We start from the raw sequence: 72089 nt of genomic DNA on the forward strand, positions 1-72089 counted from the left end.
AAAAAAAACTGTAGGTTCCCTTTAAGTGTATTAAGTGGTTAAGTATACAGCCAGCAATGTGATGAAAGTGAGGCTTGAATGGCAATCAGAAATTATCCACACCATCTGGACAATGAAACACATATATAAAGGAAGTTGAAGGGAGCTAAGGGTATGACACTGAGGAAGCCGCCGATATTGAGGAGTAGGCGGAGAAACGCGTCTGTCTATCATTGCCCGCACAGATAGCGGAGGAATCCATACGGAGGAACTCACACCAGCTGACCGGTGTGAACCGACACCACCTGAGAAGGGAAAACCACCATCAGCTTGAACTCACGGACTCCGGATAAGGCTAAAGGTATAAGTGAATACCATCAAAGGCCGGGAGGACGAACTGTCTGCTGCCGTGGATAGATGAGAAATTCAAGTCCCATATCTAACAGGTGATCGGTGAGTCAATCAGCCGGGAGCACTATCACACGCACGGTGATTGCTTCAGAGACATTTGCATGACAAAAACAATCATTCCATACTTTCAGTACATGATACGTATCACTGGCTCAAACATCTGTGAAAATATATTGGCTTAATAAGCATGTTCATCTAAGAGCAAATAATTACCAGTGAAAGCAATTGCCATTAATCATTATAGCTCATTCGAATGTCGTTTCACTGGTTTATAAATATACCCAGGAATATCTTCAGCATTTCTTCACAATTTTGACACGTGGACTGTTACATTGTAGCAAGATTTCAAAAAGCAACTTAATACAGGTTTCAATTTTCTGGAGAGACTTCGCTTAAAATATGTGACTAGTATTTCATCCATGGTTAAAACTAATACACATACAATTTATGAGAAAAATTGTGAAGCATTTACTGATTATTATCTAAATAGCTGTAATTATAAGACTCATGCAAATTGTTCTTTTTTAAGAAAGGGAATTGTCCTGTTTTAGAGTTATTATTATTTATGTATGTGGTGAGAGTGTTTCTGCCGGCCGGCAATAAGTTGAAATGTTTTAAACATTGCTAGAAAAATAATAATTTTTTATAACTTTTTTTCATTTAATATAAATAAAATATCCACATCAAATGTGAACTAGCGCTCTCTTGGTTTTCTTATCCTGAGAACAAGGTACATCCTGCACCTGTCCAGTCCTCAAACCATACACTGTGACTGGGGATGCCCTAACCCTTACACCATCATGATAATGTAAATAATGTAATTAAAAATAACCTCTCTGCTGGGTCCCCATCAGTGCTCAGTCGCCGCTCTGGCCAGTTCAGTGAGAGTGAGTGCAGGAGCTAAGGAGGCGGCTGGTGTAGTAAACCCGGCTCTGACTATCGGTATCCTGCTGCTCCCGGGCCGTACTCACTGAAGAGACCTTTGGCCGGGGCCGGGGAGAGGATGCTGCTGGACCGGTTAACTTTCTCCAGGTCCCCCGTTGGTAGAACAGCTTCACCACTTTTCACGGCTAGCGACACCCGGAAGTCCTTTCTAGCCTAACGTCCGGATTGTGTTCCAGTGAACCGCAAGTACTGGAAGCAGTGTGAGCCAGCCCAGCCTGAGTGTGAATCGGCCTGGCTGAGGGGGATTTGGGACCGGCCTATTGGAATCTGTCATGGTGTCCTGGTGGGCCAATCCGCCCCTGGTAGAGAGAGTTGTTAGATTTGGGTGAGTTATTTTGTTTCTGTGCAGAGTAAATACTGGCTGCTTTAGTTTTACACTGCAATTTAGATTTCAGTTTGAACACACCCCACCCAAATCTAACTCTCTCTGCACATGTTATATCCGCCCCACCTGCAGTGCACATGGTTTTGCCCATTAGAGAAAAAATGTTGCTGCTGTGAACAGGTATGAATTAGGCCCTATGGGGTAAATGTATGAAGCAGTGATAAGAATGGAGAAGTGAGCCAGTGGAGAAGTAGCCGATGGCAACCAATTTAGCTGCTCTGTATAATTAGATAGTATGCAAATATAAATGTTACTTCAATGCTGATTGGTTGCCATGGGCAACTTCTCCACTGTCTCACTGCTCCACTCTTGTCACTGTTTCATACATTTACCCATATGTGTGGTGTAGTAACTCAGGGGGACTTGTAGTACATGTGCCCTCAGTGTATTTTACATTTATTTGCCATTCTAAAGAAATCATCTCTGTCTGTCTGTCTGTCTGTCTGTCTGTCTGTCTGTCTCTCTCTCTCTCTCTCTATCTGTGTCTCTCTTTCTGTCTCCCTGTCTCTCTATCTCTCTGCCTGTGTCTCTCTCTCTCTATTTATCTGTGTCTCTATTAGTGATGAGCGGGTTCGGTTTCTCCGCTGTCGGATTCTCGCGAGATTCGGATTCTATATAAGCAGCCGCGCGTCGCCGCCATTTTCACTCGTGCATTGGAGATGATAGGGAGAGGACGTGGCTGGCGTCCTCTCCGTTTATTGTTGAACTTGATTGCTTTATTGCTTAATTGTGGGGAGGACTGGGGAGCAGCTGTTAGGAGGAGTACAGTGCAGAGTTTTGCTGATAAGTGACCACCAGTTTTATCCGTTCTCTGCCTGAAAAAAACGCTCCATACCATATCTGTGCTCAGTGTGCTGCATAATATATCTGTGCTCACACTGCTTAATTGTGGGGACTGGGGAGCAGCTGTATTATATAGCAGGAGTACAGTGCAGAGTTTTGCTGACAGTGACCACCAGTATACGTTGCCTGCCTGAAAAACACTCCATATCTGTGCTCAGTGTGCTGCTTTATTGTGGGGACTGGGGACCACCAGTATAATTAATATTATATAGGAGGAGTACAGTGCAGAGTTTTGCTGACACAGTGACCACCAGTATACTATATATAGCAGTACGGTAGGCCACTGCTGTACCTACCTCTGTGTCGTCATTCATTAAGTATACTATCCATCTACATTCTATACCTGTGGTGCATTTTAGTTTTGCAGTTTGCTGACACAGTGACCACCAGTATACTATATATAGCAGTACGGTAGGCCACTGCTGTACCTAACTCTGTGTCGTCATTCATTAAGTATACTATCCATCTACATTCTATACCTGTGGTGCATTTTAGTTTTGCAGTTTGCTGACACAGTGACCACCAGTATACTATATATAGCAGTACGGTAGGCCACTACTGTACCTACCTCTGTGTCGTCATTCATTAAGTATACTATCCATCTACATTCTATACCTGTGGTGCATTTTAGTTTTGCAGTTTGCTGACACCGTGACCACCAGTATACTATATATAGCAGTACGGTAGGCCACTGCTGTACCTACCTCTGTGTCGTCATTCATTAAGTATACTATCCATCTACATTCTATACCTGTGATGCATTTTAGTTTTGCAGTTTGCTGACACCGTGACCACCAGTATACTATATATAGCAGTACGGTAGGCCACTGCTGTACCTACCTCTGTGTTGTCATTCATTAAGTATACTATCCATCTACATTCTATACCTGTGGTGCATTTTAGTTTTGCAGTTTGCTGACACAGTGACCACCAGTATACTATATATAGCAGTACGGTAGGCCACTGCTGTACCTACCTCTGTGTCGTCATTCATTAAGTATACTATCCATCTACATTCTATACCTGTGGTGCGCCTCTTTTTTTCTTTGCATCATGTGCTGTTTGGGGACAATTTTTTTGAAGTGCCATCCTGTCTTGACACTGCAGTGCCACTCCTAGATGGGCCAGGTGTTTGTGTCGGCCACTTGTGTTGCTTAGCTTAGTCACACAGCGACCTTGGTGCGCCTCTTTTTTTCTTTGCATCATGTGCTGTTTGGGGACAATTTTTTTGAAGTGCCATCCTGTCTTGATTGACACTGCAGTGCCACTCCTAGATGGGCCAGGTGTTTGTGTCGGCCACTTGTGTCGCTTAGCTTAGCCATCCAGCAACCTTGGTGCAAATTGTAGGACTAAAAATAATATTGTGAGGTGTGAGGTGTTCAGAATAAACTGGAAATGAGTGGAAATTATGGTAATTGAGGTTAATAATACTATGGGATCAAAATGACCCCCACATTCTATGATTTAAGCTGTTTTTTAGGGTTTTTTGAAAAAAACACCCGAATTCAAAACACACCCGAATCTATGAGATAGGAAAAAAAAGACCGCCGGCTGATTTTTCAAACAATTGAAGCTCCCCCTTTATCTCCAGCCAATTTATCTCCATTTTCTGAGGGAGAGGGACGTTATTTAGTGTTAAGGAGAGATGATGATCTATTTTTGGGGGGTTATTCTGTGCTAGCGAGAGGAGGGTCGTGGGAGAGGTGTCCTGGCAGTACACTGGTGAGGTGTTAGGTAATGTGGATAATAGGACAATAAATGAGTGAGAGATGACTTGGAGAGTTATAGTGTGAGGGGATTTTTAGGATTAGGTGTGCGAGAGGGGATATGGAGGGTCAGGAGGCATCAGGTGATAAGTTATGTGGAAGATTGGTGGGGCTGATAGGTGATGTGAAGGATCAGGAAGGGTGATAGGTGAGTCAAAGGATCAGGGGGGCAAGAGGTGATGCAGAGGATCAGGGTTGGGTGACATGGGATGCAGTGGATCAGGGGAGGGTGAGATGTGAAGCAGAGGATCAGGGAAGGTTGAGAGGTGTCGCAGAGTATCAGGAGATGGGGAGGGAGAGAGGTGATGCAGAGCATCAGGGGAAGGTGAGAGTTGATGCGGAGCATAACAGGAGAGGAAGAGGTGATGCGGAGCATCAGAGGAGGGACAAGAGGTGATGTAGTGAATCGGGTGGGTGTGAATTTATGCATAGGATCGTCCACCTAAAAGGAGCAGCTGGAGGAGGAACTGGCATGGCCAGGCATGATTAACATACCAGTCCAGCACCATTACTGACATAATCATCCATTAGCCCTCACTGTACACTCTTTTTAATCAAATTTCTCTAACGTCCTAGAGGATTCTGGGGACTCCGTAAGGACCATGGGGATAGACGGGCTCCGCAGGAGACATGGGCACTTTAAGAAAGACTTTGGATTTAGGTGTGCACTGGCTCCTCCCTCTATGCCCCTCCTCCAGACCTCAGTTTGATACTGTGCCCAGTGGAAACTGGGTGCTTTCAGGAAGCTCTCCGGAGTTTCCTGTCAGAAAGTATTTTAGTTAGGTTTTTTATTTTCAGGGAGCCTGCTGGCAACAGACTCCCTGCATCGAGGGACTGAGGAGAGAGAAACAGACCTACTTCTCTGAGTTTCAAGGCTCTGTTTCTTAGGCTACTGGACACCATTAGCTCCAGAGGGATTGGTACGCAGGTCTCACCCTCGCCGTCCGTCCCAGAGCCGCGCCGCCGTCTTCCTCGCAGAGCCGGAAGATAGAAGCCGGGTGAGTATGAGAAGAAAAGAAGACTTCAGAGGCGGCAGAAGACATCTTGATCTTCATAGAGGTAACGCACAGCAGTGAAGCTGTGCGCCATTGCTCCCATTCACCTCACACACATCTGTCACTGTAAGGGTGCAGGGCGCAGGGGGGTCGCCCTGGGCAGCAATATAAACCTCTCCTGTGGCAAAAGTACATATATATATGTACAGCTGGGCACTGTACATGTATATAAAGAGCCCCCGCCATGTTTTTAAGAATTTTGAGCGGGACAGAAGCCTGCCGCCGAGGGGGCGGGGCTTCTCGCTCAGCACTCACCAGCGCCATTTTTTCCACAGCACAGCGCTGAGAGGAAGCTCCCCGGACTCTCCCCTGCTTACTCACGGTGACAGAGGGTTTTCAAGAGGGGGGGGGGGCACATAATTGGCGCATATACATACATAAAGGCGCTACTGGGTAAACATTCTGTGTTTTTCCTGGGTCATATAGCGCTGGGGTGTGTGCTGGCATACTCTCTCTCTGTCTCTCCAAAGGGCCTGGTGGGGAACCTGTCTTCAGAAAAGAGCTTCCCTGTGTGTGTGTGGTGTGTCGGTATGCGTGTGTCGACATGTCTGAGGTTGAAGACTCACCTAAGGAGGAGGGGGAGTGTATGAATGTAAGGTCTCCGTCGGCAGCGCCGACACCTGACTGGTTGGATATGTGGAATGACTTAAGTGCTAATGTAAATTTATTGCACAAAAGATTAGACAAAGCTGAGGCTAGAGAACAGTCAGGGAGTCAAACCATGTCTGTCCCAATGTCGCCGGGACCTTCGGGGTCTCAAAAGCGCACACTATCCCAAATAGTTGACACAGATACCGACACGGATTCAGACTCCAGTGTCGACTACGATGATGCAAAATGACAGCAAAAAGTGGCTAAATGTATTCGATATATGATTATTGCAATAAAAGATGTTTTGCATATCACAGAGGAACCCCCTATCACCGACACGAGGGTACACATGTATAAAGGAAAGAAGCCTGAGGTCACCTTTCCATCCTCACATGAGCTGAACGAATTATGCGAAAAAGCTTGGGAAACTCCAGACAAAAAACGGCAGATTCCCAAAAGGATTCTTATGGCGTATCCTTTCCCGCCAAAGGACAGAATACGGTGGGAATTCTCCCCTAGGGTAGACAAAGCATTGACACGCTTATCAAAAAAGATAGCGCTGCCATCCCAAGATACGGCTACCCTCAAGGATCCTGCTGACCGCAAGCAGGAGGTTACCTTGAAGTCCATTTACACACATTCTGGTACGATACTCAGACCGGCAATTGCGTCAGTCTGGGTTTGTAGTGCTGTAGCAGCATGGACAGATTCCTTATCAGCGGAAATTGAGACCCTAGATAAGGATACCATTTTAATGACCCTAGGGCATATAAAAGATGCTGTCTTATAAATGAGGGATGCTCAAAGAGACATTAGTTTACTGGGTTCCAGAATAAACGCTATGTCTATTTCTGCTAGGCGAGTCTTATGGACCCGACAGTGGACAGGTGATGCCGACTCAAAGAGGCATATGGAGTTTTTACCTTACACGGGTGAGGAATTATTTGGAGAAGGCCTCTCGGACCTCGTCTCCACAGCTACGGCAGGTAAATCTAATTTTTTGCCTTATGTTCCCTCACAACCTAAGAAAGTGCCTCATTATCAAATGCAGTCCTTTCGTTCAAATAAAAGCAAAGGAGTACGTGGATAGTCATTTCTTGCCAGAGGTAAGGGCAGAGGAATAAAGCTGCACGACACAGCTAGTTCCCAGGAACAGAAGTCCTCCCCGGCCTCTGCAAAATCCACCGCATGATGCTGGGGCTCCCCTGAGGGAGTCCGCTCCAGTGGGGGCATGTCTTCGACTTTTCAGCCACATCTGGGTTCACTCACAGGTGGATCCCTGGGCAATAGAAATTGTTTCTCAGGGAGACAAGCTGGAATTCGAAGAGGTGCCCCCTCGACGGCTTTTCAAATCGGCGCTACCGACTTCTCCCCTAGAAAGGGAGATAGTGTTACATGCGATTCACAAATTGTGTCTTCAACAAGTGGTGGTCGAGGTTCCCCTGCTTCAAAGAGGGAAGGGATACTACTCAACTCTGTTTGTGGTCCCGAAACCGGACGGTTCGGTCAGACCCATTTTGAATTTAAAATCCCTGAACCTTTACTTAAAACGGTTCAAGTTCAAAATGGAATCGCTCAGAGCGATCATCGCCAGCCTGGAAGGGGGAGATTTGATGGTATCTCTGGACATAAAGGATGCATACCTGCATGTTCCCATATATCCTCCTCATCAGGCGTACCTGAGATTTGCGGTACAAGATTGTCATTACCAATTTCAGACGTTGCCGTTTGGGCTTTCCACGGGCCCGAGGATTTTCACCAAGGTAATGGCGGAAACAGAGGTGGAACTCCGGGAGGCAGCGGAGTCGGCTGCCGCCGGGCTCCTGACCTGAAGAGGGCGCCTCGCAGTGGCGTAACTACTGCCCCCGCAGTCCTCGCAGTAGCTTGGGGGCGAGGGGCTGCGGGGGAGCCACTGACTTTACACAGATTGACATGCGGACGAGCGTCCGCATGTCAATCTGCGGTCTCCTTCCCTGCTGTGTTGGAGGGACACGGAGCGCATCGCGCGTCTCTCCTGTGTCCCTCCCTGGCTCTCTCCCGGCCGGTCTAATACAGGAAGTGCCGTTCGTGAGCTCTGATTGGCTCACAAACCGGCACTTCCTGTATTAGACCGGCCGGGGGAGAGCCAGGAGGGACATAGGAGAGACGCGCTATGCGCTCCCTGTCCCTCCAACACAAGGGGGGGGGGAGCAGGCACTGGGGGCATATACCTGGCACTGGGGGGGGGAGACCTGGCACTGGGGGGCATATACCTGGCACTGGGGGGGGGACCTGGCACTGGGGGGCATATACCTGGCTCTGGGGGGCATATACATGGCACTGTGGGGGAAGACCTGGCACTGGGGGGGCATATACCTGGCACTGGGGGGCATATACCTAGCACTGGGGGGGAAGACCTGGCACTGGGGGGCATATACCTGGCATTGGGGGGCATATACCTGGCACTGGGGGGCATATAGCTGGCACTGGGGGGAAGACCTGGCACTGGGGGGCATATACCTGGCACTTGGGGGCATATACCTGGCACTGGGGGGCATATACCTGGCACTGTGGGGGAAGACCTGGCACTGGGGGGCATATACCTGGCACTGGGGGGCATATACCTGGCACTGGGGGGAAGACCTGGCACTGGGGGGCATATACCTGGCACTGGGGGGCATATACCTGGCACTGGGGGGCATATACCTGGCACTGGGGGGCATATACCTGGCACTGTGGGGGAAGACCTGGCACTGGGGGGCATATACCTGGCACTGGGGGGCATATACCTGGCACTGGGGGGGAAGACCTGGCACTGGGGGGCATATACCTGGCACTGGGGGGCATATACCTGGCACTGTGGGGGAAGACCTGGCACTGTGGGGGAAGACCTGGCACTGGGGGGCATATACCTGGCACTGGGGGGGAAGACCTGGCACTGGGGGCATATACCTGGCACTGGGGGGCATATACCTGGCACTGGGGGGCATATACCTGGCACTGTGGGGGAAGACCTGGCACTGGGGGGCATATACCTGGCACTGGGGGGCATATACCTGGCACTGGGGGGGAAGACCTGGCACTGGGGGGCATATACCTGGCACTGGGGGGCATATAACTGGCACTGGGGGGGAAGACCTGGCACTGGGGGGGGCATATGTGGCACTGGGGGGGGTATATTTGGCACTGGGGGCATATACCTGGCACTGTGGGGGAAGATCTGGCACTGGGGGCATATACCTGGCCCTGTGGGGGAATATCTGGCACTGGGGGCATATACCTGGCACTGGGGGCATATACCTGGCCCTGTGGGGGAATATCTGGCACTGGGGGCATATACCTGGCACTGTGGGGGAAGATCTGGCACTGGGGGCATATACCTGGCCCTGTGGGGGAATATCTGGCACTGGGGGCATACACCTGGCACTGTGGGGGAAGATCTGGCACTGGGGGCATATACCTGGCCCTGTGGGGTTATATCTGGCACTGGGGGCATATACCTGGCACTGTGGAGGAATATCTGGCACTGGGGGCATATACTTGGCACTGTGGGGGAATATCTGGCACTGGAGGCATTTAGCTGGCACTGTGGGGGGTAGGCACTGAGGGGGCATATGTGGCACTGTGGTGGAATATTTGGCACTGGGGGGAGCAGGCACTGAGGGGGCATATGTGGCACTGGGGGGGGGTATATTTGGCACTGGGGGCATGTACCTGGCACTGGAGGCATATACCTGACACTGTGGGGGAATATCTGGCACTGGGGGCATATGTGGCACTGGGAGCACGGCCCTAGCAACAAGCATTACCCCCTAGCAACGAGCATGACACCCAGTGCATGAAACCCCTGGCAACGAGCATGACACCCTGAGCATGAAAACCCCTGGCACCGTGCATGGAACCAAGAGCATGAAACCGCTGGCAACGAGCATGACACCCAGTGCATGAAACCCCTGGCAACGAGCATGACACCCTGAGCATGAAAACCCCTGGCACCGTGCATTGAACCAAGAGCATGAAACCGCTGGCAACGAACATGACACCCAGTGCATGAAACCCCTGGCAACAAGCATGACACCCTGAGCATGAAAACCCCTGGCACCGTGCATGGAACCAAGAGCATGAAACCCCTGGCAACGAGCAGGTAATTTAAAAGTAATTAGAAGCCTTACTGTAGAACTTAATGTATAATGGGCATTATGGTGTGTGGCATAATGTATCACGGACATTGCGGTGTGAGTCATAATGTGTCGGGCATTACGGTGTATGGAATACTATATCGCGGGCATTGTGATATGTGGTATAATGTCTCAGGCTCATTGTGGTGTGTGTTATACTGTGTCAAAGACATTGTATGTGCTATAATGTATCAGGGGCATTGCAGTGTGTAGCATAATGTATAACGGGCATTGCGATTCCTGTCATAATGTGTCACAGGCATTACGGTGTGTGGTATAATGTATCACGGGCATTGCAGTGTGTAGCATAATGTATAACGGGCATTGCGATTCCTGTCATAATGTGTCTGGGGCATTACGGTGTGTTGTATACTATATCACGGGCATTGTGGTATGTGGTATAATGTATCAGGGGCATTGCAGTGTGTAGCATAATGTATAACGGGCATTGCGATTCCTGTCATAATGTGTCGGGGGCATTACGGTGTGTGGCATAATGTGTCGGGGGCATTATGGTGTGTGCATATTGTGTCATGTGCATTATTGTGTGTGGCATAATGTCTAAGGGCCACTGCAGTATATGGCATAATGTATACTGGGCATTACTATAAGGAGGAAAAATTACAAATAATGTAAGGGGCATGAATCAGGATTATTTTTCTTTCCCGTGGTGGCTAACGTCTGGGCGTGCAGGTTGGAAAACTGGGGTATAACGCAGTCTTTTCCTGCAATGTCACGCCCCTTTATGGTAAGCCACGCCCATCCCAACGAAGCCACACACCCTATACTGCCAATTATGGGGGGGGGGGGGAGAATTTTTTGTCTTGGGGGAGAAAAATTTCTAGATACGTCACTGAACTGACTCATTCCTGTAAGCCGCCACTACAGCGCAAACCCCAGGAGAGTACGCTGGTGCGCGCCTGCTGTGGGAGGTAGGAGAGGAGCTGCTGCTACCGTTGCCCCGCTGCTGTGGGGAAGGGGGGGACGGGACGGATGGACACACGTGCGAGGCGGTGTTTAAGAGCTGGTACCACGCTTGCCTTGGATTCCACTTCCTAATTGCGCTCTGCCTCCGGTAATTGGGGAGGAGAGAAGAGCCTTCTTTCACTACACAAGGTATCCATCTATGCTCCCTTTCTCCCTGTATAAGTGCACTGCCAGTATACTGTATGTATGTTTGTATATATAGATAGAGGTAGGGGTCTGGCACAGCCACATAATAGACTAATACATTGGGTGCCCTCACAGCAAAGTAGTTTAGCAAAATAGAGGTGGTGCGGCACTCCAATGATTTGCACACTGACACCAATTGAAGTAGTGCAACGTTTCAATGCCCGTTTAATGAATCTGCATTTTTGTCATATATACAATGACCCCCATTCTGCCTCATCCCGTCCTCCAGACCTCTGTTACTCCATCTGCCCCCCCCCCCATTTGCCAAGTCCTTCTGCCCGCCCGCGACCATCCCTCCCCATCTTCCTCCCATAATTAATTGTCCTCCCGCAGGGAATACATATGTTTTACCGACAGACGGGATGCCGTCTGTCAGCATCCTGACAGCAGCATCCCGTCCGTCAGAATGCTGGCAGGGGGCGTGCGCAATGAAGGCCCTTGCTTGTTGCGCTCGCAACGCAGTGGTCTCGGTGGTTCTCATCCCACTCTATTGGTGTTGTGGACACCCACGAATGGGAATAAGACCTGTGAGACGGTATTCTGGTGTCGGTATCCTGACCGCTAGGAATCCTGACAGCCAGCAAAATGATTGCCTCCCCTCCCGCAGTATCGGTCACATAATAGACTCTACATCACTTTCAGCTCCAGGCCCATGTGGACCCTAAACTGGCACTGGTCTGCTGGGATGTATCATTAGCACAAGGTTAAAAATGCAGCCAAACCTCCAAAAATGCAGTTTTCAGAGGTTTGGCGGCTTACTACTTATTCACCAAGCCTAGACCCCAGGGCTTGGATGCGGTGGGCAACACCATCTTTAGATGGGCTTCTATCACATTTCCTATTGGACCCCTCCCAGCACCCCCCCAGTGAGGCGCATCAGCCCACGCATGCACAGATAGGACTCCGGATCATACACCGGGAAGTTCTACTGTATCATGGCAAAGAATAGCTCTCACCGCAAGAGCTGTCCTTTGGAAATTTCTTCATGCGTACGCCATTATGCTTGCAAAGAATGGCAGGAAATATATATAAATATATATATAGCCTGCAGGATCAATATTGGTGTGGTGTGTATATATATATATATATATATATATATATAAAATTTTATTTTTTTGCCTCTATATAGGGGGGCACCTGTATTTATATTGCCTCCGGGCGTCTAGGACGAACTTACGCCACTGGGCGGAAATGATGGTGCTCCTGCGCAAGCAGGGTGTCACAATTATCCCATACTTGGACGATCTCCTCATAAAAGCGAGATCACAGGAGAAGTTGCTGAACAGCGTATCACTTTCACTGAAGGTGTTACAGCAACACGGCTGGATTCTCAATATTCCAAAGTCGCAGCTGAATCCTACGTCTCGTTTGACCTTCTTGGGCATGATTCTGGACACAGACCAGAAAAGGGTTTTTCTTCCCACAGAAAAAGCTCAAGAACTCATGACTCTGGTCAGGAACTTATTGAAGCCAAAACCAGTGTCAGTGCATCACTGCACTCGAATCCTGGGAAAGATGGTGGCATCATACGAAGCCATTCCCTTCAGCAGGTTCCATGCGAGGACTTTCCAATGGGACCTACTGGACAAGTGGTCCGGGTCACAACTACAAATTCATCAGCGGATCACCCTGTCCCCCAGAGCCAGGGTATCTCTCCTGTGGTGGCTGCAGAGTGCTCACCTCCTAGAGGGCCGCAGGTTCGGCATTCAGGACTGGATCCTGGTGACCACGGACGCGAGCCTCCGAGGTTGGGGAGCAGTCACACAGGGAAGAGATTTCCAAGGTCTTTGGTCAAGTCAAGAGACTTGTCTCCACATCAACATCCTGGAACTGAGGGCCATATACAACGCCCTACGTCAAGCGGAGGCATTACTTCGCGACCAACCAGTTCTGATCCAGTCAGACAACGTCACCGCAGTAGCTCATGTAAACCGCCAAGGCGTCACAAGGAGCAGAGTGGCGATGGCCTAAGCCACCAGAATTCTTCGCTGGGCGGAGAATCATGTAAGCGCACTGTCAGCAGTGTTCATTCCGGGAGTGGACAACTGGGAAGCAGACTTCCTCAGCAGACACGACCTACATCCAGGAGAGTGGGGACTTCATCAGGAAGTCTTCGCGCAGATTGCAAGTCAGTGGGGACTGCCCCAAATAGACATGATGGCGTCCCGTCTCAACAAAAAGCTACAAAGGTATTGCGCCAGGTCAAGAGACCCTCAGGCGGTAGCTGTGGACGCCCTAGTGACACCGTGGGTGTTCCGGTCGGTCTATGTATTTCCTCCTCTTCCTCTCATACCCAAGGTGTTGAGAATAATAAGAAAAAGAGGAGTGAGAACAATCCTCATTGTTCCAGATTGGCCACGAAGGACCTGATATCCGGATCTGCAGGAGATGCTCACAGAAGATCCGTGGCCTCTTCCTCTAAGACAGGACCTGTTGCAACAGGGGCCCTGTCTGTTCCAAGACTTACCGCAGCTGCGTTTGACGGCGTGGCGGTTGAACGCCGGATCCTAGCGGAAAAAGGTATTCCGGATGAGGTCATTCCTACACTAATAAAGGCTAGGAAGGACGTGACATCAAAACATTATCACCGAATATGGCGAAAATATGTTTCTTGGTGTGAGGCCAGGAATGCTCCTACGGAAGAATTCCATCTGGGACGTTTTCTTCACTTCCTACAAAATGGAGTGAATTTGGGCCTAAAATTAGGATCTATTAAGGTTCAGATTTCGGCCTTATCCATTTTCTTTCGAAAGGAATTGGCCTCTCTCCCAGAAGTATAGACGTTTGTGAAGGGAGTGCTGCATATTCAGCCTCCTTTTGTACCTCCGGTGGCGCCTTGGGACCTTAACGTGGTGTTAAGTTTCCTTAAGTCACATTGGTTTGAACCACTTAAAACGGTGGAGTTGAAATATCTCACTTGGAAGGTGGTCATGTTGTTAGCCTTGGCTTCGGCTAGGCGAGTTTTGGAATTAGCGGCTTTATCACATAAAAGCCCCTATCTGGTTTTCCATATGGATAGGGCGGAATTGCGGACCCGTCCTCAATTCCTACCTAAAGTGGTCTCATCTTTTCATATGAACCAACATATTGTCGTGCCTGTGGCTACGCGTGACTTGGAGGATTCCGAGTCCCTTGATGTGGTCAGGGCTTTGAAAATTTACGTGGCTAGAACGGCTAGAGTCAGGAAGACAGAAGCACTGTTTGTCCTGTATGCAGCCAACAAGGTTGGCGCTCCCGCTTCAAAGCAGACTATTGCTCGCTGGACCTGTAACACGATTCAGCAGGCGCATTCTACGGAGTCCCCAGCTTCCTCTAGGATGTTAGAGAAAATAAGATTTTAAACCTACCGGTAAATCTTTTTCTCGTAGTCCGTAGAGGATGCTGGGCGCCCGTCCCAAGTGCGGACTACTTCTGCAAGACTTGTATATAGTTATTGCTTACATAAGGGTTATGTTATAGTTTTCATCGGTCTCCGACTGTTGCTGTGTTGTTTTTCATACTGTTAACTGGTTAGTTTATCACAAGTTATACAGTGTGATTGGTGTGGCTGGTATGAATCTTGCCCTTGGATTAACTAAAATCATTTCCTCGTACTGTCCGTCTCCTCTGGGCACAGTTTCTCTAACTGAGGTCTGGAGGAGGGGCATAGAGGGAGGAGCAAGTGCGCACCCAGATCCAAAGTCTTTCTTAAAGTGCCCATGTCTCCTGCGGAGCCCGTCTATCCCCATGGTCCTTACGGAGTCCCAAGCATCCTCTACGGACTACGAGAAAAAGATTTACCGGTAGGTTTAAAATCTTATTTTTGTAAACTATTTAGTTTGCAGAGAGTGCCAAGACACGCCCGATGGGTGGTGCTAGACATGCCTAATGGGTAGTGCTATCATGCCCATCCGACGGTTCATCCCTAATAAAATGTGCAGCGCATGCCTATGGAGATAGTGGGTGACTGGGGCAGGGTTGATAGGGAGAGGGTGGATGACTGAGGCAGGGGTGACAGTGAGATAGTAGGTGACTGAGGCATGAGTGACAGGGAGATAGTGGGTAATTAAGGCAGGGGTGACAGGGAGATAGTGGGTAACTGAGGCAGGGGAAACAGGGCGATAGTTGGTGACTGAGGCAGGGGTGATCGGGGGTTAGTGAGTGACTGAGGCAGGGGTGACAGGGAGATAGTGGGTGACTGAGGCAGGAGTGACAGGGAGATAGTGGGTGACTGAGGCAGGAGTGACAGGGAGATAGTGGGTGACTGAGGCAGGAGTGACAAGGGACACACACACATTTTACAGGGAGAGCTGGCAGCCATGCAGAGGCAAATACCTTTTAACTTCTGCTATAGGGCAGCACCTACTCCCCCTCATCAGCACATGCTTTCCCTTGCTGTTTCCGGGCATCGGGGAAGGCCCAGGAGCCAGGCGGTTGCACAGCTGATAGTAATGTGTCCAGGGCAGGTGTCTTCGGCGCTGTTACTTCAACTCGTCACCACATGCTTACCCTCTCTGTATCTGGGCATCAGGGAGGGGAGTGTGTCCAGGGCAGGTGGCCGTGGTCCTGTAGAGAATGAGTGACAGTGACTCACTCTCTGTAGCAGTGCCCTCTACAGGCTGGCACTTTATGCAGCCGCATACCCCACGTATATGTTGGGCGAGCCATGATTCTGTCCCAACTAGCTGAGACACATCCTGCATCATAGAAGATAATGGTCCAGAATCGTTTGAAAGCAGACACAAATTTTGATGGACACTGCATAGCCGCATTGCCCACTGCCACAGCTACAACTTTCATCATTATCACCACCACTATCACCTATCCCATGCTGAGAAGAAGAGATGGAAGGTCAACAGTGCTTAAGGTCGACAGGTATAACAGGTAAACATGAAAATGGGCAACACATGTTTTATAATGTTTTTCTAACATTTTTAGGGTTCCTGGAACCGAGGGCCATATACAACGCCCTACGTCAAGCGGAGGCATTACTTCGCGACCAACCAGTTCTGATCCAGTCAGACAACGTCACCGCAGTAGCTCATGTAAACCGCCAAGGCGTCACAAGGAGCAGAGTGGCGATGGCCTAAGCCACCAGAATTCTTCGCTGGGCGGAGAATCATGTAAGCGCACTGTCAGCAGTGTTCATTCCGGGAGTGGACAACTGGGAAGCAGACTTCCTCAGCAGACACGACCTACATCCAGGAGAGTGGGGACTTCATCAGGAAGTCTTCGCGCAGATTGCAAGTCAGTGGGGACTGCCCCAAATAGACATGATGGCGTCCCGTCTCAACAAAAAGCTACAAAGGTATTGCGCCAGGTCAAGAGACCCTCAGGCGGTAGCTGTGGACGCCCTAGTGACACCGTTGGTGTTCCGGTCGGTCTATGTATTTCCTCCTCTTCCTCTCATACCCAAGGTGTTGAGAATAATAAGAAAAAGAGGAGTGAGAACAATCCTCATTGTTCCAGATTGGCCACGAAGGACCTGATATCCGGATCTGCAGGAGATGCTCACAGAAGATCCGTGGCCTCTTCCTCTAAGACAGGACCTGTTGCAACAGGGGCCCTGTCTGTTCCAAGACTTACCGCAGCTGCGTTTGACGGCGTGGCGGTTGAACGCCGGATCCTAGCGGAAAAAGGTATTCCGGATGAGGTCATTCCTACACTAATAAAGGCTAGGAAGGACGTGACATCAAAACATTATCACCGAATATGGCGAAAATATGTTTCTTGGTGTGAGGCCAGGAATGCTCCTACGGAAGAATTCCATCTGGGACGTTTTCTTCACTTCCTACAAAATGGAGTGAATTTGGGCCTAAAATTAGGATCTATTAAGGTTCAGATTTCGGCCTTATCCATTTTCTTTCGAAAGGAATTGGCCTCTCTCCCAGACGTATAGACGTTTGTGAAGGGAGTGCTGCATATTCAGCCTCCTTTTGTACCTCCGGTGGCGCCTTGGGACCTTAACGTGGTGTTAAGTTTCCTTAAGTCACATTGGTTTGAACCACTTAAAACGGTGGAGTTGAAATATCTCACTTGGAAGGTGGTCATGTTGTTAGCCTTGGCTTCGGCTAGGCGAGTTTCGGAATTAGCGGCTTTATCACATAAAAGCCCCTATCTGGTTTTCCATATGGATAGGGCGGAATTGCGGACCCGTCCTCAATTCCTACCTAAAGTGGTCTCATCTTTTCATATGAACCAACATATTGTCGTGCCTGTGGCTACGCGTGACTTGGAGGATTCCGAGTCCCTTGATGTGGTCAGGGCTTTGAAAATTTACGTGGCTAGAACGGCTAGAGTCAGGAAGACAGAAGCACTGTTTGTCCTGTATGCAGCCAACAAGGTTGGCGCTCCCGCTTCAAAGCAGACTATTGCTCGCTGGACCTGTAACACGATTCAGCAGGCGCATTCTACGGAGTCCCCAGCTTCCTCTAGGATGTTAGAGAAAATAAGATTTTAAACCTACCGGTAAATCTTTTTCTCGTAGTCCGTAGAGGATGCTGGGCGCCCGTCCCAAGTGCGGACTACTTCTGCAAGACTTGTATATAGTTATTGCTTACATAAGGGTTATGTTATAGTTTTCATCGGTCTCCGACTGTTGCTGTGTTGTTTTTCATACTGTTAACTGGTTAGTTTATCACAAGTTATACAGTGTGATTGGTGTGGCTGGTATGAATCTTGCCCTTGGATTAACTAAAATCATTTCCTCGTACTGTCCGTCTCCTCTGGGCACAGTTTCTCTAACTGAGGTCTGGAGGAGGGGCATAGAGGGAGGAGCAAGTGCGCACCCAGATCCAAAGTCTTTCTTAAAGTGCCCATGTCTCCAGCGGAGCCCGTCTATCCCCATGGTCCTTACGGAGTCCCAAGCATCCTCTACGGACTACGAGAAAAAGATTTACCGGTAGGTTTAAAATCTTATTTTTGTAAACTATTTAGTTTGCAGTGAGTGCCAAGACACGCCCGATGGGTGGTGCTAGACATGCCTAATGGGTAGTGCTATCATGCCCATCCGACGGTTCATCCCTAATAAAATGTGCAGTGCATGCCTATGGAGATAGTGGGTGACTGGGGCAGGGTTGATAGGGAGAGGGTGGATGACTGAGGCAGGGGTGACAGTGAGATAGTAGGTGACTGAGGCACGAGTGACAGGGAGATAGTGGGTAATTAAGGCAGGGGTGACAGGGAGATAGTGGGTAACTGAGGCAGGGGAAACAGGGCGATAGTTGGTGACTGAGGCAGGGGTGATCGGGGGTTAGTGAGTGACTGAGGCAGGGGTGACAGGGAGATAGTGGGTGACTGAGGCAGGAGTGACAGGGAGATAGTGGGTGACTGAGGCAGGAGTGACAGGGAGATAGTGGGTGACTGAGGCAGGAGTGACAAGGGACACACACACATTTTACAGGGAGAGCTGGCAGCCATGCAGAGGCAAATACCTTTTAACTTCTGCTATAGGGCAGCACCTACTCCCCCTCATCAGCACATGCTTTCCCTTGCTGTTTCCGGGCATCGGGGAAGGCCCAGGAGCGAGGCGGTTGCACAGCTGATAGTAATGTGTCCAGGGCAGGTGTCTTCGGCGCTGTTACTTCAACTCGTCACCACATGCTTACCCTCTCTGTATCTGGGCATCAGGGAGGGGAGTGTGTCCAGGGCAGGTGGCCGTGGTCCTGTAGAGAATGAGTGACAGTGACTCACTCTCTGTAGCAGTGCCCTCTACAGGCTGGCACTTTATGCAGCCGCATACCCCACGTATATGTTGGGCGAGCCATGATTCTGTCCCAACTAGCTGAGACACATCCTGCATCATAGAAGATAATGGTCCAGAATCGTTTGAAAGCAGACACAAATTTTGATGGACACTGCATAGCCGCATTGCCCACTGCCACAGCTACAACTTTCATCATTATCACCACCACTATCACCTATCCCATGCTGAGAAGAAGAGATGGAAGGTCAACAGTGCTTAAGGTCGACAGGTATAACAGGTAAACATGAAAATGGGCAACACATGTTTTATAATGTTTTTCTAACATTTTTAGGGTTAGGCACTGGGTGGAGGGTTAGGGTTAGGCACCGGGAAGACGGTTAGGGTTAGGCAACAAGGGAGGTGGTTAGGGCTAGGCACTGGTGGGAGGGTTAGCCACAAGGGGGAGGGTTAGGGTTAGGCTGCTGGAGAAGACAGTTAGGATTAGGCAGAAGGGTGAGGGCTAAGGTTAGGCTACAGGAGGAGACGGTTAGGCTATGTGAGGGGGCCGTTAGGGTTAGGCACCAGGGAGACGGTGAGGGTAAAGCACCAAGGGGGACAGTTAGGGATAGGCACAAGGGGGAGTGTTACGGCTATGGAAGGGTATGCTTAGCATTAGGCAACAAGGGTGATGGTTAGGGTTAGACTACGAAAGGGGACAGTTAGGGTTAGGCACTGGGGTGATGGTTAGTGTTAGGCATTAGGGGGAGGGTTAGGGTTACATTTGGGCTAAAATTAAAAAAAAATTAAAAACATGTGTTGACAATGTCCAGTAGAGATCTTTGCTTGCTGCCTTTTAGTTCCCCCACCCCTAGGGCATTTTATGATCTCTATAATCCCCTACAATTTTAATAAAATATTTAGCTTTTTGTTGTACACACTTCCACACATGTAAAAATAAAGTACTGTGCTTAGAGCTGAATACAAAATGTACCAGAAAGCCTTGTTACTATTAAACGTTCACTGAAATATTCTCAATTAACAAAAATAAAAATCTACAGTGTCATTTCTATAAGGTGTAATCCATATGTTGGTGTCGTCATGCTGTTATGTCTGTCCCCGGAAAATATTCTTGTCACTGGATTCTCAAAGTTCATGACATTGGGCATACTGCACAGTGTGGTTAATGGAAAAGACTAATGACTTCCTTGTAGTAATGCCTTGGTGTACATTAATGTTTATAATGTATGTGCTAGGATCATAATAGAAATACTTAATGAGAAATCAAGATAAAGCAGGAGTCTGTTAGACGAGAACGCTTTACTTACTGTTAAATTAAATGTTTTGATTTTCAGCAATGACTGACAATTAATTATTAAATAAGAATTTGTTATTTTCCTAGAATCATAATATAAAATTATTTATATTTAAGTGCTGAATTTAGATCCTAGGGATAGTGAAACTGTTAAATGATGCATAACCGAAGGATAATAAAAACATTTTATAATCTTTGTTATTTATAATCTGCGTGCTTCTTTGTGAAAACCAACCTGCCTCTTCTATCAGCCAATGGGGGTCATTCCGAGTTGTTCGCTCGGTAAATTTTATCGCATCGCAGCGATTTTCCGCTTAGTGCGCATGCGCAATGTCCGCAGTGCGACTGCGCCAAGTAAATTTGCTATGCAGTTAGGTTTTTTACTCACGGTTTTTTCTTCGTTCTGGTGATCGTAATGTGATTGACAGGAAGTGGGTGTTTCTGGGCGGAAACTGGCCGTTTTATGGGTGTGTGCGAAAAAACGCTACCGTTTCTGGGAAAAACGCGGGAGTGGCTGGAGAAACGGAGGAGTGTCTGGGCGAACGCTGGGTGTGTTTATGACGTCAAACCAGGAACGACAAGCACTGAACTGATCGCAGATGCCGAGTAAGTCTCGAGCTACTCAGAAACTGCACAGAGATGTCTTTTCGCTATATTGCGAATCTTTCGTTCGCAATTTTAAGAAGCTAAGATTCACTCCCAGTCGGCTTAGCGTGTGTAAAGCTGCTAAAAGCAGTTTGCGAGCGAACAACTCGGAATGAGGGCCAATATGTGTCACATGTGCTCTGAAATCTACAGCTGTCCATAGACTGCATGCAGCCGACAAACTGACAGAGAGGAGTGAGGGAGCCAGGGTCAGATTAACAATGGGAGTGATGGGACTACAGCTCTAGAACTCTGCATAAAAGTAGGGTCATCACCATAACAGTATGATCCATACTTACCTACATTTGAGGTTTCCTCTCCGAAAGAAGCCCAGAGAGGAGATGCAGATAGGCGGAGATGGGGCAGGGCCAGAGTAGTCGTGTCATTAAGCCATGCCAATCATGTTAAGTTCTGCAATTCTCGCATATTTGAATATGGGTGGGGCCAAAATACCATGGGGTATATTTACAAAGATTCGTGTTTTGGCCGTTTTGAAGGGTGTTTGAACTCGAATGGTATCGGGTGCATTTTACTGCAACTTTTTGAATCCTGATACGATCATTCACTAAGCTGCCGACTTTTCACAATTCGTATTTTCCGATGTCGATGTGATTCGTAATATCAGGCAGTGTTTTACGGGAGTGATGAGTAAAACACTGCGTGACAAAACACAAGGAATCCCGGCCGGATCTGTGAGATCAGTGCAGGGCTTCATTGTGTACCTTTAAAAGGTTTTTAAAGTGTTTAAAAATCTGAAAAAAATTGCGTGGGGTCCCCCCTCCTAAGCATAACCAGCCCCGGGCTCTTTGAGTCGGTCCTGGTTGAAAAAATATGGGGGAAAAATTGACAGGGGTTCCCCCATATTTGATCAACCAGCACCGGGCTCTGCGCCTGGTCCTGGTGCAAAAAATACGGGGGACAAAAAGCGTAGGTGTCCCCCGTATTTTTTGAACCAGCACCGGGCTCCACTAGTCAGAGAGATAATGCCACAGCCGGGGGACACTTTTATATAGGTCCCTGCGGCCCTGGCATTAAATCACTAACTAGTCACCCCTGGCCGGGTACAGTGGAGGAGTGGGGACCCCTTAAATCAAGGGGTCCCCCCCTCCAGCCACCTAAGGGCCAGGGGTGAAGCCCGAGGCTGTCCCCCCCATCCATGGGCTGTGGATGGGGGGCTGATAGCCAAGTGTAAAATAAAAGAATATTGTTTTTTGCACAAGAACTACAAGTCCCTGCAAGCCTCCCCCACAAGCTGGTACTTGGCGAACCACAAGTACCAGCATGTGGGGGTTAAACGGGCCCACTGGTACCTATAGTTCTTCTGCAAAAAAAATACCCAAATAAAAACAGGACACACACACCTTGAAAGTACAACTTTATTACATACATTCCGACACACACATACTTACCTATGTTCAGATGCCGACTCGGCCCACGTCTCGACGTCGATTCCAGGGTACCTGAAAATAAAATTATACTCACCTAAATCCAGTGTGTCGTGTCCTTTTTTAATAATCCACGTACTTGGCAAAACAAAAAAATGGAAACCCGACCACGCACTGAAAGGGGTCCCATGTATACACATGGGACCCCTTTCCCCGACTGCCAGGACCCCCCCTGACTCCTGTCAAAGAGGGTCCCTTCAGCCAATCAGGGAGTGACACGTCGTGGCACTCTCCTGATTGGCTGTGTGCTCCTGTAGTGTCTGTGAGGCAGCACACGGCACAGATACAATGTAGCGCCTATGCGCTCCATTGTTGCCAATGGTGGGAACTTTGCGGTCAGCGGTTGACCGAAAGTAACCTCACCGCTGACCGCAAAGTTCCCACCATTGGCTACAATGGAGCGCATAGGCGCTACATTGTATCTCTGCCGTGTGCTGCCTCACAGACACTACAGGAGCACACAGCCAATCAGGAGAGTTCCACGACGTGGCGCTCCCTGATTGGCTGAAGGGACCCTCTTTGACAGGAGTCAGGTGGGGTCCTGGCAGTCGGGGAAAAGGGTCCATTGTGTAAACATGGGACCCCTTTCAGTGCGTGGTCGGGTTTCCGTTTTTTTGTTTTGTCAAGTACGTGGATTATACATTGGACAGAATCTACACTGGATTATGTGAGTATAATTTTTTTCACAGGTCCCCCAAGGATTCTACATAGAGTAGAGGACCGAGCCTCGTGGGAACATAGGTAAGTATGTATGTATGTATGGAGGTGTGCATGTATGTAATAAACTTATAGTTTCACGGTGTGTGTGTCCTGTTTTTTTGGGGGTATTTTTTTAGTAGTAGTACTACAGGTACCAGCGGGCCAGGTTTTCCACCGCATGCTGGTACTTGTGGTTCTCCAAGTACCAGCTTGTGGGGGAGGCTTGCTGGGACTTGTAGTACTGCTACTAAAAACAATATTCACATTTTTTACACATGGCTATCAGCCCCCCATCCGCCGCCCTTGGATTAGGGGGACAGCCTCGGGCTTCACCCCTGGCCCTTGGGTGGCTGGAGGGGGGGGACCCCTTGATTTAAGGGGTTCCCACTCCTCCACGGTACCCCGGCCAACGGTGACTAGTTGGGTATGTAATGCCAGGGCCGCAGGGACCACTATAAAAGTGTCCCCCGGCTGTGGCATTATGTACCTGGCTAGTGGAGCCTGGTGCTGGTTTCAAAAATACGGGGGACCCCTACGCTTTTTGTCCCCCGTATTTTTGGAACCAGGACCAGGCGCAGAGCCTGGTGCTGGTTGATCAAATATGGGGGAACCCCTGTCATTTTTTCCCCCATATTTTTTCAACCAGGACTGGCTCAAAGAGCCCGGGGCTGGTTGTGCTTAGGAGGGGGGACCCCACGCAATTTTTTCTTCTGTTTTTACACTAAACAGACCCTTTCCCATAGATTACCATGCACAGATCTCACTGATCCGTGCATGGTTATCCAAACTCGACTGGAAAAAGCAGGTCTATTTTTTTGCTGCTTTTTTTAACAAATCGAAAAAAAATAGACCCGCACTTGAGCACTCAGAGACTAACACCAAATACGAATGAATAGTGAATGCCCGTATTGTATGAAATAACAGCCGCGTTTGACCGATGGTCTATTCATTCGTATTTCAGAACTTTGCCAATCAAACCATTACGAATAGACCAGACACTGCCGAGTTTCCTGCTAAGTGAATTCCCGGATTGGACTTAGAAAAAAAAACACAAATCGTCCAAACTCGGATTTTTAGTAAATATTGGCCCATGAGCACCATAGAATCGAGTCATTATGCACCTTCCCCTCGTCGGTGACCATGGATTCCCATTATTCTGCTCTCCATTCTGCCAAGGAGAGTGGGTCCCACTCTTCCCGTGGGGCAGGGGACCACCGAAAAAATCAGGTTTCTCCCGCAGGATCCGGGAGAGTAGGCAATATTAGTAGGACTAGTAGGATATTAATTTTGGTGCCCTCCACGGGCACCAAAAAATCATATGTACATTATTAAAAATCTATTTTGATTTTCCTAGCAAAATTATGTTTTTCTTCTACTTTTATGTTTTTAAAGAAACATTGGGGATGATTGTGTACACCCTCTGCCTACACTACCATATGGCCCTGCCCACACCCACACAACACTGATCATACCCACACAGCAGTAGTCATAGATCCACTACAATAGGTCCCTTATTATCTTCAGCCCCAGGCCCATGTGGACCTAAATATGGTCCTTGGGGGAGCGATGAAACAATGGGCCTAATTCAGACCTGATCGCAACAGCAAACTTTTTCTGTAAAAGGCAAAACCACGTGCAGTGCAGGTGGGGAAGATACAACATGTTTCAAGATAGTTAGATTTGGGTGGGTTGTGTTCAAACTGAAATCTTAATTGCAGTGTAAATATAAAGCAGCCAGTATTTACCCTGCACAGAAACAAATTAACACACCCAAATCTAAATCCCCCCCCCCCCCTTGGAGTGCACATGGTTTTGCCCATTAGAGAAAAATTTTGTTTTTGTGATCAGGTCTGAATTAGGCCCAATAATTGGAGAACCTGAAAACACAGAGAACATGGAGAACAGAGGCGTAACTAGGGTTTTTGGAGCCCAGTGCAAGATGAAGAGTGGCGCCCCCCCCCCAGAGAAAAAAAACAAAAGGAGTAAAAATGGGTGTGGCCACACACCAGAAGGGGTGTGCCCACGCACCAGAAGGGGTGTGGCCACGGAAAATACCCCACAGTGCCAGTTACATGCCCCACAGTGCCAGTTACAATGACCCACAGTGCCAGATACATGCCCCACAGTGCCAGTTACAATGCCCCACAGTGCCAGCTACATGCCCCACAGTGCCAGTTACATTGCCCCACAGTGCCAGTGGGTAGCGCCGGCGGAATTCCTGTCGCTTGGGGCAAGCGGGCCGTGCAGGTGCCGGTGGCGCCCCCCTCTGCTGGGTCTGCCACGGCGCACAGGGCTAGATACGCCGCTGATGGAGAAGATTTCCATTCACAGCATGAAGTTAGCGGAATGGGCAGATTGGACAGGTTTGATAACCAAAAAACCCACAGGAGTTACCAAGCTTTGCATTTTGGAGCTTCGTAAATCCTGCAGCACTGCAACCACCATAGTAACCTATGGGAGTTACATTACGGTAAAGAATGGATGGATTTAGGAAGAGATATCTGAGATATCTGCTGTGAGCCTTAAATTGGGTGGGGGGGATACTTAATATTTGTGAGTACCCCACAAAAATGGCTTTTTCCTGGGAATATATTGCATATATTTAATGATAAATAGGCCCCTTTGAGGTATTTTTCCTTAAGTGCCATCAACTTTCTAATTACATCATCAACTTTCCAATTTCTCATATATTGTGTTTATACAAATTTGGCTGTAAAAAGCCCAGCTTGTCAAAGCAAATGGGAACACTTAATAATGCGCCCTACTCTGTGACATATTTCTCTAACGTCCTAGTGGATGCTGGGGACTCCGTAAGGACCATGGGGAATAGACGGGCTCCGCAGGAGACATGGGCACTTTAAGAAAGAATTTAGATTCTGGTGTGCTCTGGCTCCTCCCTCTATGTCCCTCCTCCAGACCTCAGTTTGAAACTGTGCCCGGACGAGCTGGGTGCTTTTCAGTGAGCTCTCCTGAGCTTGCTGTGAGAAAGTATTTTGTTAGGTTTTTTATTTTCAGGGAGCTCTGCTGGCAACAGACTCCCTGCATCGTGGGACAGAGGGGAGAGAAGCAGCCCTACTCTCTGAAGCTAGGTCCTGCTTCTTAGGCTACTGGACACCATTAGCTCCAGAGGGATCGTACACAGGATCTCAGCCTCGTCGTCCGATCCCAGAGCCGCGCCACCGTCTCCCTCGCAGAGCCGGAAGACAGAAGCCGGGTGAGTATGAGAAGCAAGAAGACATCGAAATCGGCGGCAGAAGACTCCAGTCTTCACTGAGGTAACGCACAGCACTGCAGCTGTGCGCCTTTGCTCCAACACACCTCACATACTCCGGTCACTGTAAGGGTGCAGGGCGCAGGGGGGGGGGGGGGGGGGGGGGGGGGGCGCCCTGGGCAGAATTTGGACCTCTTTTTGTCAAAAGTGAACATATATATAGTTGGGCACTGAATATATGTATAAGCCCCCGCCAAGAAAATACATATTTAAGCGGGACAGAAGCCCGCCGTCGAGGGGGCGGGGCTTCTTCCTCAGCACTCACCAGCGCCATTCTTTCTCCACAGCTCCGCTGAGAGGAAGCTCCCCAGGCTCTCCCCTGCAGATACACGGTAGAAGAGGGTAAAAAGAGAGGGGGGGCACATAATTAGGCGCAAAAATCAATATAACAGCAGCTACTGGGTTAACATTAAGTTACTGTGTTATTCCTGGGTTTATAGCGCTGGGGTGTGTGCTGGCATACTCTCTCTCTGTCTCTCCAAAGGGCCTTGTGGGGGAACTGTCTTCAAAAAGGGCATTCCCTGTGTGTGTGGTATGTCGGTACGCTTGTGTCGACATGTTTGACGAGGAAGGCTATGTGGAAGCAGAGCGGAAGCAAATGAATGTGGTGTCTCCGCCGACGGCGCCGACACCTGATTGGATGGATATGTGGAAGGTTTTAAATGATATTGTTAATTCCTTGCATAAAAGGTTGGAAAAAGCTGAAGCCTCAGGACAGTCAGGGTCTCAGCCCGTGCCTGATCCTATGTCGCAGAGGCTGTCAGGGTCTCAGAAGCGCCCACTATCCCAAATTGTTGACACAGATACCGACATGGATTCTGATTCCAGTGTCGATTACGATGATGTAAAGTTACAGCCAAAATTGGCTAAATCCATCCGTTATATGATTATAGCAATTAAGGATGTGTTGCACATCACAGAGGAAACCCCAGTCCCTGACAAGAGGGTTCATATGTATGGGGAAAAGAGGCAGGTGGTGACCTTTCCCCCTTCACACGAGCTAAATGAGTTATGTGAAAAGGCTTGGGAATCTCCAGATAAAAAACTGCAGATTTCCAAACGGATTCTTATGGCGTATCCTTTCCCGCCAACAAACAGGTTACGCTGGGAATCCTCCCCTAGGGTGAACAAAGCTTTAACACGCTTATCCAAGAAGGTAGCCCGGCCGTCACAGGATACGGCTACCCTCAAAGATGCTGCGGATAGAAAGCAGGAGGGTACCCTGAAGTCCATTTATACACATTCAGGTACCTTACTGAGGCCAGCGATCGCGTCGGCCTGGGTGTGTAGTGCTGTAGCAGCATGGACGGACACCCTGTCTCAGGAACTTGATACCTTAGACAAGGATACTATATTATTGACCCTGGGGCATATAAAAGACGCTGTCCTATATATGAGAGATGCTCAAAGAGACATTAGTCTACTGGGTTCTAGAATAAATGCTATGTCTATTTCTGCCAGAAGGGTCCTGTGGACTCGGCAATGGACAGGTGATGCCGACTCAAAAAGGCACATGGAGGTTTTACCTTACAAGGGTGAGGAATTGTTTGGGGAGGGTCTCTCGGACCTGGTCTCCACAGCTACTGCTGGAAAGTCAAATTTTTTGCCATATGTTTCCTAGAGATGAGCGGGTTCGGTTCCTCGGAATCCGAACCCCCCCGAACTTCAGCCTTTTTTGCACGGGTCCGAGCAGACTCGGATCCTCCCGCCTTGCTCGGTTAACCCGAGCGCGCCCGAACGTCATCATCCCGCTGTCGGATTCTCGCGAGACTCGGATTCTATATAAGAAGCCGCGCGTCGCCGCCATTTTCACACGTGCATTGAGATTGATAGGGAGAGGACGTGGCTGGCGTCCTCTCCGTTTAGAGAGACGAGTGACATTTGATTTACTACTAATTTTGGGGAGCAGTTGTTAGGAGTACTCAGTACAGTGCAGAGTTTTGCTGATAGTGACACTGACCACCAGTTTTATTATAATCCGTTCTCTGCCTGAAAAAAACGATACATACCATATCTGTGCTCAGCCTCAGTGTGCTGCATGATATATCATCTATGTATATCTGACTGTGCTGAGTGCTCACTGCTCACACAGCTTAATTGTGGGGGAGACTGGGGAGCAGTTATAGCAGGAGTACAGTGCACACTTTTGCTGCCAGTGACCACCAGTATATTGTCTGCCTGAAAAAGTTAAACACTCCTGTGGTGTTTTTTTATTTTTTATTCTATAAACGCATTCTGCTGACAGTGTCCAGCAGGTCCGTCATTCATTATATTATATAAATATTTACCTACAGTAGTGTTATATTTTTTTTTTCATCTCTATCATCTTTATCATCTCTATATTAGCAGACGCAGTATGGTAGTCCACGGTTGTGGCTATCTCTGTGTCGTCAGTGCTCGTCCATAATTGTATACCTACCTACCTGTGGTGGGGTTTTTTTTCTATCTTCTTCATACTAGTAGTTTAGGAGTCTGCTGACAGTGTCCACCAGGTCCGTCATTATATTATATACCTACAGTAGTAATATATTTAGTATATTATCTATACTAGCAGACGCAGTACGGTAGGCCACGGCTGTACCTACCTCTGTGTCGTCAGTGCTCGTCCATAATTGTATACCTACCTACCTGTGGTGGGGTTTTTTTTTCTATCTTCTTCATACTAGTAGTTTAGGAGTCTGCTGACAGTGTCCACCAGGTCCGTCATTATATAATATACCTACAGTAGTAATATATTTATTATATTATCTATACTAGCAGACGCAGTATGGTAGTCCATGGCTGTGGCTATCTCTGTGTCGTCAGTGCTCGTCCATAATTGTATACCTACCTACCTGTGGTGGGGTTTTTTTTTCTATCTTCTTCATACTAGTAGTTTAGGAGTCTGCTGACAGTGTCCACCAGGTCCGTCATTATATTATATACCTACAGTAGTAATATATTTAGTATATTATCTATACTAGCAGACGCAGTACGGTAGGCCACGGCTGTGGCTATCTCTGTGTCGTCAGTGCTCGTCCATAATTGTATACCTACCTACCTGTGGTGGGTTTTTTTTTCTATCTTCTTCATACTAGTAGTTTAGGAGTCTGCTGACAGTGTCCACCAGGTCCGTCATTATATTATATACCTACAGTAGTAATATATTTATTATATTATCTATACTAGCAGACGCAGTACGGTAGTCCACGGCTGTGGCTATCTCTGTGTCGTCAGTGCTCGTCCATAATTGTATACCTACCTACCTGTGTTGGTTTTTTTTTCTATCTTCTTCATACTAGTAGTTTAGGAGTCTGCTGACAGTGTCCACCAGGTCCGTCATTATATTATATACCTACAGTAGTAATATATTTATTATATTATCTATACTAGCAGACGCAGTACGGTAGTCCACGGCTGTGGCTATCTCTGTGTCGTCAGTGCTCGTCCATATTTGTATACCTACCTACCTGTGGTGGGTTTTTTTTTTCTATCTTCTTCATACTAGTAGTTTAGGAGTCTGCTGACAGTGTCCACCAGGTCCGTCATTATATTATATACCTACAGTTGTAATATATTTATTATATTATCTATACTAGCAGACGCAGTACGGTAGTCCACGGCTGTGGCTATCTCTGTGTCGTCAGTGCTCGTCCATAATTGTATACCTACCTACCTGTGGTGGGGTTTTTTTTTCTATCTTCTTCATACTAGTAGTTTAGGAGTCTGCTGACAGTGTCCACCAGGTCCGTCATTATATTATATACCTACAGTAGTAATATATTTATTATATTATCTATACTAGCAGACGCAGTACGGTAGGCCACGGCTGTAGCTACCTCTGTGTCGTCAGTCACTCGTCATCCATAAGTATACTAGTATCCATCCATCTCCATTGTTTACCTGAGGTGCCTTTTAGTTGTGCCTATTAAAATATGGAGAACAAAAATGTTGAGGTTCCAAAAATAGGGAAAGATCAAGATCCACTTCCACCTCGTGCTGAAGCTGCTGCCACTAGTCATGGCCGAGACGATGAAATTCCATCAACGTCGTCTGCCAAGGCCGATGCCCAATGTCATAGTACAGAGCATGTAAAATGCAAAACACAAAAGATCAGTAAAAAAAGGACTCAAAAATCTAAAATAAAATCGTCGGAGGAGAAGCGTAAACTTGCCAATATGACATTTACCACACGGAGTGGCAAGGAACGGCTGAGGCCCTGGCCTATGTTCATGGCTAGTGGTTCAGCTTCACATGAGGATGGAAGCACTCAGCCTCTCGCTAGAAAAATGAAAAGACTTAAGCTGGCAAAAGCACAGCAAAGAACTGTGCGTTCTTCGAAATCACAAATCCACAATGAGAGTCCAATTGTGTCGGTTGCGATGCCTGACCTTCCCAACACTGGACGTGAAGAGCATGCGCCTTCCACCATTTGCACGCCCCCTGCAAGTGCTGGAAGGAGCACCCGCAGTCCAGTTCCTGATAGTCAGATTGAAGATGTCAGTGTTGAAGTACACCAGGATGAGGAGGATATGGGTATTGCTGGCGCTGCGGAGGAAATTGACAAGGAGGATTCTGATGGTGAGGTGGTTTGTTTAAGTCAGGCACCCGGGGAGACACCTGTTGTCCGTGGGAGGAATATGGCCATTGACATGCCTGGTGAAAATACCAAAAAAATCAGCTCTTCGGTGTGGAAGTATTTCAACAGAAATGCGGACAACAGGTGTCAAGCCGTGTGTTGCCTTTGTCAAGCTGTAATAAGTAGAGGTAAGGACGTTAACCACCTCGGAACATCCTCCCTTAAACGTCACCTGCAGCGCATTCATCATAAGTCAGTGACAAGTTCAAAAACTTTGGGCGACAGTGGAAGCAGTCCACTGACCAGTAAATCCCTTCGTCTTGTAACCAAGCTCACGCAATCCACCCCACCAACTCCCTCAGTGTCAATTTCCTCCTTCCCCAGGAATGCCAATAGTCCTGCAGGCCATGTCACTGGCAATTCTGACGAGTCCTCTCCAGCCTGGGATTCCTCCGATGCATCCTTGAGTGTAACGCCTACTGCTGCTGGCGCTGCTGTTGTTGCTGCTGGGAGTCGATGGTCATCCCAGAGGGGAAGTCGTAAGACCACTTTTACTACTTCCACCAAGCAATTGACTGTCCAACAGTCCTTTGCGAGGAAGATGAAATATCACAGCAGTCATCCTGCTGCAAAGCGGATAACTGAGGCCTTGGCATCCTGGGCGGTGAGAAGCGTGGTTCCGGTATCCATCGTTACTTCAGAGCCAACTATAGACTTGATTGAGGTACTGTGTCCCCGGTACCAAATACCATCTAGGTTCCATTTCTCTAGGCAGGCTACGCTTTGTATCACCGCTTTCCAGAATACGCACACAGCTGAAAACCTCTTAAGGCAACTGAGGAAGATCATCGCAGAATGGCTTACCCCAATTGGACTCTCCTGTGGATTTCTGGCATCGGACAACGCCAGCAATATTGTGCGTGCATTATATCTGGGCAAATTCCAGCACGTCCCATGTTTTGCACATACCTTGAATTTGGTGGTGCAGAATTATTTAAAAAACGACAGGGGCGTGCAAGAGATGCTGTCGGTGGCCAGAAGAATTGCGGGACACTTTTGGCGTACAGGCACCACGTACAGAAGACTGGAGCAACACCAAAAACGCCTGAACCTGCCCTGCCATCATCTGAAGCAAGAAGTGGTAACGAGGTGGAATTCAACCCTCTATATGCTTCAGAGGATGGAGGAGCAGCAAAAGGCCATTCAAGCCTATACATCTGACCACGATATAGGAGGTGGAATGCACCTGTCTCAAGCGCAGTGGAGAATGATTTCAACGTTGTGCAAGGTTCTGCAACCTTTTGAACTTGCCACACGTGAAGTCAGTTCAGACACTGCCAGCCTGAGTCAGGTCATTCCCCTCATCAGGCTTTTGCAGAAGAAGCTGGAGGCATTGAAGGAGGAGCTAAAACAGAGCGATTCCGCTAGGCATGTGGGACTTGTGGATGGAGCCCTTCATTCGCTTAACCAGGATTCACGGGTGGTCAATCTGTTGAAATCAGAGCACTACATTTTGGCCACCGTGCTCGATCCTAGATTTAAAACCTACGTTGGATCTCTCTTTCCGGCAGACACAAGTCTGCAGGGGTTCAAAGAACTGCTGGTGAGAAAATTGTCAAGTCAAGCGGAACGCGACCTGTCAACATCTCCTCCTTCACATTCTCCCGCAACTGGGGGTGCGAGGAAAAGGCTACGAATTCCGAGCCCACCCGCTGGCGGTGATGCAGGGCAGTCTGCAGCGACTGCTGATGCTGACATCTGGTCCGGACTGAAGGACCTGCCAACGATTACTGACATGTCGTCTACTGTCACTGCATATGATTCTCTCACCATTGAAAGAATGGTGGAGGATTATATGAGTGACCGCATCCAAGTAGGCACGTCAGACAGTCCGTACGTATACTGGCAGGAAAAAGAGGCAATTTGGAGGCCCTTGCACAAACTGGCTTTATTCTACCTAAGTTGCCCTCCCACAAGTGTGTACTCCGAAAGAGTGTTTAGTGCCGCCGCTCACCTTGTCAGCAATCGGCGTACGAGGTTACTTCCAGAAAATGTGGAGAAGATGATGTTCATTAAAATGAATTATAATCAATTCCTCCGTGGAGACATTCACCAGCAGCAATTGCCTCCAGAAAGTACACAGGGAGCTGTGATGGTGGATTCCAGTGGGGACGAATTGATAATCTGTGAGGAGGGGGATGTACACGGTGATGAATCGGAGGATGATGATGAGGTGGACATCTTGCCTCTGTAGAGCCAGTTTGTGCAAGGAGAGATTAATTGCTTCTTTTTTGGTGGGGGTCCAAACCAACCCGTCATTTCAGTCACAGTCGTGTGGCAGACCCTGTCACTGAAATGATGGGTTGGTTAAAGTGTGCATGTCCTGTTTATACAACATAAGGGTGGGTGGGAGGGCCCAAGGACAATTCCATCTTGCACCTCTTTTTTCTTTCATTTTTCTTTGCATCATGTGCTGTTTGGGGGCTATTTTTTGAAGTGCCATCCTGTCTGGCACTGCAGTGGCACTCCTAGATGGGCCAGGTGTTTGTGTCGGCCACTTGGGTCGCTGAGCTTAGTCACACAGCTACCTCATTGCGCCTCTTTTTTTCTTTGCGTCATGTGCTGTTTGGGGAGTGTTTTTTGGAAGGGCCATCCTGCGTGACACTGCAGTGCCACTCCTAGATGGGCCAGGTGTTTGTGTCGGCCACTTGGGTCGCTGAGCTTAGTCACACAGCTACCTCATTGCGCCTCTTTTTTTCTTTGCGTCATGTGCTGTTTGGGGAGTGTTTTTTGGAAGGGCCATCCTGCGTGACACTGCAGTGCCACTCCTAGATGGGCCAGGTGTTTGTGTCGGCCACTTGGGTCGCTGAGCTTAGTCACACAGCTACCTCATTGCGCCTCTTTTTTTCTTTGCGTCATGTGCTGTTTGGGGAGTGTTTTTTGGAAGGGCCATCCTGCGTGACACTGCAGTGCCACTCCTAGATGGGCCAGGTGTTTGTGTCGGCCACTTGGGTCGCTGAGCTTAGTCATCCAGCGACCTCGGTACAAATTTTAGGACTAAAAATAATATTGTAAGGTGTTCAGAATAGACTGAAAATGAGTGTAAATTATGGTTATTGAGGTTAATAATACTATGGGATCAAAATGACCCCCAAATTCAATGATTTAAGCTGTTTTTTAGGGTTTTTTGAAAAAAACACCCGAATCCGACAAAAAAAATTCGGTGAGGTTTTGCCAAAACGCGTTCGAACCCAAAACACGGCCGCGGAACCGAACCCAAAACCAAAACACAAAACCCGAAAAATTTCCGGTGCACATCTCTAATGTTTCCTCACAGCCTAAGAAAGCACCGTATTACCAAATGCTGTCCTTTCGATCACAGAAAAGCAAGAAAGTCCGAGGTGCATCCTTTCTTGCCAGGGGCAGGGGCAGAGGAAAGAAGCTGCACAACACAGCTAGTTCCCATGAACAGAAATCCTCCCTGGCTTTCACAAAATCCACCGCATGACGCTGGGGCTCCACAGGCGAAGCTAGGCCCGGTGGGGGCGCGTCTCCGAAATTTCAGCCACAAGTGGGTTCACTCCCAGTTGGATCCCTGGGCAATAGATATTGTGTCTCAGGGATACAAGCTGGAATTCGAAGAGATGCCCCCTCACCGATACCTCAAATCGGCCCTGCCAGCTTCCCCCCTCGAGAGGGAAATAGTGCTAACAGCAATTCACAAATTATATCTTCAACAGGTGGTGGTCAAGGTTCCCCTCCTTCAACAAGGAAGGGGTTATTATTCGACCATGTTTGTAGTACCGAAACCGGACGGTTCGGTCAGACCCATATTGAATTTAAAATCCCTGAACATGTACCTGAAAAGGTTCCGGTTCAAGATGGAATCGCTGAGAGCGGTCATCGCAAGCCTGGAAGGGGGGGATTTTATGGTGTCTCTGGACATAAAGGATGCATACCTTCATGTCCCCATTTATCCACCTCATCAGGCGTACCTCAGATTTGTGGTACAGGATTGTCATTACCAATTTCAGATGTTGCCGTTTGGTCTCTCCACGGCTCCGAGAATATTTACCAAGGTAATGGAGGAAATGATGGTACTCCTGCGGAAGCAAGGGGTCACAATTATCCCATACTTGGACGATCTCCTCATAAAAGCGAGGTCAAGAGAGCAGTTGCTGATCAGCGTAGCACGTTCTCTGGAAGTGTTACGGCAACACGGCTGGATTCTAAATATTCCAAAGTCGCAGTTGATTCCTACGACTCGTCTGGCTTTCCTGGGCATGATTCTGGACACAGACCAGAAAAGGGTTTATCTCCCGATAGAGAAAGCTCAGGAACTCATGACACTGGTCAGAAACCTATTAAAACCAAAACAGGTGTCAGTGCATCACTGCACTCGAGTCCTAGGAAAGATGGTGGCATCATACGAGGCCATTCCCTTCGGCAGGTTCCATGCGAGGACCTTTCTTCAGATGCATCGGTTAATCACCCTATCCCCCAGGTCCAGGGTGTCTCTCTTGTGGTGGCTGCAGAGTGCTCACCTTCTCGAGGGCCGCAGATTCGGCATTCAGGACTGGGTCCTGGTGACCACAGATGCAAGCCTCCGAGGGTGGGGACCAGTCACACAGGGAAGAAGTTTCCAAGGTCTGTGGTCAAGTCGGGAGACTTGCCTTCTCTTCAACATCCTGGAACTAAGGGCCATATACAACGCCCTACGTCAAGCGGAGACCCTGCTTTGCGACCAACCGGTTCTGATTCAGTCAGACAACATTACCGCTGTGGCTCATGTAAACCGACAAGGCGGCACAAGGAGCAGGGTGGCAATGGCGGAAGCCACCAGAATTCTTCGCTGGGCGGAGAATCACGTAAGCGCACTGTCAGCAGTGTTCATCCCGGGAGTGGACAACTGGGAAGCAGACTTCCTCAGCAGGCACGACCTCCACTCGGGAGAGTGGGGACTTCATCAAGAAGTCTTCACGCAGATTGCAAGTCGGTGGGAACTGCCACAGGTGGACATGATGGCATCCCGCCTCAACAAAAAGCTACAGAGGTATTGCGCCAGGTCAAGAGACCCTCAGGCGATAGCTGTGGACGCACTGGTGACACCGTGGGTGTTCCAGTCGGTCTATGTATTTCCTCCTCTTCCTCTCATACCCAAGGTACTGAGAATCATAAGAAAAAGAGGAGTGAGAACAATACTCATTGTTCCGGATTGGCCAAGAAGGACTTGGTATCCAGATCTGCAAGAAATGCTCACAGAGGACCCGTGGCCTCTTTCTCTAAGACAGGACTTGTTGCAACAGGGGCCCTGTCTGTTCCAAGACTTACAGTGGCTGCGTTTGACGGCATGGCGGTTGAACGCCGGATCCTAGCAGAGAAAGTCATTCCGGATGAGGTTATTCCTACGCTGATAATGGCTAGGAAGGACGTGACAGCTCAACATTATCACCGTATATGGGGAAAATATGTTGCTTGGTGTGAGGCCAGGAATGCCCCTACGGAGGAATTCCAGCTGGGCCGTTTCCTTCACTTCCTACAGTCAGGAGTGACTTTGGGCCTAAAATTGGGTTCCATTAAGGTCCAGATTTTAGCCCTATCCATTTTCTTTCAAAAAGAGCTGGCTTCTCTACCTGAAGTTCAGACGTTTGTAAAGGGAGTGCTGCATATTCAGCCCCCTTTTGTGCCTCCAGTGGCACCTTGGGATCTTAACGTGGTTTTGAGTTTCCTGAAATCCCACTGGTTTGAACCACTCAAAACGGTGGAATTGAAATATCCCACGTGGAAGGTGGTCATGCTACTAGCCTTGGCTTCGGCTAGGCGTGTATCAGAATTGGCGGCTTTGTCACATAAAAGCCCCTATCTGGTTTTCCATGCGGATAGAGCAGAATTGAGGACCCGTCCACAATTCCTACCGAAAGTGGTTTCATCTTTTCATATAAACCAACCTATTGTGGTGCCTGTGGCTACTACTGACTTGGAGGATTCCGAGTTGCTTGATGTGGTCAGGGCTTTGAAGGTTTATGTAGCCAGAACGGCTAGGGTCAGGAAAACAGAGTCTTTGTTTATCCTGTATGCTTCCAACAAGCTTGGTGCTCCTGCTTCAAAGCAAACTATTGCTCGCTGGATCTGTAACACAATTCAGCAGGCTCATTCTGCGGCTGGATTGCCACTGCCAAAATCAGTTAAGGCCCATTCCACTAGGAAGGTGGGCTCTTCTTGGGCGGCTGCCCGAGGGGTCTCGGCATTACAGCTGTGCCGAGCGGCTACTTGGTCAGGTTCAAACACTTTTGCAGAGTTCTATAAGTTTGATACCCTGGCTGAGGAGGACCTTGTGTTTGCTCAGTCGGTGCTGCAGAGTCATCTGCACTCTGCCGCCCGTTTGGGAGATTTGGTATAATCCCCATGGTCCTTACGGAGTCCCCAGCATCCACTAGGACGTTAGAGAAAATAAGATTTTACTTACCGGTAAATCTATTTCTCATAGTCCGTAGTGGATGCTGGGCGCCCGTCCCAAGTGCGGACTTCTTCTGCAATACTTGTATATAGTTATTGCTGCAATAAGGTTATGTTATAGTTGCATCAGGGTTGAACTGATGCTCTGTCGTTGTTCATACTGTTGACTGGGTAAGTTTATCACAAGTTATACAGTGTGATTGGTGTGGCTGGTATGTATCTTGCCCTGGATTACCAAAATCCTTTCCTTGTACTGTCAGCTCTTCCGGGCACAGTTTCTCTAACTGAGGTCTGGAGGAGGGGCATAGAGGGAGGAGCCAGAGCACACCAGAATCTAAATTCTTTCTTAAAGTGCCCATGTCTCCTGCGGAGCCCGTCTATTCCTCATGGTCCTTACGGAGTCCGCAGCATCCACTACGGACTACGAGAAATAGATTTACCGGTAAGTAAAATCTTATTATCTGTTATATTTTTCCACAGCAAACTTTTACATTCACAAAATACATATAAATGTTTTACTTGCCATTTTAGTTATTTTTTTCCTTTTTAGTAAAAGGATAGAACTAAAAATACAGAAATATAATGGAAAATAACATATTTTCATCTTTCTTTTCTTTAACATTAGCTATTGTAACTCAAAGGGTATTACATACAGAATCATACCATTGTATAAGATGAAGCGACTACAGAAGAGCTGCAAAGTAACAAGTGTGTTAAGTGTACAAGGGATTTGGTAAATGGCAGTGGTCACAGTAGGTAAGCATTTTCTCGTATTCCTGACCTATATTTAAAAGTGATGAAATTGATGCTGCGCAGTCCCACTGGCATTTTCATAGCGTAGGTAACACGATACAAAGCTGCCTTAAGAACACTTATCTGTCAAATTTATATAGCAAAATGGATAAAAAAAGGTTCATCTACTGTACGGAAATAACTGAGCAGTGTTTAGAAAATAATTGACACCACTAAGATAGAGAGAGAAAAATGTAATAAACTAGGACTAAAGCCTACAATACCAAACTGTGGATATGTGTGAATGATGCGAGATGAAGGTATAAAAAAAGGCTGAATTGCTGCATTTAAAGTACATAATGTGATTCAGCCAGGGATAAATCTGTTATTGTCACCTACAGTAATAATTGATGCTTATGTTAAGTCAACTTAGATCAGAACATTGTCAGTAACAATTTCAAATGTGAATTTCAAGTACAAAAGACCCTGCATTCTGAAACTGCAATGCTTCCACAGTAGCATTATATTATAATTAAAAGTTGAATGTACCAGTGTTTGTGGAACCGTGCACATTTCCACTTGCAACTAAATGGGTGAAACTAAGTATAAGGATATTGGGGGTAATTCCAAGTTGATCGCAGCAGGATTTTTGATAGCAATTGGGCAAAACCATGTGCACTGCAGGGGAGGCAGATATAACATGTGCAGAGAGAGTTAGATTTGGGTGGGTTATTTTATTTCTGTGCAGGGTAAATATTGGCTGCTTTATTTTTACACTGCAATTTAGATTGCAGATTGAACACGCCCCACCCAAATCTAACTCTCTCTGCACATGTTATATCTGCCTCCCCTGCAGTGCACATGGTTTTGCCCAACTGCTAAAAAATTTCCTGCTGCGATCAACTTGGAATTACCCCCATTAGCGGTTCGCTCACATACCACTGTGCATACCGGCAAATATATGCAGTTAGTTTTGTGCAAGCTACTGTATGCAGGAGTAATGGTCAACATGCTGTTAACTCTGCATCACCCAATAATGTGTAATAAGCTTCACAGGGGATGTAGTTGGCATTCCAATGTACAGGATCCCAGTGGTCAGAAGACTGGTGCTGAAATCCCGACAGTTGTCAGAATGGTGACGCCAGAATCCCAACAGCCAGAATCCCAGACATAAGTATGCCGAGGGCTGTTAGGGTTAGGCTGTGATGTTAGGGTTAGGCTGTGGGAGGGAGAGGGTTAGGCTGCGCGAAGGGAGGGTTAGGCTGCAGGAAGAAAGGGAGGATTAGGCGTAGGGATAGGGTCAGTTTAGTTGCGGATACCTGGCAGTCAGGATGCCGGTGTCAGTATTCTGACCTCTGATATCCTCACTGCCGGAGTCCCATACCCAACCCCTTAACAGAGCCCATTCACAGCTGCAGCATGCTCATTAAAAAAAAAATAATAATATTGTATTAAAGATAACTTTAGTAATCTGTCAGTACCTGATAGTTTTCATGGCATTAAGAACACAGTGTTGTTTTCTGGCTGTTACTGTAAGCCTCTGGGCTTTATAGCAATGGCACCCTTTGCACCCTCTATAGTTATGCCCATGATCAGCAGAGATGTCAAGGCAATCACCTGAAGAAGTATAAAATCTAAAGCAAAATATCATAACTGAAGCAGGAACTATTGCAAATTAGATTTTAAAAACTAAGTCTCAAGTCTGTTTAACCTGGCCAAGCACAGTCACGTCTACAAAATAATTTTATTGTCAAATTTTCTTTTACTCTATATTGTTAATTACCTTTTGCCAAGAAAAATAAAAAAAGAGCAAAGTGCAAATTATTGTGAGGAGATCAAGATAAGGGTGCCCTCTAACAGGATAGATGGGCCGCTCCAAACACACAGCAGCCAGGAAAACAGCACACCAGTCCAGGGTATTTGTAAAATCTAGCCGTCGCTAGTTTTATTATGCAGTACAAAAGCAAAGCATAAAAAAAAACCCATCTTGGCACTAACTAAACATAATAGATTCCCTCTCTCAGAGTGGTAGGACCTAATGCCCCTACCACAAACACAGGCATGTGCACAGTACTTAAAGTCAGTAAATCACAGTGTCTCATAACAGGCCTGCTGCTTGTTTCTCAAGGTAGTGAGACCCTGAGCCAAGCTGTGACACAGCTTTTTATTAGCCTCTTACAGGTGTAGGTACTAATTAGTCTGCTCTCAGGCTGATAGCCTGAAGACCCAAAATGGATGGAGCCCTCACTTCACTCTCACTTCTACACCCCCGGAACCCTTATCCGGCTTTTACCAAGTTACCAAAGCTCTCAGCAGAGCAACTGGGTCTTTAAAATACATAGGCCAGAAACTTGGGACAAACATATCTCCTGTTTATCACTTTACCAGCGCTTCTATCATAATCGGTACTAAAACCATGGCAATCAATCAGCAATTAGTGTCCATCTAGTGCATATTTGAAAAAAACCCATAACACATATATTTATTACAATAAATATGAATTAAAATGTTTGAATTCAACCTTTATTTACAGAAACTTTGTGAATTTAGCCAGATTGTACTCTGTAACATTCAACTACTTTTCAAGGTTAAGCATAGACCCTGCAATGATTTATGCCGTGCTGGAGAGGATGCTATGTATGCTAATATTTACTTTTGTAAACACCCAAAGCAAAAGCATTTGAGTTATGGCAAAAAAAAAAAAAAAAACATTAAATATTTAGTGCCTCTGCTGCATCTTATTTGTAAGGCGACTTCACCCTTGAGCATAGATAATAAGAAATTAATATACAGTACCACAGGCTTCAGCAGCAAATGTATTAGCTGGTAATTGGAAATCAATGGTCACATGAAACCTGTCTTAAAGGCAGCAGGAATTAGAACATCACTATTACAAATGAAGACTATACATAATAGACAAGACATTTAATGGCACAAATTGAATTAGAATTTTCTAATTTATTAACCTATTTTCCAAATAATCCATGTAAATAGGCCCTATGTCTCCTATAATTGATGCTAACATGCATAATAGAAGTTAATCAATACCAAATTTCTCATCCCTAGAAATAATCAAATTGGCTAGGGAGAACTGATCTATTTTTGTTGGACAGTAAATTGTACTGTTTTGTTTTTGTTGGACAATAAATTATTTAAAGCTAGACATGACATTCTTGTGTGAAGATATACTTTTACAAGGGAAATGAGGGCACGTTTCATAGGCAAATGCCAGGGGGAATGGTGGTCCGGTTGCCCCTGAAACTCCCCTCCTCCAGGCAAGTGGCTCAAATTATGACAGCAATATCAGTGGTATATAATACGATTACTAGAGCTGCCGCCAAATCGTGCAGTTTAAGGGACATAGTAAAGCTGCTGCACATGCCCAGTGATAGTGGCTTTTTCTACCAAGTTTGCTGTGTGTGTGGATCTGAGTCCTCAATCAGTGCACTGGACCAGAAAGTAGTAGCTGTCAGGAAGAAGACATACAGTGGGAGCCAGGGCCGGTGCTAGGGTGTTCGGCGCCCCCCTGCAACCTATAAATTTGCGCCCTCCCATACTTTACAAAGGGACAGCGCACATAATGCCCCCTATAGCAGTGACGCTTATACACATAATGCTCCCTGCAGTAGTGCCACTTATACACACAATGAACGCTGTAGTAGTGACGCTTACACACGTAAAACCCCCTGCAGCAGTGAAGCTTATACAAGACTTCCTCTGTAGTAGTGATGCTTACACGCATAACGCCCCTGAACCAGTAACGCTTACACACGTAACGCCCCCTGTACCAGTAACGTTTACACACGTAACGCCCCCTGTATCAGTGATGCTTACAAACAAAATGCTCCCTGTACCAGTGATGCTTACACACGTCACGCCACCTGTACCAGTGCCGCGTACACACGTAATGCCTCCTGTACCAGTGCCGCTTACACAAGTAATGCCCCCTGTACCAGTGATGCTTACACACGTAACACCCCCTGTACCAGTGACGCTTATACACGTAACTCCCCCTGTACCAGTGCCGCTCTCACACGTAACGCCCCCTGTACCAGTGCTGCTCCAACACGCAACGCCCCCTGTACCAGTGAAGCTTACACATGTAACGCCCCCTGTACCAGTGACGTTTACACACATAACGCCAGCTGTACCAGTGACACTTACACACGTAATGTCCCCTGTACAAGTGACGCTCTCACATGTAACGCCCCCTGTAGCAGTGATGCTCACACACGCAACGACCCCTGTACCAGTGACACTCACACACGTAATGCCCAATGTACCAGTAACGCTCTCACGCGTAACACCCCCTGTAGCAGTGATGCTCTCACACGTAACGCCCCCTGTAGCAGTGACGTTCTCACACGTAGCGCCCCCTGTACCAGTGACTCTCTCACACATACATGTAATGCCCCCTGTACCTGTGACGCTCTCACACATAACACCCCCTGTACCAGTAACGCTCTCACACATAACACCCCCTGTACCAGTGACGCTCTGAAGCGTAACGCCCCCTGTAGCAGTGACGTTCTCACACGTAGCGCCCCCTGTACCAGTGACTCTCTCACACATACATGTAATGCCCCCTGTACCTGTGACGCTCTCACACATAACACCCCCTGTACCAGTAACGCTCTCACACATAACACCCCCTGTACCAGTGACGCTCTGAAGCGTAACGCCCCCTGTAGCAGTGACGCTCTCACATGTAACGCCCACTGTACCAGTGCCGCGTACACACGTAATGCCTCCTGTACCAGTGGCGTGCGGTGAGGTCAGTTGCTGGTGAGGCACTGGCTGGTACCAGAGCCAGATTTACACACGTATATACTATGGACCCGAAAGAAAAAAAAATATGTAGGGGGTCCCCCCTATTTAATGGACCAGCACCGGGCCCTAGGAGCCAGCCTGATTCTAAAAAATATGGGGAGGAAAAATTGTATGGATCCCCCAATATTTTTAGAACCAGCACCAGGCTCCTCCAGTAAGGGCGAATAATGCCACAGCCAGGGTACACACTTTACGGGGTCCCGTGGCCAAAGCATTCAGCCCCCCCTAACTAGTCAGCAAAGGCCACAGGTTCCTAGAGAAATAGGGACCCCTCAATACAGGGGTCCCCCTCTCCAGGGTACCCTAGGCCTTTGCTGAAGCCCGGTGCTATCCCCCACACCCCTGGGCGGTGGGTGCAGGGTTGATAGCTTATGTAAAAGCAATATTGTCCTTTACTATGGGACTACAAGTCCCAGCAAGCCTGCCACTCATGCTGGTACTTGGAGAACCACAAGTACCAGCATGCAAGGCATTAAAGGCCCGCTGGTACCTATAGTCCCCCTGTAATGGAAATATTAAAATAAAAAACAAAACACTGTCTTTTTAAAGTATTTTATTTATCTGCAGCTTTGCCTGGCGGGTCGGCGGCCATATAGCTCTTTTGCGCGGCCGCCGACCCATCAGGGCTTTTGCCGTCTTCACCTGGCGGGACAGCGCCCACCAGGGTTTCCGCCACCTTCGCCACCAGGGCTTCCGCCGCCTTCGCCTGGCGGGTCGGCGGCCATATAGCTCTTTTGTGCGGCCGCCGACCCACCAGGGCTTTCGCCGTCTTCACCTGGCGGGCCAGCGCCCACCAGGGTTTCCGCCACCATCGCCTGGCGGGTCGGCGGCCATATAGCTCTTTTGCGTGGCCGCCGACCCACCAGGGCTTTCGCCGTCTTCACCGGCGGGCCAGCGCCCACCAGGGTTTCCGCCACCTTCGCCTGGCGGGTCGGCGGCCATATAGCTCTTTTGCGCGGCCGCCGACCCACCAGGGCTTTCGCCGTCTTCGCCTGGCGGGTCGGCAGCCATATAGCTCTTTTGCGCGGCCGCCGACACACCAGGGCTTCCGTCGACTTCGCCTGGGTGGCAGCAGCCTGTAAGCTCTTACATGGCTGCTGCCCTCACCCAGGACTTCTAACGTCTTCACCTGGGTGGCAGCAGCCTGTAAGCTCTTACATGGCTGCTGCCCTCACCCAGGACTTCTAACGTCTTCACCTGGGTGGCAGCAGCCTGTAAGCTCTTACATGACTGCTGCCCTCACCCAGGACTTCTAACGTCTTCACCTGGTGGGCAGTAGCCTTTAAGCTCTTTTGCATGGCCACCGCCCACCAGGACTTCTTTCTTCTGGAGCTCTTCTCTGCTCCTACACCGCCGACGAACTGCCTGCTCCGGGCTCGTGCTGGCTTTTATAAGCCAGCCCCGGGTGGGCGGGGCGATGACGCGGCGGCCATCTTGGATTCCAAAAATGGCTCTGCACAGCAGCGCCATTTTTGTTACCGGAAGGACCCTCAACCAAGTTGCCTTAATGGCTGCAGGGACTGGATCCATGATCCAGACCTGCAGCCACAATGCCCGCTGAGTTCCGCCATCCGCCGCCCGCCGCAGAAGTCCCGCCGCTGAAGGCCCGCTGAGTTCCGCCGCTCGCCACACAAGCCCCGCTGCCGCCGCCCGCCGCCACACAAGCCCCGCCGCGGCCGCCCGCCGCCGCATAAGTCCCGGCTCTGCCACACAAGCCCCGCCGCCGCATAAGTCCCGCTGCCTGCCACTGAAATTAATAATAACAAGGTGTAATTCGAGTGGGGAAGGGGGGGGGGAATTAATGTACTAGTACTGACTGTGACTGTGTGTGTGGTAATGTTCAGGGATTTCATTAACTTAGCAGCGCCGCGATTGTGGCGCTAATAAGTTAATGAAAGACCTGGACAGTGGTGGACATCGGTAATAAATCAGTGGAGTGACAGTGTGTGTAAACTAAACACTTACATGCACTGTCTGCCACTAACTGCAGCATAAGACACTGGCTGCCCTGGCACTCAATCCTCTCTCCCTGTAACAGCAGCAGCACTGACGGTGACAGCCGCATGCAGGTCACTGTCAGTGCTGCTGCTGCTGCATCTGCTGCTGCTGCTGCCCAATCACTGTGACAGGGGCGTGCTTTTATGGCTGAAAGCACGTCCCTGCTGCACTGCGGCACCTCTGTAGGTGCCGCTTCTAATACTTTTTTTAATGGGCTTTTACAGCCCTCTGCATGGCCATGCCCCCTGCCCGCCCCCTGCTTCCGGCAATTTACAATTAGTAGCAAGAGGCACCATTCAAGGTGCCTCTGCAATCGTTTTTTTAATGCTAAAACACATTAGGTTACTATAAGAAGATACTTATGACACAGAACATGTCATAAGTATCTTCTCTATATTTTTTTAATCCCTTTAATGACAGGGGAGGCACTGCCTCCCCTGCCTCCCCTGACTGCACGTCCCTGTCCTGTACCAGTGCCGCTTACACAAGTAACGCCCCCTATACCAGTGATGCTTACACACGTAACACCCCCTGTACCAGTGTCGCTCTCACATGTAACACCCCCTGTACCAGTGCCGCTCCAACACGCAATGCCCTCCTGTACCAGTGATGCTTACCCATGTAACACCCCCTGTACCAGTGACGTTTACACACATAACGCCAGCTGTACCAGTGACGCTTACACACGTAATGTCCCCTGTATCAGTGACGCTCTCACATGTAACGCCCCCTGTAGCAGTGACGCTCACACACACAATGCCCCCTGTACCAGTGACACTCTCACATGTAATGCCCCATGTACCAGTGACGCTCTCACACATAACACCCCCTGTAGCAGTGATGCTCTCAAACATAACGCCCCCTGTAGCAGTGACGTTCACATACATGTAATGCCCCCTGTACCAGTGACGCTCTCACACATAACAACCCCTGTACCAGTGACGCTCTCACATGTAACACCCCCTGTACCAGTGACGCTCTGAAGCGTAACGCCCCCTGTAGCAGTGATGCTCTGACACGTAACACCCACTGTACCAGTGACGCTCTCACACGAAACGCCCCCTGTAGCAGTGACGCTCTTACACGTAACGCCCCCTGTAGCAGTGACGCTCACACACATAACGCCCCCTGTAGCAGTGACACACACGTAATGCACCCTGTACCAGTGACGCTCTCACACGTAACGCCCCCTGTAGCAGTGACGCTCTCACACGTAATGCCCCCTGTACCAGTGACGCTCTCACATGTAACGCCCCCTGTACGAGTGACACTTACACATGTAACGCCCCCTATACCAGTGACACTCTCACACATAACGCCCCCTGTACCAGTGACGCTTACACACATTATGCCACACAGTCACACATACACACACACATACATACTGTACATGCATAACACACATACACAGTCACACATACTGTACATATACACAGACACTGTATACATATACACACACACACACTTACCTAAAGAAGTCTGGCATTCCGGATATGTAGCAGCTCATCCTCCTGTGTAGCAGGGTGCTGCAGCCTGTTCCCGTGTAGCTCCACCCCCTTTTGGGTCCCTTACGGCCACTGCACTGTCACAGGGGAGGGGAGTTGAGAGGAGGCTTCATGCTGCCGGCCCTACAGTACTTTACACGCAGCATCTGTACCTCTTGAGTCTCTGGCAGCCTGGTCCACTCCATGTAGCTCCGCCTGTTAAGCTCCGCCACCTCTGCCCATGAGGCTCCGCCCCCTTTTCTGGTGAACACAATCAAGTGGAGGAGGACTGGAGGCTTGCCTTGAAGCTGCCGGCGCTGCTGCCTGTCACACAGTGTGAAAGGGACAGCAGCCGGCAGCAGCAGGGGGACAGGCTAGCGGCAGCACAGGGATGCAGTGCAGGGAGAGCGCCTCTCCGTTCCGGCGCCTACCTGCACTGCATCCCTTTGCTGAGCAGGTAGCGCCGAGCCTGGTGAGAGCCTTACCATGAGTTAGGAGAATGTGTGCTAAGAAAGTGCAGTTCTGGTTCTATTACTGTATGTTTGTGTATTTATTTATTATGTTATGTTTATTCTGTTCCTGACCATTTATTTATATTATTTAAATGTTCAAAATACATCCTATACTATAGACCATCTATAGTGTTAAATATTAATACTATATTCCATACAGTATCCAGTATAGAAAAAGACCAATGTTTAGATTAATGTCCAGGGTCATTACTAGGTTCTTCTACTGCTACCCCTGGACTTACTTCAATGTTCTGCAGAGTAGGAGATTGTGGACTGCATTTGGAACCCCCCCCCCCGCACCCTCCTCCCCCCCTCTAGAAATCATGCATTTACAAAAAACTAGTAGCAACTCACAGACACATCCTATAGATTTTAATCTTGCGACAGGGCCCTCTTGCCTCATTTTATGTTATTACTCAGCTTTGTTTTATTATTGTGATATTACTGTTTTTCCCAAATGCAAAGCACAATGGTATATGCTGTGCTATATAAGTAAATCTTTTAGTCTGTATATTATTTTAGATATATGTAACATGATGAGTATACAGTACTGTACATTCAATTTAAGATGGGTATTACTCAAAGCTGGGAGAGAGGTGAAATTGTGAGAGAGGAAATACCAGCCAATCAGCTTCTGTCTTACATTTTACAGGTTGTGTTTGAAAATGAGTAGGAGCTGATTGGTTGGCACTTAATCTCTGACACTTTAATCTGTCTCCAAGCTTTGATAAATAAGACAGGTCCGAATTATTCCTTGGGGGGGCACCCAGGGCTCTAAAAGACAAAGGGGCCGCCCCCACTCCTCCAGCCCTCCACATCTTGTCAGCACCGCCACAACTAGTCATCCTGCCGACCCCCATTATGAGACTTCAGCAGTGTGCTCCAAGGGCAGGGAAGTATTTTATATTGTGTATATTAAATTTAAATCAATAGTGTATTTTAGATTTAAACTAATAAGTTTCAAAATGCCTGGTACTGTTAATAGCTTCACATAATTCAGAGACAACTATTTTATAAAGATTCCTTGCAGTGGAACAACTTAAATAACCTTAAAATACACACAGAAAATTAAAATCTATCATCTATCTTGTTACATTCAAGATTAGCAGCAGCCTCTGTTCTTCTTACAGACTGGGACAGGACTCAGAAGGTCTCTCTCTCTCTCTCTCTCTCTCTCTCTCTCTCTGTCTCTCTCACCCATCCCAAATGCTCTAATCAGATAACAGTTTAAACAGTACCAAGACACCAATCTAGCCTGCTGGTTTTTTTTTTTTTTGGGGGGGGGAGAAGTGTGGGTTCCTGGGTCACTTACAGCTCTCTCCTTCCTCATATCTCTCTTTTGGTTGGGAAGCTCAGTCTGTAGCTCACGAAACCTGATAGTCCTGTATCTTTGCCTGAACTGCACACTGTCCTGCTCGCATTCTGGTTGCATTGTTCTTCTTCTGCTGCTGCAAAAGAGGCAAAGCTGATGGTGTCAGGGGTGCTCCGGCCAGGAAGCCCCCCTGATTGAGGGGCCCCCGGGTTACAGTGTCCCTGGTGCCCCCTCCTTAATCTGGCTCTGCCCTAACAGACAAATTTATAAAATCTTGTAGAATGATAAAGTTGTGGATCAGCGCATACCACACTAATCAGCTCTATGCTGGGTACACACTGGATGATACATCATTCAGTCCATCTGCACATGTTTACACGCACTATGGGGTATATTTGTTAAAGCTCGACTTTGTATTCGATTTTAAGCTCGACTTTGTATTCGATTTTAAGCTCAATTTAAATTGACTGAAATCACAACAAATCAACATATTTTTTTCGCTCATCAAAATGGAATTCGATGTTTCACTTTGATTAGTGATTTTGAGCTCGGTTTAGGATATCCCTTTCAGAATCAAATATGAAATTACTTTGTCGAATACTGTGACTGAGGCAACCTGCTGAAGGCCTAACAGTTATGTGTGTGCACTACGGGATAGTACGTATATTATGTATACATCCAATGAGCAAAGGGTTCTCATATTCACTAGTATAATATGAAAGCATAACAGAATCCATTTTGATTCTAGCTAGATGATATAGCAAATTCATATTACCTTGAACTTTATACACACCCTGAGAGAAAAACAACTTTGTTGGCTAAGTATTGTTTCCACATACGCACTTTCTAAAAGCTCATAGAGTACAGATGTAATTCCTAATATGGACACAGTTGAAGCTCACGAGTATCTTGTTAGTATTCTTGACAATTGTCCCAATGTTGCATAACAATATTGCCTAACATTGTATTCCAGAAGTATGAAATCATATGGGAGGGATATACAAAAGGGGCGTAACTGTGTATTATATAAAACTCATTGTTGATACGTGTATGTTGTTGTTAAATGATTTGACACAGGACGAGAGAATGCTACCTCTCCCCTGTATACGGGCGTGGCCCTTTGAATAAATAATAATTGATTTTTATAAATCCATTTTCAATTCATTAATTTTACCTAACAACCCAAACAGCAACAAGATGGTTAATTTAGTTAACCCAAAAGAATTCAACAGATGGGGGCTATGTCCTTGGAACTATAGATCTCGATCTCTTCATCAAATTCTCAAAGGGGTGTGCCAGCCAGCCAGCAGCTGATGATGGAAGGAACATCCCAAGTCATTACAGCACTGGTAAGTATAGAATACCATGGTATGTGCTGTATTCCAGTACATGCTGTTTCTATACCTGCCAGCTGTCTGTGTGATTGTATTTTTTATAATATGAGAATAGGAGTGGAGATATTGATAAAACTAGTAAAATAACTCAGGGACCTGTTTGTTGTTGCTTGTTTGTAAAATTAATACCAAAATTATGTCCAAATCGGTTGAAGGACGAAGTAACTCGGAAATGATGATTGACAGATGCTGTTGCATGTAAATAAGAATACCAAAATTAATTCAAAGATTTGAGCAAAGAAACAGTGACCTATGTTTTTCACTCTATGAATGATTGCGTGAATAAGTACTTTGGACCAAGAGCCAAATAAAGTAAAAAGCACATAGATCACCTCCCCTTGTTAGTCAGCTACACGTGTGTAAGAAGAGTACATTAAATAAATAGAGTGAACAACCCGAGGTTATAGGGATTATATGTATTTGAGTGTAAATATATATTGCAATACTGAGCTGCTAAGAGCTGCTGGTTGTTTTAAGCAACCATAACATGGCATGTTGCTTTGTGATAGTAGTCTGTGATAAGAGGATCTACTGCAGCTTCCCAGTTGACAGACGTGTCGCGTGTGTGAAAAATTGCAGGGATTGCGAATTTTTCCAGCGTATGGGAAGGGCAGGGAGGATTAACCCTAAGTGTGCATATCATGTATGGAAGAAATATTCCATAGAAGCACAAATTTTGTATAGTACTGTGACAAAGGGTACAGTATATGTTTTGCATTTCAATCATGCTGTATAATATTGGCCTGATCAACCAATACTAAGCGTATTTTGAAATCGGCAAAACTGTTAAAATCTGCAAGAAATTGAAGTTTGCAAACTGTATTTAAATTTTTGTGTTATGGTTTTGTGTGTGGAACATAATGTTCAGTTAAGTATATTCTCAGATCTGTGTCTAATGGAAACCTTCTGTCTGTGATTGGCATGGTTACAAGTTTTGAAATAAAGTTTATATATATATATATATATATATATATATATATTTGTGAACGGAGGAAACAAAAGTTGATGTCCGTGTTCAAATGGCTTTTGGCAGATCTGTAGTTAAAAATATGTGTTTATCTAATGTTACTATCTAACTATGAAGTGAAGTTTCCATATGGTATTGTTTAATACGCAAATATTCTTTAATGCAATATATTGTGAGAAGGTCTGCCAGCAGAAAAGAAAAAAAAAAGAAAAGAAAACCCCTTCAGTTTCCAATGCTGTGTAAAAGCACAGAGAGCTAGGGGGCTAGCGCAGAAACGTGCCCCCTCCTTTCCAGCAGCAGTGTAAGCCATGACGCAGTAAAGAAAAAAAAAAGTGCTCAGTGAGCTTTAATTTTTTTTCATCTAATAAGATAGATCATAATAAGCATAAGTCAGTGGTTTCCAAATTTTTTCTTAATCATGTGGCCCTAGAATATCAGAATTTTTTTTCACGACACCCCTAGGAAAAAAAAAATGTATTATTGAGAAATGTAAAAATAGATATTACATTAAGTAGATGGCGTTTATATGTCATCCTTAGAGTCAGTTGTGTGGTGAGGGACAAGATTTGCTTCTGTTTGGCCACATATTTTATGACTGGCAGCCACCAGCACTGGATAATTTGAATTGGTCCTGTATCACCAACCCAGGGCACCCCTACAAGTGTCCTAGGCACCCCAGGTAGCTACGGCACACAGTTTGGGAACCTCTGCATAAGCAATACTCTAAATATGTTTTAATACAAACAATCTACTCCAGTGTTAATATCTTAACCAGATAACCTGTAGAGAAGGCTGCCAATTTCTTTCTACAGCATAACTGTAATCAGAAAAAAAATAAAAAATAAAATAAAAATCCCAGCAACAGATGTGGGCTAGAGATGTCAGCGCTAACAGCGTTAAAGCTAACAGATCTGCATCTGGCAGACAGTCAAGAAGACAACGCCCTATTGCGGAATACACATTCTGTATAGTAAAATGCTGTAAATCAAAGATTGCGACAAGCAATTAATCACTACGATTCCAGTATTAACATACTTTTAGACAATTCTTCAAAGTTATTTGGAAGAAACCTAATGTAAAAGTTACAGTGTAAAATCATACTACATCACTAATTAGGTATTTCTAAAGATTCCAGGAAGAATAAAGTAGGAACAGATTAAGCTGGATGCATAGCATATTTATATATCACTTACCCTGGGTTCGTGAGGTAAAAAAAATATGCTTGCTAAAATCCATCTCATTGTATAGGCATCGATATAATACGTTGCAAAAGTTCTTAGTGGTCTGCACAATATGCAGTGATGAACCAGGTTCCGTAGCCAGGAAGTGTGGGGATATGATTGTATAGAATAGTTATACAGATAGAAATGTGAGCAGGAGCGTTGTTAAGTTTGTAAGTTTTCTGTGAATATGTATATGTGCCAAGGCATTCCATAGGATGGACACAGTCCAAGAAAAGTTTGCTTGGAAGCACATAATTGGTGTGCATGAAAAAACGTATTGTTTGTGTGGACTGGCCAGTCTGAATGATATGTTGAAATAAGTAAAGAAATGTAACCAGTATGTGGATGATATACCTTTGTGCTATAAATTATTTGAAGTATTGGTGTCAGATACTAAACAGTTGTGTTTTCTTGCAGAAAAAGGACACAAGGTGTCGCAAGACAAAAGTCAACGGGGTGCTGACATAGTTAACTACCTAGATCATTATTTGGCGCCAGGCCAAAGATAGTTAAAACCCTTAGAGGGTGGAGCCTTGGTATACATTTATTGATAGATAGATAGATATGTATGACCAGATGATAAATCTCTAGATACAGTAATTTTTTTTTTAAATGCTATATGCATACATTCAAGTTCATAGCCAAAGAAATTATAGAAGGTAATACAATATTACACTTTATCATAAATAAAACATTATGAATACACAGTCAGAGCCAAACCATCCACTTATGCATAAGCAAGAACATATATGTTTAATACTGAGTATATAGGTTTAATACTGAGGTTAAGGAGTAGATTTTATATGATGTGTACATTTTACCTCTGACAGTATACAACTTAGATATAATATAGCAATAGTGTAGCTTACAGAAGGATTTCAGATTTACAGATATATCCCTTCATTCAATAGGGGATATATGAACCAACAGGGAAATTGTAACAAATGATTTGTTCCATGAAAAATGTGTTTATTAGGACACATAAACTCACTGACATACTACATACATAAGGTGCATGGGTGAATCTGGACCAGTTAAAGTGACCGTGCAATAGATGTAAATCTCTCACCATATAATGGGATTGCGTTGGGCTAGCTTAAAGAAGCAACATGGGTCCAAGGCTGAAAATAGCCTAGGCACCACCGCAGATGGTTTATTCAGCGTATCAGTCCTGTTACTTGCTTCACTGATCCTCGTCACCCGAGTCCCCTGTCCAAGAACCTATCCTGGTAGGGTTTCCTCTGGTGGCACAGTGATGCCCAGCTCAGAGTGTTTCCTGCTAATGATTCACAGGATCCACCACAACTTAGATACAGCTGCATATTTGTCTTCCTCACCCCCAAAAGTGGGGAGTATAAGGAATATAATGTGGATGAGTAAGACAATTATAATGATTACATCGCATTTTACATTGCATTTAAAGGAATTGAAAAAAAAAAAAAAACTGATTAACAGGAGAATAAAATTCTCGAGCATCCATAGGGGATAATGGGATGGTGAATTAGTGAATTAGTATTATTAATAATAACGTGGGGAAATGTCATGAGTTATGCAAATCTGAGGGTAACAAACATGAAATAGATTCACAAGCTTTCTATAGTGGGATGAAGTTTAATGGAGAAGTGTACATTGTGTTTTGGCATGGGACCAAAATAACAAATTATGTGATAATAAGAGGGATCGTGATGGTGATAAAGAAAGCTATAGCATGTTTACTGCAGATGGTTGGGTTGATTAAAAACAACATTGTTTTAATACAACATAGTTTAATGCAAAAAAGGAACTATAGTATGTGTAACAGGTGTTAAGGGGTTATTTGAGAAATGAATAATAAGGCCAGAGGTGTGAGCTATTGTTTCAAAGACAGTAAAGTTTCTTTACTGATAGAGTTTATAGGAGTTTGAAAAATATTTTGTGTTTAATATGTGTAATGTTGAGAATAAAAAGTCATAATGTGACAAGGAAAGTTTAAAGAATTAAGCATTATTAATCTACAAAAGAGACAGGAAAGGCAGAATTTGAATCATGGCATGGTCCAATCGTTGGTTCAATAGTGGTAGAATTACACCTAAGCCTCTGCTTTGTCTCTCTTCTATATCATTTTTTTTGTTATTCTTTTTGGAATCCAGCAAAGATATGTTATCCAGCAAAGATATATTGTCCAGAGACTGATTCAAAACTACAAAATGATTTGACGATTCAAATGTGTCACACAAATTATTTAAACAGTTACAAGAATATCAAAAGCTGCAAGAACCTTGGAAAGATATTTAACCAACACGAAAACACACAGTCCGGCACAGGACAATCACTAAAGAGAGTGAAGACGGTGTTATGGTGAGAAGTTGCTTATGTTTTGGTTCCATTACAGATCGCATAGGATGGTCCTTGGCAAGTACCGCTGACTACTGATACAGCCGTTGCAAAGGCTGCAGAAGAAGGACACCTAGATCCATGAGCTTGCAATGAAATGAAAAGGTCAGAGACCAGAGCTTAAAGGAACCTAAAGCTAAAAAACTATTGTATGGAGATACAATACAGAGACTGTTACTACTGTTACTATCACAGAGTTGTATTTGAATGAACCCTTCAATCAAGATAGAGATGATTATGATCATTGATAATAGACTATGTGCTTATAAGCTAATATCCTACAGAACTTTTAACTTTTCTGAAAGTATACAGGAGCAACGTTATTTATAACAGCATTAGGACTTAATTTATTTATTTTTCTTTGAAGAGAGAGCGAGCAAACGTGTGGTGTAGGTATGAGTACTCATCCATTATTGTGGATGGGAATTATTACAATAAGACCCTTCCTTCCTCTTTTCTTTTCTAAGCAGGAAATCCAGAGGGATTTATGACCAGTGTAACGAACACACACTTTGAAAAACGTGGTTGTGAGTATTATACTCCACTTGAAGACAGATGTATAGATTAATGCATGGATAATTTAAATAATTTAGGATATTATTCTGAGGAGTATCCAGTCCAGCAATACCATTAATTGTTGGAAAGATTTTAAGTACTGCAGCTATATAAATTGTATTGCTAATCATTATTTAAGACTATTATAATTGTTAGATATGTATACATAGACACTAGCAGGCCAAAGTTCTCTATGCAATTTACATTTGATGTGATTACCAAAACTTTATAGAGTCGTGACTCGTGATAATAGTGAAACACGGTACATGTGTATAGATACAACAGTATCTCAAGAAATAACCACTGGTGATAATATTAGCTACACATGTCGGGTGTATTTCAGTTAGTGGAAATAAAATAGGTCAATAATACAGGAAAAAAAAATTATCTTATGTAGATAGAAAAGGTTGATTTAAGGGAATGTGAAAGGATTGTTACAATATACTAACCTAAGGTTTCTAGATGTGCTAGATATAATGAGTTAGGTATATAAATAGTAATGGTTACATATGATGTTCATTAAAGTTTATGATTTAATAAATGTATTTTACCAGTAGTAGATTCAAAGGTTAAAAGAAGATATCATACATAACGGGGAATGGTAGTTGTCACCATGTCCTTAGGATATGATATATAATTGTTTACCTATTAATTCTAAAAAATGTTTGTTATTTAAGAAGATTGATTTAGCAGTTTTATACAAAAACATATATTAACTTGAGAAAAGTTTTCTTGCAGGATGAACTATTCCTAAAAAGAGTAATTGACTCAGTAATCAGGAAACATGTTCCGGCCACCAGAGTATCAATAAAACCTCGAAGTGGTAAAGGTGGCTAATAAGTTCTCCTATGGCTAATGAAGTCGTATGATTAATCAACTGGAAGTTGACGTTTTATTTCAATTAAATTATTGATAACATGATTGAACTTTATGATAGGATATTCCAGAACTGTGGACATTTGTGATGATTCCAGGACATTGGACATGAACTATAACGATACCATATTGTTCTACAGTTTTTTTTAATACCACAAATTGGAGGATATTGTTGATGTCCGGAAACAGCACTTTAAGCTCAATGCTGTGCTTATTTGACCAAAGACATTACGGATCCTGACACGCTTTTTTTTTTTTTTTTTTTATTTACTTGTAATGCCAAGTATATAAAGGAGGCACATGATAAAAAAAAAAAAGAACTTTAACCAAGGCATTATGATATGGACTGGAAAAGATAAATGTTTAAATCCTAGTATTCAATTTTCAGGATTAGGAAAATGTTTTTTAAGTATATTGTATGTGATTGTATGTGATGATGTATTCTGTGATGAGGTTTATTCTTTGGTAACCCCGATGTGATTATAGACATTCATTTGATGTTCACTGTCTACAGGTGCGGCCTATGTTGTATTTAGAAGGCTACTGTCAAACGCAGAATAGCAATATTACATGAAAAGATTATTAGTGAACTATACGTTCCCAGAAATTCTCCTGAGATGACAGGGCACATGGATAATGTCCCTGATCAAAGGGTGGAGCTGTCGAATACTGTGACTGAGGCAACCTGCTGAAGGCCTAACAGTTATGTGTGTGCACTACGGGATAGTACGTATAATATGTATACATCCAATGAGCAAAGGGTTCTCATATTCACTAGTATAATATGAAAGCATAACAGAATCCATTTTGATTCTAGCTAGATGATATAGCAAATTCATATTACCTTGAACTTTATACACACCCTGAGAGAAAAACAACTTTGTTGGCTAAGTATTGTTTCCACATACGCACTTTCTAAAAGCTCATAGAGTACAGATGTAATTCCTAATATGGACACAGTTGAAGCTCACGAGTATCTTGTTAGTATTCTTGACAATTGTCCCAATATTGCATAACAATATTGCCTAACATTGTATTCCAGAAGTATGAAATCATATGGGAGGGATATACAAAAGGGGCGTAACTGTGTATTATATAAAATTTATTGTTGATACGTGTATGTTGTTGTTAAATGATTTGACACAGGACGAGAGAATGCTACCTCTCCCCTGTATACGGGCGTGGCCCTTTGAATAAATAATAATTGATTTTTATAAATCCATTTTCAATTCATTAATTTTACCTAACAACCCAAACAGCAACAAGATGGTTAATTTAGTTAACCCAAAAGAATTCAACAACTTATAAGTTAAAATCGAAAAGGAAGTATAACAAACACTTACCTACGTGTTTCTATTGGACAAAACATATCACATGCAAGAAGCTGCTTTGATTCCTCCTATGCTGGTTTGCATACATCTCCGATAGTGGAGTGCCTGAACATTTACAAGACAAACAGTGCCCCCTAAGCCTCAGCCTGTCACCCCTTGGGGGCAGGGAATCCAAAGATGCAGGAGACATGTGCACTGCATCCATCTCTGAATGTAGCCCATCATTTCTACAGTCACAGTGAACCACATATTTGTGCATGTACTGCACCACCGGAGAGGAGAGGGCCCAATCGGAGCCTGCACATGGGCCCACTCCTCTTACAGCACCTCTGGTTTGGTCCTTCTGTTAGTAGAAATATCTGTGTGCATTGCCAAAATGTGTATCGATGCCTTTAGTATTCTCATGTTAAAACTTACTGTATACACTGTTGCATCCTGCCTGAACTAGTCCAATTGATTCCTAACATATATAATAGCTACTAGTACGGTAACTAATAATGTTTCTATTGACAGATTTTGTATGGAGTAAAAACTACCTACAGTATCTGTCTTTCTTATATCATTGCTCGTGGTCTTTGTGTGTCCCTGTAGAAAATTATCTTCTACATTATATACTTACAATATTGCAAAATCTGAACATTGGTCATGATGAATTTTTGTAGAATAACAAATTACATTTTGTCGATATTACACCAGAATCATAGTATAGTAACATAGTAACATAGTATCTAAGGTTGAAAAAAAACAATTTGTCCATCGAGTTCAACCTATTTGTGGTCTCCAATGCAGGATTATTTTGGTCTATAATTTTGTCTGATGCTGATGTCAGCCGTTGTGTTTTATCCCTCTTTTTATAGTAACCATAGTGCGTGACTACGCACCATAACCCTGTATATCCTTATCCATTAGGATTTTATCTAACCCATTCTTAAAGGTGTTGACTGAGTCCTCCATTACAACTCCGTCAGGCAGGGAATACCAAACACGTATTGTCCATACCATGAAAAAGCCTTTACGCTGCATTGTGAGGAATCTCCTCTAACCTAAGCGAGTGTCCACGAGTCCTCTGTGCTGATCTTATCAAAACCAGGTCCCGCGCAAGTTCTGTGTATTGTCCCCTTATATATTTGTAGATGTTGATCATGTCCCCTCTTAGTCTCCTCTTTTCCAGTGTAAACATGCCTAGCCTTGCAAGCCTTTCATCGTAATCCAGTGTCTCCATGCCTTAATTAGTCTGGGAGCCCACCTCTGAACCTTTTCTAGCTCCCGGATATCCTTTTTGTAGTATGGTGCCCAAAATTATACACAGTATTAAAGATGTGGCCTCACTAGTGATTTGTATAACAGGAGTATAACACTCTCGTCCCTTGCATCAATTCCCCATTTTATGCATGCTAATATCTTATTAGCCTTCTTTGCTGCAATCCTACTTTGGGTACTGCTGCTTAGTTTGCTATCTATGAGAACACCTAAGTCCTTTTCCAGTACAGAATCCCCTAATTTTACCCCATTTAATATGTAGGTGTTATTTTTGTTCTTGCTACCATAGTGCATTACCTTACACTTGTCTGTATTGAAGTGCATTCTCCATTTGGCTGCCCATGCTTCTAGTTTGCCTAAGTCGTTCTGAAGAGACTCAGCATCCTCATCCGTATTTATAACCTTACACAATTGGGTATCGTCTGCAAAAATTGACACCATGCTCTCTAGACCTTCTGTTAGGTCGTTAATGAAAATGTTGAACAATAGTGGCCTAGTTCAGAGCCTTGTGGCACACCACTTAGCACTTCAGCCCAATTTGAAAATGATCCATTAACCACAACATGCTGTTCCCTATTATCTAACACATTTTCAATCCAAGTGCATATTGTGCTCCCTAGCCCTATTTCTTGTAGCTTATAGATAAGCCACATGTGTGGTACTATGTTGAAAAGCTTTGGCAAAGTCTAAAAAGATTACATCTACCTCCTTACCCTGATCAAGGTTCACACTTACTGTTTTGTAAAAGCCAAGTAAGGTGGTTTGATATGACCTGTCCTTCACAAATCCATGTTGATTCCTTTCAATGACCTGATTGGCTTCAAGGAACTTCTGAATACTATCCCTTAGAATACCTTCAAATACTTTCCCCACTATTGATGTAAGACTGACTGGTCTATAATTACCCGGATCAGCTTTACTTCCCTTTTTGAATATAGGCACTACTTCCGCTATACGCCAGTCCTTGGGAACCATACCTTATATAACTGAATCTTTAAAGATCAAAAATAGCGGTTTTGCAAGTTCAGAGTAAAGCTCCATTAGAACCCTTGGGTGAATTCCTTCGGGACCCGGTGACTTATTAATCTTTAAATGTTTTAATCGGTCACAGACTACCTCCTCACTTAAATAAGTACTTATCAGTGGGATATATCATATTATCATTATTGAGATTGTGTGCTAGTCCCTGAATTTGGTCCTCTTTTGTAAATACCGTTGAAAAAACTCATTTAGTTTGTCTGCTATGTCATTATCATTTTTGATTAAGGCTCCCAACTTGTCTTTTAAAGGGCCTATACTCTCCTTCTTACAATTCCACACATGACACCACAAATCCATCAACATCAATTAACAAATAACCAATAAACATAAGTCTTAAGTTGATATAAAGGTTAGATCATATAATTTTATAGTGAGATTTCCAAGTAAGCAGTAGGATCTAAAATAGTGAAGCAAGCACAAAGCACTGGCCCATGAGCAGTGATCCATATTAAACAGGTAGTTTTAGGTATAGAACATGGGCTGCAGTTGGGATAAAATTATCTCTCATGAAAACAATTTAACAACATTGGGACTACCTCACCACAATCAGGACAATTAGCAGACTGTGCCGAACTCCTACTGTACCATGCCTTGTTGGCAGCCCACAGGTCCCCAAGCAGCTGCTTTGGTCGCCTTGTGGCAAATCCTCCACTGGTGACTGGCACTAAAACCAAAGGAATAGTGAGTACATAATATTTTTACTCACTGCACAATGTGCATTCATATGTAAACGTTGAATCATTGAAAACATTTGTATCTGGATGGTTCCCAAATTAGACTGACCATGTTATGGTCATTCTCCTATAGTACTGTGCAAGCAAGCTGCTTCTAAATTTCTCATCAGCGCTGTTAAGCTAGGCAAGTTATACATTATCTATAAGTGTGCAAAGCTGAACAAATCTCCGAAATTGTGCACAATTAAATGTGCATTCATGTATTCTGCAATTAGTAAATTGTCTTTATTTGTTCATGTTCATTGATTGCAACCAAGTCTCAATGTTTTATAGAGATGTACACCCAGATATAGCTGTACAATACACCTTTTCATGTATAAATTTAATGTCATTTTTTATAAATATGATTCAAAGTGTTAGGGGTAAATGTAACAGGGTGCGAGAAGCCAGGCGTTTGGTTGGTTTTGCATGTAAATGATTGCCGGTTTAAAAATACGGGCATTCACGCCAGGGGTGTAGGGAGGGCGGTTCCGGTGGAGCTCGAGCTCCAGGCGCACAAGACAGTAGAGGGTGCCACAGCTCGACTCGCCGGAACCTCCGCCTGGCCGCAAGAAGGTCATACCGATAAACCAGAAGCACAACATTTTTTGTCTGCTAGGCATCAGGTAGCGAGCATTAAGTGTAAACTGATACAGTTCCACCTCTCCAGTTGGGGGAAGCTCGGACCCTTGCCCTAAAACAGAGAGAGAGAGCTTCTGGATTCACAAACTTGATACTGTCGTCCCGAGGGGTTTAAATGAGGCCAACCCCCTCAATATATTTCTGTAGATCCTTGATCTATTTATCAGATATATATGTAAGTTTATATATTATGCTCTTATATTAGGTATTTAGCCCTCATTCGCGAGGACATTGAGAAGCGTCTAAGTGCTAATGACTGATAGTGAGTGGCCACACATATCAGTACCGGCCCCTCCCCTTTTTTTGTATCATTTTTTCTTCGTATATATATATTTTTATGTACTTGTATTTATTTGTAATATTTTGTTTATGTACATGTTATCCACCTCTCTACAATTGAATCCCAGGCCTCAGGCAAACTTGGGTGAGGAGTATTTTCTGTCGAGTTGTTGACACTCTATAAGGTTGTTATTGTTGCACATTTTGTCTTTTTGATATGTTAGTACTGACTATAGTGAAATTCTACAACACACAAGATAAACATATAAATGGAGGGAGTTGGAGTTCCATAATACAAACACATCTGGAATTGATAGTGACTTGCAGAAAACTATTGCAAGTGAAGCACAAAAATGGCGAGAGTTTCTAAAAGTAATCCTCAATGCCATAATGTATTTGGCAGAGAATAATTTAGATTTGCGTGGCCACAGAGAAGATGGTAACTTTCTCAATTTAGTGAAGCTGCTATCCAAGCATGTGCCAATAGTGAAATATAATTTAGAGAAACACCAGAAGCACCAAATAAGTTACTTGTCTCCTGAGATACAAAATTAGTTTATCAACTTACTTGGTAGTGAAGTGAGAAATACAATTCTAAAGAAGATCAAAGAAGCAAAATACTATGCAGTGCTATTTGACAGTACTCCCACACTGACCAACTGTCCCAAATCATTCAATGGGAAAAGGGGTGTGTAAACAGCGCTAAAAAACTGGATATGGAAAATTAATAATCACAATTTATTATAAGAATTGTTGCAACAAATAAATCATTCAATTCATATATATATGAATAAATCTAAAATAATTTTAATAAAAAAGTGTCAAATAGGGCAAGCACAGCAAGTTTGTTTGGTGTATTACCACACGAGGAAGCCGGACAAGATGTACTGATGAAAATCCTCGGAATTACGCCTTCTAGGCTTGTTCCGATGCGCCGATCACGTGGACGCCTGCAGGGGCGGGCTGGAGGTCACGTGATCGGAAAGTGTGTAAAACCTAACCAATAGTTAATAAACATGCGTTCCATTAACAGGATGTCTATGCATGCGGTCATGTGACCCAAGCATATAAACAGGAAATGGTTTTAAGAGTTCTTATATATAAATTTCCAAATATTATTGAAAGTTAATTATAAAGCTCATATACATTTGTCTCCTTTGAATATGAACAAATTAAACTGGATATGGTTTTATTTTGTTATCTATTATAATGTTTGTAATGGACCCCAGCTGTCAACAATGGGCAATTAGCACAGCCTTTAAAAAGGGCACCCACACTATGAGCACACATACCTTGATAAAGCTGTGGATACAGCGAAACGCGTTGGTTTGGAGGAGCCGTGCACTGTTTGAATCATCAATTACACCTGGAACAAGCCTAGAAGTCCACCAGCAATTGGGAAATTTGCAGAAGTCCACAAAGACACCAGAGATCCAGCTTTGAATAGGACTGAATCTGGTTTGGAACCAAGCAATCAAGGTTCGCCTAATATTCTGGACTTTCAACTGCTAGCATTGCAAAGTGCACCCAGGACTGTGGCATAATTCCAAGGATTTTCATTAGTACATCTTGTCCGGCTTCCTCGTGTGGTAATACACCAAACAAACTTGCTGTGCTTGCCCTATTTGACACGTTTTTATGAAAATTATTTTAGATTTATTCATATATATATGAATTGAATGATTTATTTGTTGCAACAATTTTTATAATAAATTGTGATTATTAATTTTCCATATCCAGTTTTTTAGCGCTGTTTACACACCCCTTTTCCCATTGTATCTCCAGGGACTAACTATCCCTTCATACAGCAGCTTAAAGGTTTAGCATATCCTCTTAACAGCGCCGGGCGAATTACCTTGGTATTTCGTTTTTTTGCACTATCACATAGTTATTGTCTGGCTGCTAAGATGAGTTGCTTTTCCTCCTCTAATGATAGATATAGTCGGAGACAAATGTATATGTCAAAATGGGATAATGATAAAGGTCCTGTGAATGTTGATAAAGAGGACTTGTTGAAAAATGATTTTCTAAATTGGAGGATCTCCTAAAGGCTGAGACCAGACATTGGCTTGATAGCATAAACCTCCAAAAATATATTGACCAAAAACTGATCCCGAGAGGTTTACGCTTATTCAAGCCCTCGATATTTGGAGAGATCCCTGAATTCCAGAATGAATGGGAGAGCATTTTGGATAAATGTTTGGTACATCTGATGGAACTGGTTATTAGATTTAGAAATAAAAAAGTGGAGTCACTGGTATCAGAAATAGACATTTTAAAGAAAGAGCTAGATAATTATAAAACTACCGCAGAATATCTGGAAAGAGACCATATTGTCTCCGAAAGGGTAATTAAGTTTGAAATGTCAATTACTGAGATGAAATGCAAAAAATTCAGGCGACACATAGATGACTATAGAAATGGTGAATCTAGAACATATAGAGATAAGTATAGGAATAAATCAGCGGGTCCTAAATATGGAGAAAATAGGGAGATGGAAAGTATAAAATACAGGAAAAGTAATCTGGCCGATAGAAATTCTGTTTATCAAGATCGAGAGGAATCCCAGATCAGAAACACACCCACCCATTTTTCTAACAAAGACCATCTACAGAGAGGAGCTCGACCCAAACAGGTCCAATATAAGGAAAGGAGGAATATACAGGAGTCCTCGTCCTCTTTTTTAGATCAGCGAGAATATCAATACAGAGATCAGATAAGGGGGAGGAGACAACAGACATACACATCAAAAAAAGGCAGAGATCAAAGTATAGAGGACGACGGGGAGGCAAAAAAGAGAAATCTAAGAGACTAAAGAACAAAAAACTAGAGAATAATGGGAGGAGTATTTACAACTTTATCTTCCAAATCTCTAATGAATAGTGAGATATCACTCTTGTGTAAAGGGCTTAAATTTTCCCCTAAAGAGCCCCCAAATATGTTTGACCTTTATGTGGAACTAAATAGGTTTATTCGCACTCTCTGCAGAAAAAGATTCTTTGCAAAGAAGGCGACCCTAAAGATTGATTCCAATGATATGCCAATCTTATTGGATTCCACAGATGACCCAACCTTGAAAATATTAGAAGAACTTCACGATGAGAATAACTCCCAGTCCCCCACAAAAAAGATATATGATATTGATAAAAAGACATGCAGATTAAAGTCTGATTTTTTTTCCTATTAGTTTTAAAAGTAGCCAAATAGAGACTTTTTACAGAACTACTCTGGAAGACTTTAAAGCTTTGTGCTCGTCAAATGTTAAAACTAAACAGAACCTTAACAAATGGGAGAAACGAGCTATAAAGAATTTAATTAAAGACACCACACTTATCATTAAGGAAGCTGACAAGGGGGGTGGAATCGTCATACAGGACAGAGAGGATTATGTTAAGGAAGCTCTTCGACAATTAGAAGATGTCAACTTCTATGAAGTCCTGTCTGGCGATCCCACCCCCCTGTATCATAAAGAATTACATGCACTCCTACAATCTGCATGTTCTGATAGAGTGATATCCAAGGAAGAATTAAAGTTTTTATTTCCTTTACACCCCACTATTCCAATTTATTATCATTTACCCAAAATTCACAAGTCCATCACATCACCCCCGGGACGTCCCATTATATCTGGTGTTAATTCTTTAACTTCCTCCTTGTCAGCATATGTCGACAGTTACCTTCAACCACGTATCTCTCAGTTAAGGTCCCATATAAGAGACACCACGCACTTCCTAGAACTTATCCAAAATATCACCTGGAAGTCGTCATATGCCTTTGCCACTCTGGACGTATCCAGTTTATATACGAATATACCTCACAAACAAGGCATACAGACGATCAATAGAATATTAACAGAGGATGGAGACCTTTCCGAGAGACACCGAGGGTTTATTGCCGACTCTATTTCCTTTATTCTTTCTCACAATTATTTTCTTTTTTCAAACACTTTTTATCGTCAGACGATGGGAACCGCCATGGGGACAAGATTTGCACCGAGTTACGCCAACCTATATGTGGGAGAATTGGAGGAAAACCTCATTTGGGGAGGCGGACTCGGCGATCGTCTCGTTCTCTATGGATGGTACATCGATGACCTTTTCTTTATTTGGGATGGGGACGTTGACACTTTTTCGGATTTAGTCACTTCTATCAACACCAACACTTATAATTTATTTTTCACTTCCAACTTTAATTCATCCAAAATTAATTTCTTGGATATCACACTCGAAATAATTGATAATTGTATTCACACCTCTAATTACATAAAAGAGGTGGTCATAATTCATATTTAAATTACAGGAGTGCTCACCATCAATCATGGAAAAATAATATTCCGAAGGGCCAGTTATTACGTATAAAAAGAAACTGTTCTTCCACTCAATCTTTTAAGACACAAGCTACTAGCCTATTAGAATCGTTTGCGGATAGAGACTATCCGCAACATATATTAGATAGATCAATTGCAGAAGTAGATAAAATAGAAAGATGTACCCTACTTCATCCGAAACAAAAAATACCTGCGGAGAAAAAAGAATTGGCCTTTATATCCAAGTTCAATAGCAGATCAAATCAAATTAAGAACATAGTAAAACAAAATTACCATATGTTACAAAGTGACCCGATCTTAAATAATATTCTACCTATAAATCCAGAGTTTATTTTTAAGAAGAATAAATCTTTAAAAACGATATTAGCCCCTAGCCAAATAAGGAGTCAAACATCTGACATAAACGAGAAAGACAAAAAGTGTGAAACTACATGGCTAACTACAAAACCAAAAGGCTTTTATAAATGCGGTGCCAATAGATGTACCACCTGTCTATACACACGGAATAGAACTAAAATTATAAATCTAGTGTCAGAAGAGAAATATATAAATATTTCAAGTTTCATTAATTGCAACACATCCTGGGTTGTATACCTATTGGAATGTGGGTGCAACCTTAAATATGTCGGCAGAACGACTAGGGCTCTAAAATCCAGATTTATGGAACATCGCAGAAACATTACTAACGGTCTGACAAAACATAGTGTATCCAGGCATTTTTTGCACCACCACAATAAAGATCCAGGTTCCCTGAGGTTAATTGGACTAGAGCATATTCCGCAGACGAATCGGGGGGGAGACAGATTCACCAGATTATGTCGGCAAGAGATCTTTTGGACCTTTCAGCTCAATTCGCTATATCCCAGTGGTCTCAATGAAGCATCGGAACTCAATGTAGTTTTATAACAATCATAAAAATCATAAATTATATTTCATGTGAGCTAAAATAAATTCTCAGATGAAAACAATTGGATATATGTATAACAACTATTAAGTAGCTATCACCAAAGGTCACTATGGCATTTTACCACAAGATGCCAGTAGTGAGAGACGATGCTAAAGTTTACACCATATGTATATGTGTTTGATGGCCTTCACTATATTTATATTTATATAGGTGTTTGCTATAACTTGTACTTATTTCTAGTATGCATCTGGTTATGTGATCAGATTATAAAGACAATGTGAAATATTGAAAGACTTGTTCTAGATGCTGATGTGGTCATATGCCCAGATGCATATTTCTCCATCTGGTGCATAAAATAGATCCAGACAATCTGTGTTTATCTATTCAACCTATAAATATATATTAAAGAACCAGCGACTCCATTTTAATCACATACGTATATAATATTGAACCTCTATTGTTTCCTAAGTATATTTATTTGAACTAAGGGCATCGATACCATTCTGAGGATCCGATCACGTGACCCACTCACTGCATCAAACTAAGGGAATGATGCGTTTCCGGTCACTAGCGCCGATCACGTGGGCGCATTTGTCACGTGACCCGGCGCACAAGGAAGTGCGGGCGATAGAGCAGCGTGAGCTGCCGGAACCCTGCGGCGATGCACCGATCACGTGGACGCCTGCAGGGGCGGGCTGGAGGTCACGTGATCGGAAAGTGTGTAAAACCTAACCAATAGTTAATAAACATGCGTTCCATTAACAGGATGTCTATGCATGCAGTCATGTGACCCAAGCATATAAACAGGAAATGGTTTAAAGAGTTCTTATATATAAATTTCCAAATATTATTGAAAGTTAATTATAAAGCTCATATACATTTGTCTCCTTTGAATATGAACAAATTAAACTGGATATGGTTTTATTTTGTTATCTATTATAATGTTTGTAATGGACCCCAGCTGTCAACAATGGGCAATTAGCACAGCCTTTAAAAAGGGCACCCACACTATGAGCACACATACCTTGATAAAGCTGTGGATACAGCGAAACGCGTTGGTTTGGAGGAGCCGTACACTGTTTGAATCATCAATTACACCTGGAACAAGCCTAGAAGTCCACCAGCAATTGGGAAATTTGCAGAAGTCCACAAAGACACCAGAGATCCAGCTTTGAATAGGACTGAATCTGGTTTGGAACCAAGCAATCAAGGTTCGCCTAATATTCTGGACTTTCAACTGCTAGCATTGCAAAGTGCACCCAGGACTGTGGCGTAATTCCAAGGATTTTCATCAGTACATCTTGTCCGGCTTCCTCGTGTGGTAATACACCAAACAAACTTGCTGTGCTTGCCCTATTTGACACGTTTTTATGAAAATTATTTTAGATTTATTCATATATATATGAATTGAATGATTTATTTGTTGCAACAATTTTTATAATAAATTGTGATTATTAATTTTCCATATCCAGTTTTTTAGCGCTGTTTACACACCCCTTTTCCCATTGTATCTCCAGGGACTAACTATCCCTTCATACAGCAGCTTAAAGGTTTAGCATATCCTCTTAACAGCGCCGGGCGAATTACCTTGGTATTTCGTTTTTTTGCACTGTCCCAAATCATTCAGTATGTTCACTGTACTGAAGATGGCACCTGTGAAATTCTGGAAAGCTTTGCAGAAGAAATTTTAAATAAAATTGAAACTGATGGCCTGGATATTATGAACTGTCATGGTCAGGATATGATAATGGCAGCAACATGGCAGGAGCCTCCAGGGGAGTGCAAGCTAGAATCAGAAACATAAATAACTTAGCTACTTTTGTTCCTTGCTCAGCTCATACATTAAACCTGGTTGGAACACATGCAGCAAAACCAATATATATACAAAGTAGCAGCACGTGTATGAACCATGAGATAATGATGGATAGGAAAAAAAGGTGTGTTTATTAAAACAATTAATAAAACATGTTAAAATTGAAGGATATCACCGACATGTGTTGTTAGATAGATGAGTGTCCGTTCCTTTAGAAATTACTGGACTATGAATAGAAATAATTTCTATAGTGGGACGAATGGCATATCCACGGATGTAAGGTTCACACACGCACCGCTAGAGGCAAAGTCCCTTTAGGAATTTCCATATGAAGGAAGTGAACCTGAGTCCTGGGTCCTCAATAGATTGCGGAGCCTTGTAAGTGGGTTATACGTGGAAGAAGGTGCCAAATTTGTAAATCCGTTCACCAAGCAAGGTGTAAATAGCAGCTTTTGTAATCCAGTTGATCCGGGCATAAAATAGGCAGCAAACAGTCAGTGGTAGTACAGCAACAGCTGACGCGTTTCACTGCACGTCCTGCAGCTTTTTAAAAGGTGGTTGATCCTGTGACTAGGCAGGGGTTTTATACCCATAATAGCTCTTAATTGGTCCACACCTGTTAATCCAATCCATCTCAATCGATTAAATGTTTAATGAAAACATATGTATCTATATATAATTAAACCCAAAATGGGAACACAGCACAGACTCATAGATAGGAATCACGATTTTATATTTTAATAACATTATAAAAGAGTTTCATTAATCCCTAAACCAGGAAATACTTCCTCGTTTAACCAGAGTGATGCGGTCATGTGACTCTCAACCTTTTTCTTCAGTTAGAAGTTCTTATGTTACATCTAAATCCACACACACATAAAGGTTATTTATCAGATAGAGGTGGGGTTGTGGTATACAAAGTGACCCACATCATCGTTTTTCGTCCAGCAATTAATGCTGGATTCGTATAGTGTGTCTATTGAGGAGTTTGTATTTGTGGCAGCGTTGCCTAGCAACAGGATGCGGTCACGTGATGGATCTATTGTGACGCGCTTTCTTAATACTTCCACCCTATGGAACGCTGAGTCGCACCAGGGTTACCCAAACTCCCTAGTACATAGTCACATGATCGCAACAGATACAAAAAAAGGGGAGGAAGGGAACTCATATAATAATGTTGCTTAGTAACAAGACGTGATCACGTGATAATCATCGTGATGCAATTTCTTATTTGCTTCATACTTTAAAACACATAATAATATTCATAATTTAGACCCATGGAACACATGATAATATATCGGGATCCCAGACTATAGTTTTAATAAAAAGTCGTAAACTTAATGAACAACAATTTCTTTAGCGACGTTGTATAGCAATGGGATGCGGTCACATGATCAGTTCATTGTGACCTGCTTCCCCCGTATTAACACCTTATGGAGCACTACTAGAATCATAATCAAAAGAGTATGTAGAGAAAAAGATATAGACAACATTGCCCAGAAACAGAGAATGATCATATAATAATCACAGTGACAAACTTTTTTACTTCCGCACCCTAAGGCACATATTAGTATGATCTTTTAGGCGTATAAAATAAAAAGTCAAAGATATATACCTTATACTGCAATTTTATTTAAAAATTGTGAGAGCAACTAGAAAGGGACAGAAAAAGCCAGGAGGAGGAAAAAAAGAGGGGGTTTATCGAACCACCAAGTTAGCTAACACTAACGATTCAAATAATTGTGTTTAATTCAACAGACTCATTTAGTCCCTCAGGGAAGATGCTATTCATCCTAAGCATCCATAGGACTTCTTGCTTACACAGTTTTCTAAACCTATCTCCCCCCCGTATAGTCTTAGGAATGATTTCGAGACCCACTAATTTAACACGCAGGATCTCCTTGATGGCACTCACTATAGTGTTTTGACACACTATGTGTTTGGATTCTTTTGAGTATATTCCTGCGGTGTTCTAGGAACCGTATTTTAAGGGTCGAGTGGTTATTTAAAAAAATTATGGTATTCTTAAACAAGATATCCATCTGTCTCCTCTCTTGCCACAAGATCCGCGGTTTATTTTTTGCAAGAGCAAATCCTTAAAAAACCTCTTAGCACCTAGTCATTTAAAAATCTCTGCAGAACCTGTTAGTAGTACTGAGGGAGGCTGTAGTTGGCTAAAACAATAGACCAACACGAAGGGATGTTATAAATGCGGTAAAACTAGATGCAGAACCTGTAATTTCATTCAGAATAAAACTCAGAAAATTGTAATGGATGATCTTGGTGGAAAGATTTCCGAAATTAAAAGTTTCATAAATTGTGATACTTCCTATGCTATATATCGTTTGGAATGTGGATGTAATAAAAAATATGTAGGTCGGACCACTCGGACCCTTAAAATACGGTTCCTAGAACACCGCAGGAATATACTCACGTCTTGTTACTAAGCAACATTATTATAGGAGTTCCCTTCCTCCCCTTTTTTTGTATCTGTTGCGATCATGTGACTATGTACTAGGGAGTTTGGGTAACCCTGGCGGGACTCAGCGTTCCATAGGGCGGAAGTATTAAGGAAGCAAGTCACGATAGAGTCATCACGTGACCGCATCACATTGCTAGGCAACGCCGCCACAAATACAAACTCCTCAATAGACACACTATATGAATCCAGCATTAATTGCGGAACGGAAAACTATGATGTGGGTCACTTTGTACAACACAACCCCATCTCTATGTGATAAATAACCTTTATGTGTGTGTGGATTTAGATGCTTGGTGAATGGATTTTATAAACTTGGCACCTTCTTCCACGTATAACCCACTTACAAGGCTCGGCAATCTATTGAGGACCCAGGACTCAGGTTCACTTCCTTCATATGGAAATTCCTAAAGGGACTTTGCCTCTAGCGGTGCGTGTGTGAACCTAACATCCGTGGATATGCCATTCGTCCCACTATAGAAATTATAGAAACATTTTGAAGATTATAGAAAGGATAAAAAAGGTTGTTCAAAGGCAGGATATTTCTTTGGATGAATGTTCATCACACTTGCATGGACTGACAGCTTCTATACAGGAAATGCATGATGAAACTAGTATTGATGGATGGCTGGTTGAGGCAGAGAAAATATGTGACCAAACTGGTGTGCCAGCCACATTCCCAAAGAAAAGAGTCTACAAAAGAAAAAAGCACTTTGATGAATCTTCATCAGAACAACAGGACGACACAGTGCCTTCTGCAAGGGGGGTGGTATTCATGTGACCGCCGGTCAGCTGACCGGCAGTCACATGACCTCCTCCACGAGCCCGACGGCTCACTATCCCGATGGTCGGCATGCCGACCAACAGGGACTATTTCCACCCGTGGGTGTCCACGACACCCATAGAGTGGGAATAGAACCCGTGGCGACCGCAGCGTGGCGAGCGCAGCGAGCCCGCAAGGGGCTTGCTGCACTCGCCCCTCCCCGCCGGGATCCCGGCATCGGTATGCTGCCGGGATCCCGGCGTCGGTAAGCTGACCGGCGGTCAGGAGACCACCGGTCACCAGTACTACACTCCTGCAAGGGCGTCTATGAGAAGGTCAATTCTGGAAGCCATGTATGCCATTTTAAGCCAGTTGAATTGGAGATTTTCAAGTATGCAGTCTGTTTCCAAGGTATTTGCCTTTTTACATGGAGCTGATCTTGCTTCACTGGCAAAAGAAGAGCTGAAACACAAGGCACAACTGTTTTGTGAGAAGTATAAAGAGGATGTTGACCCTGAAGAACTGTTACGTGAATTGGAAGCATTTCAAAGTTATGGAAAGGTTGTGTTTCCAAACCTCCAATCTCTCACTCCACTCTAGCTCCTTCAAAATATATATAAACACAAACTCCATGATTCCTTCCACAACATCACTACTGCCATCCGTATATTCCTTACCTTACCTGTTACAGTTGCTACATGTGAGCGCACTTTCAGTAAGCTAAAAATTATCAAAAACTATCTCCGAGCAATCACTGGACAAGACCGCTTATCCTGCTTAAGCATCCTTTCCATTGAGCATGAGACTGCCAAAACAATTAACTTTGATTCAATAATAGACACATTTGCGGCTGCAAAAGCAAGAAAGATTAAGTTGGCATAAATATTTATATCAATACGACTGGAGTGTTGAACACTGTTCTAA

This window comes from Pseudophryne corroboree, chromosome 2 (genome assembly GCF_028390025.1).
Source record: "Pseudophryne corroboree isolate aPseCor3 chromosome 2, aPseCor3.hap2, whole genome shotgun sequence".
Taxonomy (NCBI): Eukaryota; Metazoa; Chordata; class Amphibia; order Anura; family Myobatrachidae; genus Pseudophryne; species Pseudophryne corroboree.